The sequence below is a fragment of the Lemur catta genome, chromosome 5 (assembly GCF_020740605.2).
Source record: "Lemur catta isolate mLemCat1 chromosome 5, mLemCat1.pri, whole genome shotgun sequence".
Classification (NCBI taxonomy): Eukaryota; Metazoa; Chordata; class Mammalia; order Primates; family Lemuridae; genus Lemur; species Lemur catta.
In genome coordinates this window covers 2,073,934-2,143,462 of record NC_059132.1, presented here as the reverse complement: position 1 = coordinate 2,143,462, position 69,529 = coordinate 2,073,934, and the positions used below count along the sequence as shown (strand labels likewise).

Below are 69,529 nucleotides of genomic sequence, written 5' to 3'. Positions count from 1 at the left end.
GAATTGAGTTCTATAGAAATTCTTTATGGGGCCGACTCAGATACAGGGCAGAGGCGCAAATTCTCAGATAACTATTCCTATAGATAATTGGGACCATCTCAGAACTCCCCCTTGCACCACCCTGAAAGGGACCAAAAAAGCAAAAACCTGTATTCTGTATATATCAGTGGTCACATATTCAAGTACTCCTTATCCACTTGAAAAACTTCACAGATTCTTTGAAGCACCAGACCTTAAGCTCATCAGCATCTTGCACCCCACTGAACCAAGTCATGTGCTGTGGCCTAAGAGGGGGACTCTCTCCTGAGACAGCCTCGGCCATGGTGTTGTCAGAGGGAACGACGAGTGAATGTGTGCTTGCAAGAGGTGATGTAGCAGTTCTTAGTGCAGGGGTAGGCTGTAGCCACGAGCGTGCAGTTTTCACGAGTGGAAGCCGAAGACCAGAATCTTGTTGATAGCCAAGGGAAGTAAGAGTGTGCTCCTTGCTCTGCGGAGCACTAGGAAGACCGAAGTGAAAGGTCTGATGAAAGGTACTGGGAATGCCCGAGGGTGTTGAGTGCCTCTGTGTCAAGGCTTAGCATACTTCTGACCCGCAAGGAGACTCAGTGGTCTTATTTGGTTCAGGCTTTTGCAGTAGTTCCAGAACTGCTCCAAGTGAGGTTGCGGAACCTGAGGGGCAGCAGTGAAGGCTATTAGTTGTGTAGGTCTGGCCAAGGATGGGCCTTAAGGCCAAGTATATCCAAATGTGTCTTAGGCAAAAGCCAGGTTGTAAGGTGTGGTGAAATGTACCAGATGCAGAATCTGTAGGATCTGCTCTTGCTATTGAATCCAGCTTTCCTTTCGAGGTAAGTCCCTTTGCAGTGAAGGTCTGGGGTATGTGTTGAGCTGTTATAATCTGTTTGGTCTTTGGCATTCTTTCCCACAACCACTTTGATCTTTACCTTGGTCAAAATACATAAAACTACCGTTTCCGTTTTAATCCCATCAGTGATCTGTGACTAAAATTAGAACACAAAGACACCCCCAAGGCCCAGCCCGCTGCTTCCTCCTACAGCCACACTGGAGCTTGGACAGTAAAGGGTTAGGGAGACAGGCAGTTCACATAGGAGTCGAGATGTTTGAGATGGCAGTGTGATGGCTCCAATGACCTCTGGAGAGGTCAAGGTGATGTGTGGTTTGGTGTGGCCTCTGCCTGGTGCCACTGTACCCTTTTCCCCTTTAATTTCCCCTTGGTTCTGGGTTTCTTTAGAATATTAGTGATTGCTTTGTAGGTTTTTGGGTTTTTCCAGCTTCATCTTAGATCCTTTGAAAAATAATGGTATTCCAGAAATCAGAAGACAGGGTTTTAAAAGTAGTCCTAGAGATATGAATAGACAACTTTTGGATTTTCAAAATGTAAGTACTTGCTTAAGCCACCTCTTGGAAGCACTTAAACATTTCTGCCATCAGCCTGAGTGGCAGATGGCCTACAGCATTTGGTATGTTAAAAGGGTACAGAGTAAGCGATTTGTGGCTTCTGAAATACGTAAATTTGATGTTGCTATCCTTAAAAGGCAGCTGACATCCTGAACCCCCTTAGGTTTCTGGTGCACTCAGTGGTAAGATGATGATGACTGTGAAGGGTTGAGTTGAATTTAGCGTGGCGAGGAGAGCAATAGATACTGGACGCTCAATCCTTGAAATAGTAGAAATAGCTAAGAGTGAGTAATGTCTGGCACTGAGAATTCCCATGTGCCAGGCATTTTACATAGAGAGTTTTGCATTCAGTGGCATTTGAAGGGTGAGCATGGTCCTACACAGCTTCTGGGTTTGGAGAAAGGGATGTCTGTGTGGCCGGCTCCCGTCCAGGCAGCCAGGGCCCTCTGGGAGGTGTGGAGAAGGGCAGCTTGCGCACAGGGCCTTTGGCTGGCCCAAGTCAAGCAGGCCGGTTACTGCATGGGAGTCTGTGGAATGACGTGTGTCTCAAGGGCATTTATTTGAACCAGATTTTAAGAGAGAGTTGGCTGAGGTTCAGTTTAACCACTACAGCCTAACAATTGCTCCTGAAGATAAAAGAACTTTCACAGGAGATCTGGATTAACAAATATTAGGTCATTAAATATGAAGTGTCCAATTTTGAATCAAAAGTGTGATTTATATCTCAAACAAGAAGCAGTGCAATTAATCCAAATCTTAGCAGTAGCTTGTTTATGCCAGCAGCAAAGAAGCCTGGGGAGCAAATGGTAATGAAATCATGAAAGGTGTTTTTCACAGCTTGTTGAGAATTGAATATTATTCCTTGCAAGAAGTGGTCCTAAGCCTGGAAGGAGTGGGAATCAGTTGGTGCAAGGTCTGGTGAATACAGTGGATGACAGAGAGTTCCCAAGTCCAGCTTCTGTAGTTTGAGCAGCGTTGTCTATGTGAAGTGATCGATCGTTGTCTTGCAAGAGGATTGGCCTGTGTATATTGACCAATCTCAGCTGCTTAATTACAAGCATCCTCATCATTTCATCCAATTGGCTGCAGTAGACACCTGCTGTAATCGGTTGACCGATTCATGAAGCTGTTGTGGATAATACCAGCTCTGGACCACTAAACAGACACCATTAGCTTTTTTTGATGAATATTTGGGTTTGGTCTCTGTTTTGGCACTTCATCTTTATCCAACCATTGTGCCGAGCACTTGCAATTGTCAAAAAGAAACCATTTTTCATCACACGTGACAATATGGTGTAGAAATGGTTCACTCTTATGTCATGACAGCAAAGAAGGGCAAGCTTCAAGATGATTTCTCTTCTGAAGCTCGTTTAATTCATGCAGAACCCATCTATCCAGCTTTACCTTGCCGATTTGTTTCAGATGGTCCAATATGGTTGGAATAGTAATGTCAAACCTTGCTGCTAATTCACGAGTAGGTTGAGATGGATTTGCTTCCACTACAGCTTTCAGCTAATTATCCGCCTTGGTCTCAGGTCACCCATGTGGCTCATTTTCAAGATTAAAATCACCAGAACGTCTCAAACCATGGACATAACTGTGCATTCATTAGCCATGTCCTCCCCAAACACTTCCTTGATATTTCAAGCTGTCTGTGCTGCATTGGTTCCACAACGGAACTCATATATGTATTTGAAAATAACATGATTTTTTTTTTTTTTTTGCCAGGGTGTGGTAAGGGGCTGCTGCCAACCGGGGGGGGAGCGCAGCAAGTGAGCTGGGCAGGAAGAGCCATTGCCATGGGCTTGAGTACTCCATGGAGTAAGCAAGCCACCCCCAGGCACCGGCTGAATTAAGTGCTACTCATTCATCTGTTAAATGCCACATGTTAGACACAGAATAAGTACAGTGGTATACAAGACAAAATGCCCTTGTGAAGCTTACACTCATGAGAGAAAAAGGAATCATGTGCTATGAAGAAAACTCAGGATAGGAGACAAGGTGAAAAGAGGTACCCTGTTAGCCAAAGCTTGTACGTAGTATGTGTGTGCACGTTGTCTACTGCACAACTCAATAAGTTTGTGAATTATGACAGTTTTTCTGACTGATGGCAGGAGTACATCTTGATGTGGCTTTTAAATTTTTTGAGACAGAGTCACGCTTTGTTGCCTGGGCTAGAGTGTAGTGGCATCATCAAAGCTCACTGCAACCTCAAACTGTTGGGCTCCAGTGATCCTGCCTCAGCCTCCCAAGTAGCTGTGACTATAGGCGTGTGCCATGGTGCCGCTTAATTTTTCATTTTTTTGTAGAGATGGAGTCTCGCTCTTAGGCTGGTCTCAAATTCCTGAGGTCAAGTAATCCTCCCACCTCAGCCTCTCAGAGTGCTAGGATTATAGGCGTGAGCCACCTCACCGGCCTTATTTTTTTTATTTTTTATTTTTTTTGAGACAGAGTCTCGCTCTGTCACCCTGGCTACAGTGCCGTGGCATCAGCCTAGCTCACAGCAACCTCAAACTCCTGGGCTCAAGCAATCCTTCTGCCTCAGCCTCCCGAGTAGCTGGGACTACAGGCATGTGCCACCAAGCCCGGCTAATTTTTTTCTCTATATATTTTTAGATGTCCATATAACTTCTTTCTATTTTTAATAGAGACAGGGTCTCGCTCTTGCTCAGGCTGGTCTCGAACTCCTGACCTCGAGCGATCCACCAGCCTCGGCCCCCCAGAGTGCTAGGATTACAGGCGTGAGCCACCTCGCCTGGCCTCACTGGCCTTTTAATTTAAATTTTAATTAAAACAAATTTAACAGTCTACTTATCTGGGCTGGTGATCTCTGAGGAGGTACCACTGAGCTGAGATCTAAGGGATGAGAAGGACTATTCTCAGCAGTCTGCATTAGATGCTGTTTATCACAAGATGACGATGACTTGTTTTGAAAGAGAAAACTGAAGTGTAGTTTGTAGAACAGCACTGTGACCTGATGACATCCCTAGAGATGTCTGCCCTCTGGGGCGGGAGGTGGGGGCAGGGGGGAGGAGCCTGCTGGCTGGGAGCCGCTGTCGTCCAGCGGGAGATGATCTGACCGGAGCCCGGTGCCTGCACCTGAGCAGCAGCACAGGGCTAGGAAAACTGACACAACTGCAGTGGCAGGATTCATAGAAATGTCACACAGTCCTCTACGCTGCCTTGGATTCTTTCTCAGGACTGATCCAAATTGCCAACACTCCCCTTCGTACTCTAGAACACGGATGACCTCGCGTATATTAATACTCCAAAGTGCAATCACACAGCGTCTCTCTTTTCTTCCTGCGGTCACATCCGCCACACTTTCTGCGGCTGTACCTCTGCCCTTGGCCGCCTCGGCTGGATGATTCCTATCAGCATACAAACATGGGCTCTGTGTCTTCAATCCTAAAAACAAACTCCTTTGAGTGTACAGTCCCCGAAAGTGCCTGCCCCTCTTCTGTGCTGCTCTTCTTAGCAAAACTCCTAGGAAGAACTGTTACCTGTTCTCTGTCTTCACATAACACATTTCTTTTCTCAACACACCACCCCGCTGAAATAAATGGCTTTATCAAGGTGATTTTCACATTGCCAAGTATGGTAGATATTTTTCTGACTTTAAATTTGTTTTTAGTGTTTGGAGTGATTAACCAAAACAATTTTCTGGAAATAATTGCTTATCTACCTTTACACTACATTTGCTTGTTTTCTTCTTACCGTTTGGACTGCTGCTATCCAGACTCCTTTGCTAGTGCCTCCCACTTAAACATTAAAGTGACCCAGTGCTTAGTACCCAGTGCTTAGTTCTCTGTCTTTTCTCTCTCTCTCTCTTTTTTTTTTTTTTTTGAGAGAGGGTCTCCCAGGCTAGAGCACAGTGGCACCATCATGGCTCACAGCAACCTCAAACTCCTGGGCTCAAGTGATCCTCCTGCCTCAGCCTCCCGAGTAGCTGGGACTACAGGCATGCGCCACCATGCCCGGCTAATTTTTTCTATATATATTTTTAGTTGTCCAGCTAATTTCTATTTTTAGTAAAGACAGGGTCTCACTCTTGCTCAGGCTGGTCTTGAACTCCTGAGCTCAAACGATCCACCCACCTCAGCCTCCCAGATTGCTAGGATTACAGGCATGAGCCACCGCGCCCGGCCTCTAACCCCTTTTTATTCACAGTATTTATCTACCTAACATTCTCCTATTTATACCACATCTAACCCCCTAGAAGGTAAGCTCCCTGAAGGTAGAAGGCCTTTTTTCTCTCTTGTTTACCGCTGACAATTGTTCCCAACAGGGCGGGGAGAGAGTGCTAGGTAAATATTCACTGAATGCTGGCATAGTGTATGCTGCTGGGCCTGGACACGGGGATTCTCCTGAGAAATCCCTGTCACTCAGCAGGCCCTTGGCAGACAGGCCTTCCTGATGGTCACTCAGCAGTCACAAGCTGGCACTTGCCTTGTAGGACACCCTCAGGTCACACTTGACTTTACCTCACTGATGTCGCCCCCAGTCTGGCTTCTGGGATGCGCCGCGGTGGCTGGCTGGGCTGCAGGCCTCTCAGACAGACCGCACCGCCCTCTCTCTCTGGTGGTCTTTGCCCCGTGTGCTGGCTCCAGATGACATGTTGGTGCTGGGGGCCTCTGGGTCCCCGGAGAGGGCGAGGGGTAGGGGGATATAGCTGGTGACGAGAGGTCATGCCTGTCATTGTTCTCTAACTGTTCTGCACTGCCCTGCCCGACTGCGTCTCCCCTGCCCCTGCTGCCGGGACTTGCTGTGAACTTCATTTCACAGGGGGACACTGGGCCAGGGGGCTGGAGGCTACTTCTAGGGTCACACCGTGCACATGGGATCAAGCTGCACTGGCACTTGGCCTCCGGTGGTTAAACCAGGGTTCTGGACAGGACTTGGTCCTGGAGAGGAGAGGGGGCAACCTTTGGGGGCAGCTCAGTGAAGGGGCCAGGCCAGGAGGGCAAGCCTGGAGGAGGGCAGGCTTAGTGAGGAGGCGCCCTTGCGACAGCCGTCTGTCCCTCTGGCCCCATCTGCTGGCCAGAGCCCATCAGTGTGGTAGTTCTTGCGGGTTGAATAGGACCAGACTGTAGAGCAGTCCCATCCTTGTCCCTGCCTTCGCCTGGCTCCAGTGTGGCCATTCTGAGCACACAAGGGACATTCATGTATCCCTATAGTCTTTCCCCCATGGGAGGGGTGGAATGAAGTGTAGCCCATGCTATTCTGTGAAGCTCGGACTTATCTGTAGCTAGTGAGTTAGCCAGACCTGGGTTCAGAGCCCCATCTCCCCACTTCCCTGCTGTGTGGACTGGGACAGATCATTTAACCCGTCTCAGCCTTGCAGCATCTTCTGTGAAAGCGGAATAATAATAGTTCACCTCCTGGGGTGGTTGTGAGATTATAAGAATATATAGGAAGAGCTTAACTCGGTGCCTGGCCGGTCATGCTCCAGGAATGTTAGTTGCTGGGCTTTCAGTCATGCTGATGGGGGCAGTGTCACTGCTTAGTCCCAGCCTCCTGGGTAGGCCCCCTTTGGCGTAACAAGACGCTGCAATCCAGCCTGGGCCCTAGGGGAGCCTGGGGTTCCTAACCTCTGAGGGTGCAGGGAACAGATGTGGGTCAAGTCTTCTCCTCCACCACTTGGGTGGAGATGACACTTCTGCCTGGAGCTTCCATGGTGGCTTCCCAAGGGTGGGTCCATAGCCCACCAGGGAAGGCATCATACTGGCTGTCTCAGGTAGAGGCAAGGAAGCTGACAAATGGCCCTTTCTGTAGCTTTGTCCAAGGTCTCAGCTGGACTCGTGGGCCATGGGCAGATAAGTTCTCTCTGGGTACAGGGACCTTGCAGAAACTCCCCACCTTCCCTCCCAGCATCTCCCATTGCTCATCCAGCCTTGGCTGCGAGCGACTGGGCAGCCGTGTGAAGGAGGTTACAGGGGCTTAAAGTTCCTCCAAGAATTGACACGGGCACCGTGCTAAGCACGTTACATGCATTATCGCATTGTCACTTCCCCCCCTTTTCTATTGAGTTATGATTTACATGCAGTAAAGTACACAAATATAATTGTAGCTTAGTGAATTTTTATATATGCATACACCTGAGACGCCACTACCCAGATCAAGACAGGAAATGTCTAGAATCCCGGAAACTTCCCTCATCAATACCTGCCACCTGCCAAAAGTAAACTTTGTTCTTTCTGCTCTCACCTCAGGTTAGTTTTTGCTTGTTTTTTTTTTTTTTTGGGGGGGGGGCTTTGTTTAAATGGACTCATACAATAAGTACTCTTGTGCTTAGCTTCTTTATTCAACGTGGTGAGATTCATCCATGTTATTGTCATATCAGTAGTTTCTTTGTCATTGCTCCTTAGTATTATATGAATATACTACAGTTTATTTCATTCTATAGTTGATGGATTTATTCTTTCTAGTTTTTGACTCTTGTGAATAAAACTCCTATGAACATTCTTAAATATATTTTTAGTGGACATAAACACTTGTTTCTGCTGATCCAGAATTGGAATTGCTGGGCCACTGGGTACATGTTTGTTTAGCTTTAGTAGATAGTAGATATTGCCTGTTTTTGGAAGTGCACCAGTTTGTACTCTCACCAGCAATGTATGATAGTTTCCGTTGTTCCACATCCTTACCAACACTTGGTATTGTCATTCTTTTTTTTTTTTTTGAGACAGAGTCAAGCTCTGTTGCCTGGGCTAGAGTGCAGTGGCATCACCATAGCTCACTGCAACCTCAAACTCCTGGGCTCAAGCGATCCTCCTGCCTCAGCTGGCACTACAGGTATGCACTACCACCCAGCTAATTTTTCTTTCTTTCTTTTCTTTTCTTTCTTTATTTTTGTAGAGACAGGGTCTCGCTCTTGCTCAGGCTGGTCTTGAGCTGCTGACCTCAAGCGATCTTCCTGCCTTGGCCTCCCAGAGTGTTAGGATTATAGTTGTAAGCCACCACACCTGGCCTGTCATTCTTTTAAGTTTGGCCATTCTGGTGAGTAAAATCATAGATTTTCACAAAAATCCTACGATGTTTCAGTATTGCTATAAGCCCCACTTTACAGACAAGGAGACTGAGCCTCAGCGAGGGGAAGGATGTTAGCAGCAGGCGGGCAACAGCAGGTCTGCATGATTCCTGTGCACCTGTGGCTGTATGAAATTTGAAAGTCAGAACACTGGGGTGTGCCCCAAATGGCAGCTCCCTGACTTTCCTAATTACTTGCTACAGCACTTACTTCCATTTGAAGGCAGCAATAATCTGGTCACTTGCTGGTGAATCCAGTCAGGTAGGTGATCACTCAGTCATTCCAGGGGACATTCAGTCAAGTGCAGGGTCCTGCCCCTCCACTCCTATCCAGCGTCACAGTCACGTTCTGCAGGGCTTAGGTGGTCATGGCGCCGAGTGGCAGGTGAGGGGGCTGAAGGCTGTCTGGTCCTCTGTGATCAACATCTGCCTCTACTGTTCAGGGAGGCAGACAGACCTCACCCCCTGCCGGGTGTGTGTTGCCATCCTTGGTGTCTTCTGTACCCACAGATGCCTGCATTTATGCCAGCGTCTGTGGCCTGGATTGTCTAGGTTCATATGCTTCAGTGCTCCCTTTATTAGGTCCCAGAAGCCCCTGCCTGGTCACCTGCCCTCCTTCTTTTAGCAACTTCCATGCTCTGCGAGGCCTCAGGACATGCTCTCATGCTCCTTTGGATCCCAACGCATTAGGCACGGGCCTGAGATGCGCCCAGGTCCACCTGCCTAGGCACACACGGCTGCCATTTCTATTCGACCACTACCATGTGTTCTCATCATGGAAGATTATTTGGACCCTGCCCAGAGACCCAGGCAGAGACTCTCCCCTCTCTCAGAGTTCCCAAACCTATCTGGGGTTCCTGATCACTCCCTGTCCCTAGGTTGAGGGGAGGGAGGAGTGGGAGAGTCCCTTTCCAGAGACCCACACTGGTGGCTAACTGCAGCGTTCTCCGCTCTGGCTCAGTTCTTCTCCCACCCGAGGCCTTTTGGAAAACTGGCTCTGGCATCAACATACCTTCTTTCCAATTCTTTCAACAGGCTCACAGAGGGGAGGTGACTCACCCAAGATCACGTAACAGAGGCCAGAGGTCTGACTCCAGAGTGGCTATGCTTGCAACTCTATCAGGAGAGCAAGGCTGAGTTGACACACGAGCAGGATGCGGCCAGGAGATCTTTGACCTTGTGAACTGAGTTACTCCCTAGCTTACGTGCTGGCCTGCGGGGTGGAACACATGTCCAGAGTCCAGAGTCTGTCCCGCGGGTAGGTGCTCCAGAAAGGGAGTGTGAACTGAATTCTGAGCTGCAAAGTCCTGTTTTAGATGCACTGAGAGGGCTGCTCCTCATAGGCATCCTCCTGTGAGTGGTTTACGGCAGTGAAGATTCCAGTGAAGACTTACAAAGGGAGATCCACCCCAAAAGCTGGGTTTTCCCACCTGGACTACTTGAATTCAAGGACTTTAGTTCCTCCCTGCATGTGGTATGCTGGGAACAGTTGTAAAATAGAAAACGTTCCTGGCATTTGAGGGATGGGGCTAAGATTCACTATCCGGGCTGAGAGGGCAAAAACATGGCTAGGGGTGAAGCCTCAGCCCTGCTCTTCAGCGGCCTGTGACACTGGAGAAGTCCCTTTTGGGTTTTGTTTCCTTCCTCTGTAGAACAAGGGGTTGTGATTATGCGGTGCGTGGAGTTGCTGCAGTAAGGGTGAGGCCTCAGCCTCCTCAGGGCCAGCTCTGGATGCAGCAGCCTCCCTCACGCCCACACCCACATCCATACATGCCAAGGGACTCTGTGGGGTGACTTTTAGCCCCTTCTGACCCGGGCTGTGACTGTGGGTAAAGGAGTGGAGATGAGTCATTCCCAGCCTGCCCTACAGTCCTGCAGCTACCTTGGCTCTCCTGAGTGGAGGGTTTGAGGGAGGTAGGATTGATCCAGAAAGTGTGGAGCTAAGCCAGTCACCTCTGACAAACACAGCTTCTTGTCAATACTTTGTCACTGAAACCCTACTACCAGAGCTTCTCAACTTAGCTTGGGCTTAAAAATCACCTCAAGAACTTGTTTAAAGGACAGAAAAATCTGCTCCCAGGGAGTTTGATTCATTAGATTGAGAGTGGACCCAGGAATCTGCATTTTTCTTGACTTGAGCCAATTGTTTCCTTTTCTTTTCTTTTTCTTTCTTTCTTTCTTTTTTTTTTTTTTTTGAGACAGCATCTTGCTGTGTTGCCCTGGGTAGAGTGCCGTGGCGTCAGCCTAGCTCACAGCAACCTCAAACTCCTGGGCTCAAGTGATCCTCCCGCTTCAGCCTCCTGAGTAGCTGGGACTACAGGCATGCGCCACCATGCCCGGCTAATTTTTTCTATATATATTTTTAGTTGTTCAGATAATTTTTATTTATATTTGTAGTAGAGACGGGGTCTTGCTCTTACTCAGGCTGGTCTTGAACTCCCAGCTCAAGGGATCCTCCCACCTTGGCCTCCCAGAGTGCTAGGATTACAGAGGGAGCCACCACTCACCATTGAAATAAAAAGGCTTTGAAGGTGTTACACATTCATGTGGATTGATATCCAAAAGGTAGAATAGGTTATAAAGTGAAAAACCATGCCAAGCCCTGTTCCCCAGCCACCTAGTTCCCTTACCCTGAGACAACCAATTTCTCATGTATCTTTCCATAATCTCACTACGCTACATAGTAGCACACACGAGTAAATGACATCTCTTGGTGATTCTAATATTGGAGACGTCTCACACCTATTTGGAAAAACACATCCCTACTTTATGCCAGGCCCTGGGGCTAGCCGTGTGACCTGGCCCTGCACGGTCCCACCTAGGATGCTCAGCAAGTTTACAAGGTGCCACCGTGCATGCCACAGGGGCTGCCGGGGACAGGGCTGCGCTGCGGGGGAGAAGTGTCAGAGCTGCAGGCCTTTCATCTCCTGTCATCAGCTGTGGCACCTGGCGACACCGGATACCGCCGCTTGTGGACAAAGACCTGGTAACCCAAGGAGCTGCCCGGCCTCCCCGCCCGGTCCCGTCCGTCCCGGAGGAGCCGCGGGTCTCGGGTTTCCTCAGGGCCCCTGTGTGGAAGCGTCTTTTGTCTTCCCGGTGTCAGGGGACCGTCACGTGCGTGCTGGCGGGCCGAGCCTGGCGCCGCAGTCCCCAGGGAGGGGACGGAAACGAGCCCTCGGCTCCGCGGTGCCAAGCCGGGCCTTCCGGCCCCGTTCCCGGCCCGCCGGCCTCCCCACGGCGCTCCCCGCGCTCCGGGTCCTGCCCGGGAAGGCCGCACGCAGGGCCCGGCGTGCTCTCCGAGGGGACGGACGCCCCCGCCGGGTGGGAGCCGCCGCCCGGGCCCGGCTTCCCCGCACGGTGGCTCTCTGGGGTCCCCTCTTCAGAAGTCAGTGGCAGGACACAGGTTTAACAGCACCCAGGCGTGCAGTGCCGTCCAGAACCTGTGCCACGTGACCGTTCTGAACTCGCTCCCCCACTGTGAGGCGGGAAAAGTCTAACAGTATTTCTCCTCACGGGGCCACTGCGGAGACCGGGGACCGGGCCGGCGCCGCCAGCTCTGTGGACAACACCCCCGGCCCCCGTTCCCTGGTTTCCAGGCTTTCAGAACTGGGGTCCTTCACTCAGCTTAGGACAGCCCCTGCCTGAAAAACCTTTCCAGGTCGCGGAGGCACCTCAGCCGTGCCCGGCGCCCGCTTCGAGGAGAAAGAGCGGCGCTTTCAAGGGTCGGGGGCGGGCGAAAGCCCCTCCCCGGCCGGCCGCGCCCCGCCGGCGCCCTGGGCCCGCCCCGCCGGCCGCGGCCGCCGTCAGGCGATCTCGGCGGCCAGCCCAGCCAGCTGTGTGACGCCGCGGGCCGCGGGGTCCTCGGCGCCCGCGCCCGCTCCTATAAAGGCCGACGCCGCGCCGCGCCGCCGTAGTGGCCTTGTCCTCCGCCTTTTTCTTATTGTGCAGACGCCGCCCGGCTCTTGTCAGCCTCCGGCCGTCAGTCCTCTCAGCCCGAGCACCGTGAGTAGCCGCCCACCGAGCTGGAAGGGGCTGCGGCGCCCGGACTGTGGGCTGGGTGGCGGCGCCGCTACGGTTTGGGCCCGCGGAGGCGGCGGCAGCCGGGCCTGGTCTTCCCTCGGGCCCGGTGGAACCCGTTGCCGACCTCGTTCTCCGGGACGCACCGTAGGGCCCGGGTCACCCGCTCCGCCCCCGCCCCGTGAGGCCCCTTCCGGCCGCGCGTCCCGACGGCGCGCCGTGAGTGGGAGCCGAAGCCCGGCTCGGGCCCTGCCTGCACGGGGCGAGCGTCGGCGGCGCGGAGCTCGGCTGCCAGGCCCAGGCCGCGGCCCGGGGCCTCCCTTGGCGTGAAGCCTGCCGCCGCAGGGACCGGGGCGGGGTGGCGGTGCCGCTCTGAATGGGGGTCCCTGGGCTGTCGTGAGCCTGGGCCTGTGTCCGTTTCGGCGTTTGTGGGCGTCGGGGGGCAGAGTGGCCGTGGTGGTCGGTGACCGCTGGATTCCCGGCCCCCATCCTTTCTCCCCGTGTCTGGCGTCGCTGCCTTCCAGTCCCGGCCAAGTCTGCTGGTGCCGAGTCTCTGCAGATGTCGCCTGCCCCTTGTACACACGTCTCTGCATTACTTTGCCACAGCTTGGAGTCGCTGAAGCAACTGTTGTGATGGCAGATACTACCGTCATCGTGGCAGGACTTTTAGGAGCCCTGTCTGTGTAAAACTTCAGGTGTCTGGCTTTTAAAGGGACAGGACATACACCTACTTAGGTTCATGTTTTAGCGGAAAGTTAAGGTTTGCGTTTTGGGGGCATGAATATTTCATCGGAGCGTCGCAGTAGAATGTTATCTGTGTCATAGAACAATGCAGTCTCCTCCACTGTGCGGCCTAGAAAGAGGTGTCAGAATTTTGGGTCGCTTAAAATGCAGGGTTTTATTTCTTTACGATGCCATGGAACCCATTTCATGCCAGCCATGCAGGGTTATTTAATTTACAAGTACAGGAGCCTAAAGAATGTCAACTTGAAATTTCATCTATTATTACTTAAACATTTTACACTTAATTCTAGAATCACTAAGGGTTCTTTAAGTCTAGGATTACAAAGTGCATCGAATTGCAGATTAACCCATTGCCTTCCTGCCATGTAATGAGATCTCAGCTCCCATGAGGGTAACCTAATAAACGAATTTGAGTATGACTAAGCACATCTTGCTATTTATCATCAGTTATTTGAAAGAAATAGGAAGTGGTCGTCTGGCTTTGATTTTATCAAGTGCATAGTTAGACTTGTGATTCTGTCCTGTTCATTCCAGTGCCATGTAATATAAAAAGAACATTGAATGTTGTGTAATTAAAAATTGGGCTCACTGTCAAATATTTTCTTTAGGGGATACCCTTTGTTGTTGCCTTGTCACAGGGAGGGTCCTCTCCTCTGGGCCTTTCTCCATTGAGCAGGACAACTGCATTATTGGCAAGCACTGAGCAACATGGAGAAGCAGACATGTTTGTGAACTGAACAGTGAAATCTGATTCTCTCCAACTATGGATGAGTGAGAGCAGGCTGTTTCAGCGTATGGTTTTAAAACATGCTTTACTTTTTTGCTCACTTCTCCTACCAGCTTGTCTGCTTAAGGGGATGGGGACAATTGTCTCAGAAAAACTGACTGGGTATTTTAACTTATGGAGTGGATCTTAAGATACTCTTTGACCCTAAAACAGGTGCAATGTATGTTTGAAATGCCAAATTCTACACTTTTTTGGAAATTGAAAGAATTTTTAATACAACACACCTAGAAAGCTTTAGAGATGCTTTACGTTAATAAGTAGTACATCACAGGATTATAAATACCTCAGAGGCATGGGCCATTTAAAAGCTATATATGAACTTTATGAGATTTTGAATTAATCTTGATAGGTATTGTTGCCCCCCCACCCCCTTTACGGTCTTTTTCTTGTATGTTTTCTTTTTTAAGGAATCTGAAGATGGAGATTACTGGCTTACACTTTTTTTTTTTTTTTTATTTTTTAACCCATCCCCCTGGCTTACACTTTTAAAGGTTTTTTTTTTCCTTGCCAGAACTCAAGTCCTTTGAAGTTATTTATTTGCTTAATTAACTTTTACGTAAGGGGTGTCTTTTTCCTAATGACTCATAATTAATGTGAGTTAATATATTTTTGGAGCAAATAGTAGGTTATTATGGAGATTTTGCTAGAAGATCTCCAAGTTGTACACCTGGACAGTTATGAAAGGTAAAAAGGACTTTGAAATTTAAGCTCCTGAGTAGGTTTAGGGAATTTTATTGACATTACCTGTCTTTAAGTCATTTTATTTTCTTGATACATGGTGTTGCATTGGTTCAGACATGAATGAGCGTATCCTGATCTACTCTGGATCTGAACTAATTTTTCGCTGGTAGGGTCCCACTGTGGGGAAATTACTATCTTGTTTGGTAGCTTTATTTATGTTGAGTTTTCAGGTAGTTAATTATGGCAATTAACTATTCAGATGGAGTAGTCTGTATTTACTGGAAGCCAAAAGGCAGACAAAAAGCAAAAAGTTTGTTTGATTTTAGACATATTTTGCATCAAAAGTATGGACTGTAATTCTTAAATTTATACCAATAGTGACTTCAGTGGGGCAGGCCTTAAAAGCTTCTATTCCTTGTAGTTACACTTTGAAAAAAATTTTGTAGAAATGCATGTAGGCTAACCTGTGAATAACTGTTTACGACAGTGTTTCATAAGGTTATGTACTATAGGTCCTTGGGATTTTGTGGTTAATAAGTTAAAGGCTTCTGACAGACTGTAGGTGATGAAATGTCAAATAGAACTAATATCTCTTAAATTTTGCATTCAATAGATGCCTTCAATTAAGTTGCAGAGTTCTGATGGAGAGATATTTGAAGTTGATGTGGAAATTGCCAAACAGTCTGTGACTATCAAGACCATGTTGGAAGGTAAGTTTATTAGAAAACCTGAGTGGGAAGAAATGTGTAATTTGAGATAATTTGTGAATATCAAATTTATATGAGCAACAATCTGTTATAAGGTATTCCAGAGTATGAAGGGATAAAATTTCCTTTGTTTATCTTTAAAGTATAATCTGTATTGTTCTGAGACAGGCCATTTTTTTCTTTGTTGTCTGAATTAGTGAGATTTTTTTTCCTTATTAAATGGATAAGACCATAAATTAGTAAATACTGATTTCTAAGCCTCAGACAGTGGTCCATTTCTGTTTCAAGTGTATTTGAATTTGCAAGTTATCATGACAAAAACTAAAGCCTTTGGAGGAGATACTTCCTATAGGTAGCTAAATAGAGCACTTTGAGTGCAGGGCGTGAACTCTGTAGCTGGCTGTGTAGGTTTTGTTTTTTTAAACAAGGTTTCTCTTTCGTCTACCTTGTCATTCCTCTGAAACTGCTGCAAAGTGTATGTGCAGCACAACAAAATGGGACAAAAAAACAGGCTTTGAAACTTTGAAACTTCTACAAGTTAATGTGGATCTCTTAGTATTACCAGTAGGTTGGTACAAATCAGTGTCTATAATTGATGGGGGGAAAAAACTTTCTAAGAATGTTCTTTGGTACTTAAATGTCAGAAGTTTGTGTGTTTTTTGTTTTTGAGACAGAGTCTTACTCTGTCGCCCTGGGTAGAGTGCAGTGGCATCATCGTAGCTCACTGTAACCTCAAACTCCTGGGCTCAAGGGATCCTCCTGCTTCAGCTTCCCGAGTAGCTGGGACTATAGGCCCATGCCACAATACCTGGCTAATTTTTCTATTTTAGTAGAGATGGAGTCTCGCTTAGGCTGGTCTCAAACTCCTGACCTCAAGCAATCTTCCCTCCTCGGCCTCCCAGAGTGTTAGGATTACAGGCGTGAGCCACCGCACCTGGCCAAATGTCAGAAGTTTTTATGTAGGGAAGATCTGCAGCTTACAGATACTTAAGAGGGAAGGGTTATGTGCTAAGCACTAGCTATATGCTGGTGAAAAGAAGGTGAGTTAGACATGGTCTTTGCCCTTGAAGAATTTGTAAACTAGGAGGGGAGCCAGAGACAAAACAAGGCAAACTGTCACATGGTGTATTTAGCGCATTAATAATACAGTTGTTTGCCAAATGGTGCTTTTGGAACATCTAGGCTGGTGTTCAGGCTTTTGGAGAGACTGCAGTATGTAGTACTAGGGAGGTAATATTTTAAATCTAAGTAAAATTAGGACATTTCGGGAGATCATTACAAGGTAAAGTAGATAGGGTGTATGAGGGAAAAGTAAAATTTAGGTTTCTAGTTCGGGTGGGATGGAATTGTGATGCTGTAGTTGGTAGAGCTGAAAGTCTGGTTTGAGAAGAAAATGACTTTGAATTTGAACTATGTCTGAGATTCCTTCAAAAGATCTGTGTAGCAATCTGCTAGGGAATTGAGCATGTGGATCTTGGCCCCTGAATCGTAGACTGCTAGAGATAAAAAAAAAAAAAAAAACCTTACTTTATGTTGAGTTAAGGGAATGTAACTCTGGAAGAAGATGGTGTTGGGGTGGGGCCGGGGTGTTAAGAGTGTAGAAATTAGAGGTGGAGAATCAGTGGAAGCCAAGGGAAAAGGGGTCATTTCTTGGTGACTAGAGCGATTGCCAGATTCATATACTGTAGACTGGTCACTTAAGATTTCATCATTAATAAGTTAAAGGACTTTTAGCAGCAGATACTTAGGTGTGGTAGAGGCAGAAGCTGAATTGCAGAGGGTGTGTCTTCTGTTTTCTAAGTGGATGACTTCTGTTTTCTCAAAGCCGAATATACAATTCTTGGTAATTGATGCCAATCACGTGGCACTTACAGTCCTGTATCCTGGTAGCTTACATACGTAGATCACTTCTATTAAGTTGTAAACCCCTTGGTACATCCCACAGTCACTGTTCAGCAAGTACCTGTTGAATGAAGAAGTATGCTATGGTCACTAATAAAGAGTGTGAAAGCAATCCAAGTGTCCCTAAAAGGCAGGTGAGTAAGGCTTTGTTTAGAAGATGTAGAAACTGATACCAAAATTGCTGCCTACGTACCTGCTTTGGCAATGAAAGTGTTCTTTATTTTATCTTGGTGTCTGACACACTAATTTGTCCAGTGTTGCCTCAAAGAAGCATTTGCCAATTTTAAGAACACAGGGCTCCTTGAAGGTGTTCCACACCAACTTTGATCACTGAAGCAAGTAGATTGATAGCAACAGTTAAGTGATTCTTTCCCTCCATAGCTTTTGGGGATTGGAGGTGAGTGGTTTTAAGTCCCAGTGGCTTATATAAGATTGTAGCCTCTTGAGGACTGGAGTCTTTTTAATTTGGCAACTTACTGCTTTTCTTGTTTTCCATCTCTGGATATGGGTTTTATGTGACTTAGAAAACAACAACGAAACCTTTTAATCACAGGACAATCAGAAGTGAGAATCTTGGCGTGTGTACATGTGGATTAGCTGATTAATTCAGGTCCAGGTTGTGGTATCAGGATACAGGTGTCCTTTAGAAGTCCTTGAAACCTAATAGCTTAAAGGAATGACTGTTGCTACTTGGGCATTTAGTTTGTTTATTTTAATTTTTTTTCCTTTTCATGTCATCCTTGCGCTGTGGCCATGCTATTCTTCCCTGTATTGTTCCAATTTTAGTATATGTGCTGCCAAAGCAAGCACAGGCGTTTAGTTGAAAAGCAAAAAAAACATTCCACATCCTTAGTTTAAATACTAACGAAGTCATCCTTTACAACCATAACGGCCTTATTTTTAATGTGACTTAAGCCTTCTTCCAAATAACATTTGGGTCTAAACAAGCTGGTCTTCTGTGTTATGTTTCCTCTAATATCTTAATTTCCCAAACACAAATATTTAGCATTGTATAACTGTTTTCTCTTGCCTGATTAAAAATATTTCATACTTTTTTTTTTTTTTTTGAGACAGAGTCTCACTTTGTTGCCCCGGCTAGAGTGAGTGCCGTGGCATCAGCCTAGCTCACAGCAACCTCAGACTCCTGGGCTTAAGCGATCCTACTGTCTCAGCCTCCCGAGTAGCTGGGACTACAGGCATGAGCCACCATGCCCGGCTAATTTTTTTTTTTTTTGTATATATATTTTTAGTTGGCCAGATAATTTCTTTCTATTTTTAGTAGAGACGGGGTCTCACTCTTGCTCAGGCTGGTCTCGAACTCCTGACCTCGAGCGATCCACCCGCCTCGGCCTCCCAGAGCTAAGATTACAGGCGTGAGCCACCGCGCCCGGCCAATATTTCATACTTGTTCGGAAAAAACATAAGTGACTTGATCTAAATAGAACATCACATGAGACATTGTTATTTTATAGTTTTACTCTAACTTGAAATGCCATGAGGGACAGGCATTGGTGACAAGGAGGAGAGGGAAGATGAGTGAATCTATCCATTGAGGATAACATGAACTGGATTCCTTCTGAATCTACTCTTGCCTTTCCCACTCCACTGGGACTGCTTGTTCAACTTAGTGAACTCCATGTCCTCACGTGCATTGCCTGCTTTCAGTTCTCATCTAGACGTATTTGACAGCAGTGATGCTTGGTTATTCCTCTCTTCACTTGGCTTCCGAGAGACTTCACTTACTACTTACCTCACTCACAGCCTCTGTCATCCCGTCTTTAAAGCCTGCAGTTCCCCAGAGCTTCATCCTTGGACCTCTTCACTATATGTATACTCAACTTGTCGGTTGGTCATAGTCTCATAGCATTATATACCATCTATATGCCAATTCCCAAACTTACTTACAGGTCTGATCTGTTGATTTCTAGACTTACATATACAACTACCCTTAGCTCTCAAATAGTTTAAATTTATAAACTAGAGCTCTTGATCCTCTCTTGCTAAAAATAAGTTCCTTTGATAGCCTTCCCCTTATCAGTTGATGGCAACTCTATCCTTCTCATGCCATAAACCTGAGTCTTTCCTGGCTGCTCTTGCATTCTGCTTCCTTTCTGTGGGCAAATTCTTTTGGCTCTACCTTCAAAATACATGCAGAAGGCCAGGCGTGGTGGCTCATGCTTGTAATCCCCGCGCTTTTGGAAGCTAAGGCTGGAGGATTGCTTGGGGCTGGGAGTTCGGGACCAGCCTGAGCAACATAGTGAGAACCCTATTTCTACAAAAAATAAAATTTTAAATTTAAAAATTTTAATGCATATAGAATTAGACCATTTCCTGTCTCCTCCTCAGGACCAAACCTTGTCCAAGCTACTGTCTTGTGCCTGGATTATTGTCAGCCCCATAACTGTGTCCCTCAACCTACGTTTTTCTTTAACTTCCCTATATGTGATACCGTTAACAGTTCCTTATGTATCCTTTTGGGGATATTCTAAATATATATAAGCATATTCCCATTTTTATTCATATAACATCTTTTTATATCATTTATCTTTTTATATCTAGCTTTTAAAAACTTTAATCTTGAGATCATACCAATATATATGGAGCTGCTTGCCTTGTTTTTGTCAGCGGCTGCATGATCTGTTGCGTGTATGTACACATCTTTGGGCTTCAGATTTGAATAGATTGAGATTCTATTACTTGTAATACTTTGCATTGTTTCACTTTTTAAAATACAGTCCTATCTAGAGAATTTGGTATAAAGAGTAAGAATAAGGATCCATCTTTTTTTTCCAGATGGCTGCCTAGTCATTCAGCCTCACTATTAAATCACTTTTCCTCCTAATTAAGAACTTTCTATATATAATATTTCTGTTTGTCCTCTCATATAACTGTATATGGTTTCAGGTGGTTCATGGACCCCATTGTTAGGAACCACCGATTTTAAATGTGCTCTTAAGAGAATTGTTCTATACAGCCTTCCACTGCTAAATTTGACTGGCTTAAAAAAAAGAGAGAGACTTGTTCTTGGTAAAGTGCTTTTTATATTCTTTCAGACAGCATGTCTTGCAAATTACAGTTGTCCCTCAGTATCCATGGGGGATTGGTTTCAGGACTGCCTCCACCCCCCTGGTGAATACCAAAATCCAGAGATGCTCAAGTCCCTTATATAAAATGCAAATAATATTTGCATATATCCTGCATACAACCTTTTGTACTTTAAGTCATTTCTAGATTACTTATATAGTGTAAATGCTATGTAAATAGTTGTTATACTGTATTAGAGAATAATGACGAGAAAAAAGTCTACATGGTTTGTACAGATACAGCCATCTTTTTTTTTTTTTTTTTTCCCATTCCTTGGTTGAACCTACTGATGCAGAACCCATGGATACAGAGGGCCAGCTGTACTTTCTTGAGATATAGCCTCACTGGTGTAAGTGTTATAATGGAGGTAGGAAATAATGGCAGCTTTCTTCTGGTTTTCTTAGATTTGGGAATGGATGATGAAGGAGATGATGACCCAGTTCCTCTACCAAATGTTAATGCAGCAATATTAAAAAAGGTAAGGTCTTTAAAGGGTTTACTTTTTAAGAGTGGGGACACTTAGACTTCTTAATGATCTTAGCTTTTAAGTTTTTATATACTCCTGTTGTTCCTCTGTGTAGATGAGTAGTTCTGAATCTAGCATGTGATGCTTCCAATCCTGATGAAATAGGAAAATGTAAGTAACTTTTTTAAGACCAAAAATTCTTGAAAGTAGATTCAAACCACATTTGAACTTATTCTGGTATAAATGTTATTTGGGTATATAAACACCAGTATTTCGGCTGACATCAGTTAAGTACATTCTGCTTCAAATATAATAGCAATGATTGATACAAATAATTCAACAGTCTATATTTTATTAGAACTTACTGCTTAAAATTACTTTAAAATTTTAATGTTCTTAAACACTTAACTTGAATGATACCTAAATGTTCTTAAACAATACAATAATGCCGGGTGTGTTGGCTCACGCCTGTAATCCCAGCACTTTGGGAGGCCATAGCAGGAGTATTGCTTGAGACCAGGTGTGTGAGACTAGCCTGGGTAACGTAGTGAGACCTTGTCTCTACAAAACATTAGAAAATTAGCCGGATGTGGTGGCACATGCCTCTAGTCTCAGCTACTTGGGCAGCTGAGGCAGGAGGATTGCTTGAGCTCAGGAGGTAAAGGTTGCAGTGAGCTATGATGACACCACTGTACTCTATCTAGCCTGGCTGACAGAGCGAGACCCTGTCTCAAAAAAAAAAAAAAAAAAAAAAAAAAACCAAACAAAAAAATCCCACAACAATATAGTAGTATATAGAAAAAAGTTCTGTCTGCTCCCTTGCCACAGTTGACCATTGTCATTTATTTGGCATCTAAACTTGGTACACTATGCAAGTAATTCTCTGGGATAGATGATCTAGATGTAGACTATCTGGATCACAGGATGGCTTATACACCTACATTTTGATAGATATTGCTAAATAGCTTTCCATAAAGACAACACTTTTCAGAGCTTGGTGGAAATGAATCATGACTACCTTTGTTAGATTTATATTTTTGAAAGAGCTAAAGTTGTTCCCATTTCTGTTCCCATCCACTGTGATCCCCCTCTGTGTATTTTGTAATTTCAGTATTTTGTAATGTGGATATTAACAAATAAGTATTTCCCTCCCCATTCTTAAGGTAGCAAACTATACACCTGTATGTTTTCTTTTTTCTTTGTTTTTTCATATAAGAAAATGGTGCTCTTTCTATGTTAATACATAGCATCTTCTTTTTTTAAACTCTATGTGGTATGATTATGACTCTGTAAGTATTTGTTGTAGTTTTTTTAACCAAGCCCTATGAATATTTGAATTGTCTGAATATTTAAATTACTGAAATACAATAATAGATGCTTAGTAAAAAGGAAAATTTTTGTATTTGTCATCTGAATCAGTGTGCCCCGAAGGGAGCTTGAGAGTAAGAGGTGTTTTTTTTAGTTGATTACCTTACCTTGTGTCTAAGCATAAACCGTTTCCACACTGAGTAGGATTTTAGTGTTTGGGGGCACATGCTCCTTAACACAGTGAGCTATTCAGCTGGATGTTCATTCTAAAGAAACAGCAGCCTTTTTGCACATTGGGGTAAAAACTGGCTAGACTTAGAGGTGAGGATGTTCAGCTCTGGTTGGCTCCTTCCTGTGAGATTTTTAAAAGGTCACCTGACAATATGCAGTTTCATCTTATGCTTTCTCTTGAGATCTTGACTCGTGCATGGAATGCAGCTTCACTGCGTATTTTTCCATACTCTCACCATATTGGCTATTATCAGTCTTTTTAAATCTCCCTAGACTGGGTAAAAAGTGAATCTAAGACCAAACTTTTTATGTGCGTGACTGGCCATTTGTATTTTCTGCATTATTTGTTTTCACTTCCCCATTTTTCTAATGGGTTAAAACAGTGGTGAAATGTATGTACATATTAGAAAACTTATCATTTTAACTTTTTTTTTTTGAGACAGAGTCTCGCTCTGTTGCCCGGGTTGGAGTGAGTGCCGTGGCATCCGCCTAGCTCACAGCAACTTCAAACTCCTGGGCTTAAGCGATCCTACTGCCTCAGCCTCCCAAATAGCTGGGACTACAGGCATGCGCCACCATGCCGGGCTAATTTTTTCTATATATTTTTAGTTGTCCAGATAATTTATTTCTATTTTTAGTAGAGACGGGGTCTCGCTCAGGCTGGTTTCGAACTCCTGACCTCGAGCGATCCACCTGCCTCGGCCTCCCAGAGTGCTAGGATTACAGGCGTGAGCCACCGCGCCCGGCCTCATTTTTAACTTTTGTTGAGTGTACCATTCAGTGACATTAAGTACATTCATAGCAACCATCACCACTAACCATCTTCAGAACTTTTTCATCATCTCCCTAAAACTCTTTGCCCATTAAATGATAAATCCCCATTCTCACACTCTTCCTCCCCAGCAGCCACTGGTAACCACTATTCTACTTTCTCTCTCTGTGAATGTGGCTATTCTGGGTACATCATACATGGAATTGTATAATATTCGCCCTTTGTGTCTGGCTTATTTCACTTTGCATAATGTTTTCAAGGTTCATCCATGTTGTAGTCTAAAGGGCCTTTTAAAAAAATTTGTGGTAAAAAATACACATAAAATTTATCATCTTAATCATTTTTAAGTGTACAGTTCAGTGGTATTATCTAATGGGCTTTCTTATAAGAGTCATTTAGACTAGGCATGGTGGCTCACACCTGTAGTCCTAGCACTTTGGGAGGCCGAGGTGGGAGGATTGCTTGAGGTTGGGAGTTTGAGACCAGCCTGAACAAGAGTAAGGCCCCGTCTCTACTAAAAATAGAAAAATTAGCTGGGTGTGGTGGTGCGTGCCTGTAGTCCCAGCTACTTGGGAGGCTGAAGCAGGAGGATCATTTGAGCCCAGGGGTTTGAGGTTGCTATGAACTAGGCTGATGCCATGGCAACAGACAGAGCAAGACTGTCTCAAAAAAAAAAAAAAAAAAAAAAAAAAAAAACAGTTTGCTTATCTTATGTCAGTTTATGTTATGATTTAGAAGGTTATTTTATCTAGTTAGATGTCACTCTTTCTGACTTCTGAGTATTGTCTTGCAATTAATATTCTATTTTATACTAATGTGAAATGTTTTTAAAAGGACTTTTGCTTGCATTCATTCAAATGCCAGGTACTTTTTAGGTGCTGGGGTTATAGCAGTGATCTACAAAAATCTCGCCCTTGTGGAGTTTACATTCTAAAGAGGTAGGGAAACAGCAGAAGAAATATGTCAAATGGAAAAGCTCTGGAGAATAAAGAAGGGAAGGGAGAATAGAAGGGGATTGGTAGGTGGAGAGTTAGCTATTTTTAAAATAAATATGATCAGGAGATGCCTTACTGAGAAGATGTTCTTTAAACAAAGACATGTGAATATGCGGGGTAAAAGAATTCTGGGATTTAGGAGCAAGTGCAGTGACCCTAAGACAAGAGCATGCCCTGTCTTTTGAGGAGAGGCAGGGAGGAGGTTAGTGTGGGAGCTACAGCAAGTGACCATGCAAGGAGGGAGTAAAAATAAGGTCAGAGTTAATGAACTGGGTGACGCAGGGCCACTTCTGAGAGTAAGGCTTTTTTAAATCCTATTTTGCATCAAATATATATCATATTCTGAATGATAACACATGATCCGCAAACTATGAAAGTATACAGTATAATTTCCCATCCTCGTCTCTCATCTGACTGGAAACTGCCCCCACCACCAAGTAATAATTGGCGTTAGTTTCTTACATATCCTTTTAAGAGTTTTAAAAATGCCTTTATAGTCAAATAAACATTGCTATTTCTTTTCTTATGTAATTGGAATACTTTTTTTTTTTTTTTGAGACAGGGTCTTGCTCTGTCTCCTGGGCTAGAGTACAGTGGCGTCCTCATAGCTCACTGCAGCCTCAAACTCCTGGGCTCATGCAGTCCTCCTGCCTCAGCCTCCCAAGTAGCTAGGAGCACAGGTGTGTGCTACCACACCTGGCTAATTTTTCTATTTCATTTTTTGTAAAGATGAGGTTTTGCTCTTGCTCAGGCTGGTCTCGAACTCCTGGCCTCAAGCAGTCCTCCCGCCTCGGCCTCCCAAAGTGCTAGGATTACAGGCGTGAGCCATTGCACCTGGCCATGCATCCTGGCAGTATAATTTCTTGGCTGTTCTATTTTATTTCAGCATTGTTTATTCCCCCAGCATTTTACTATGAAAATTTAAACATACAGAAAAATTAAAAGAATTATATACACTTATGTACCCACCACCTAGACTCTACAACTTAACACTTTCAGTATTGATTTTGGTCTTTATGCTGATACATATAGTCTAGTTAATCAACTTCCTGAAACTTTATGATGTATTCCTTTTCCTGCTAAGGGAACTTTGGGGTTTTTCCTGCTTTGTTGCTATGCCAAATGGTCTTACGCATGTGTCTGGGGTATTTGAAATTTATTGGTTATAGTGTATATACATATTTGGCTTTACTAAGTAGTGCTAGATTAGTTTTCATAGTGTTTATATACCAATTTACACTCTCCAGTAGAAGAGTTTGTGTTTCCTTCCCACTATTGCCAACATTTAATATTAGCATTCTTTTTTCTTTTTTGCAATCTAGAGTAGGATCTCTGACTACAGTGTTAGTTTTGCATCTAGTGAAGTTGAGCATTTCCTCATGTTTGACTGTTCAGATTTCTTTTGTTAATTGTACATGTCATTAACCCATTTCTCTGTAGTGATTTTTAAGATTTTATATCCTATAGACTAATCCATTGTTGTATAGGTTGTAGGTATCTTCTAGTCATTGTCTTGCTTAAGTTTGTTTTTTGCGCAGAAGCTTTTTATGTGATCAGATACAGTTCTCTGTGTTCATGGTTTGCTTTTATCTAATAAAATCTTATACCCTCTGGAGTTGTAAAGATTCTTTAAGCTTCACTTTTGCTTTTCAAGTTTGGCTATTAACTTACTTGCTCAAGTCAGCATCTAGCTAGTTCTTATCCCAGTGTAGGAATAATGTTGCCCCAGTAGTGGAGTGAGTACCTTGTGACAAAATGCCACAGAAGAATGAACTTTTATTGTTGTAGGTCATTCAGTGGTGCACCCACCACAAGGATGACCCTCCTCCTCCTGAGGATGATGAGAACAAAGAAAAGCGAACAGATGATATCCCTGTTTGGGACCAAGAATTCCTGAAAGTTGACCAAGGAACACTTTTTGAACTTATTCTGGTATGTTTTTATTGTATAAGTGGTTTTATTCCAGAGCCCTTTGCACTTCTTGTAGAGTTAAATTTGCCAAATTCATTGATACTGAATTTTTAATACTCTGAACTCATATGTAATGCTATATGTAAATGCACGTGTCAGTAATCATAGTAAATGTAAACAGTCTAAACACCATAGTTAAAAGGCAAAGATTGTCAGATCAGTTAAAAAAGACTCACCTATGTTGTCTGTCAGAAACCCACTTTGTATATAAAGACACAACTAAGTTTAAAGGATGGAAGAAGATACACTATGCTAACGCTAATGAAAAGAAAGCTGAAGTGACTATGTTAAAGTAGATTTTGGAGCAAAGAATATTACCTGTGTTAAAGAGGGTCTTTTTATAATGATAAAGGGATCAGTTCATTAAGACATAACTATCATAAACACTCATCTGCCTCGAAGCAGAACTTCCAAAAAGTGAAACAAAAACCAATAGAACTCAAAGGGGAAATCCACAGATCCACAGTCATAGTTAGATTTCAACACCTGACCCTCAAGAACTAATAGAACATGTAGATAGAAAATTAGTAAGAATACAGAAGACTTGAATAACACTGTCAACCAGCTTATCTTAATGGACATTATGGAACATTACATCTAATGACAGTGGAATACACATTCTTTTCAAGTCTCTATTATCAAGATAGACCATATCTTAGGCTATAAAACAAATCTCAAATTTAAAAGGATTCAAATCAAAGTGTGTTCTCTGACCACAATGGAATTAAGTTAGAAATCGCTAACAGAAATGTACCTGAAAAAAATCTGAAAATATTTGAAAACTAACACATTTCCAAATAACCTGTGGATCAACGAAGAAATCAAAAAGAATTAGAAAAGTATTTTGAACTGAATATAAATAAAACATATGAAAAGTCTGTGGGATACAGCTAAAGCAATACTTAAAGGGAAATTGATAGCACTAAACACCTATATTAGGAAAGAAGAAAAGTTTCAAACCAATAAACTTCCACCTTAAGAAACTAGTGAAAGATGAAATTAAACTCAAAGTAAGCAGAAGAATGAGAATGTTAAAGAGCAGAAATCAATAAAATAGAAAATAACAGAGAAATTTAATGGAACCAAAAGCTGGGTTTTTTGAGATTAATAAAATGTAATGCTGTAACTGCTTATGTTTAAACTCTTTAAGCGTGGATATTTTTGCCAAGACCTGACATGCAGTGCTTACACACACACACACACACACACACACACACACACACACACACTGCCCAGTAGACCTGACATGCAGTGCTTACACACACACACACACACACACACACACACACACACACACACACACACACACACACACACACACACACACACACACTGCCCAGTAGAGGATGTGTTGGATATTAGATATTAAGTTTAATTGGGTATGGATTTAATTTAAAACATCAAGTATACTTTAATGAAAACAACTATCACTTTGCAGGCTGCAAACTACTTAGACATCAAAGGTTTGCTTGATGTTACGTGCAAGACTGTTGCTAATATGATCAAGGGGAAAACTCCTGAGGAGATTCGTAAAACCTTCAATATCAAAAATGACTTTACTGAAGAGGAGGAAGCCCAGGTAGGTAACACACAATTTTGTCCTTGATCGCATGCTTCTTAAGAGACTAAAACCTATAACATGCCAGTAAAAGAGGTGCCTGTATCAAGTAGTCTTGATACTTGCGCATAGTAAGTACCTTCTGTGTCTCAAACATACTCTTACTGGCCTGTCTCTAAGTCTAAACACTTAGATGATTCTCCTCTTTTATAAGCATAAGAACAATTAGTTTTCAACCAAAGGAACTCTTTCATATTAATTTATTAGTAGTTACTAGTTTTGGCACCTGGGACATTTTTTATAGATCATAGATACTTGACTTCAGAAAAGCAGGCTCTATGGAGAAGTGTAGGATACTTCAGAGGAACTTAGTGAATGGGGAGGAAATGAATGAATAGATCAGAATGATTTTGTTGACATGGCTACAAACTGAAATCATGTGACGAACTAATTGAATTTTCCCTGTCAACTTTGGCAAATTGCCATTGCCTTTACTTCTTTGGTCATTTCAGCAGGGCAAAATAAAAACCTAGGGAGGCAAAGGAAGGAAATCAGGAAGTTTATTCTTGGTGTTTTTCCAGTTTTCCTTCTGACTCACCTCACTGGCTATTGATGAATCAATAGTTAGTATTTACAAGTCTTGAGAAAGACTCAGGGTACTTCCTTATAGCTGTCTCTTCTTCTAGGTACGCAAAGAGAACCAGTGGTGTGAAGAGAAATGAAATGTGCCTGACACTGTAACACTGTAAGGATTGTTTCAAATACTAGTTGCACTGCTCTGTTTATAATTGTTAATATGAGACAAACAGTAGACAAATGCAGCAGCAAATCCGTTGTATTAGCAGAATATTGTCCTCATCGCATGTGTAGTTTTTGAGTACAGACTCCAAACCTATGGTTGACTTTCTTCTAGTATGATCGAAAGTTTCTTTTTTCTTTGCTCTGAATAAAACTGAACTGTGGGTTCTCTATATAGAAAGTGGCATTTTGGGCTTTCCCTCTTTTTTGTAAAGTGATTTCTGCCTAGTTTATTGTCCAGTTAACTTTAGTGACCTTTTAAAAGTTGGCATTGTACATAAAACAACTTGCAAAAATTTTCTGAAATAGAATTAAGAAAATACTATCTTTAATACATGAGTTGGAAACTGGAGAAAGGCCACCTGAAGTAAAGGTTCTGAGTAGGGTTATTAGGGTGCCTTCCAGCCTCCTAGAGTCAAGGAGTACCACTGGTATTGATTAACTTGTATGTAGCAGGGCTCCCTTAATTGGATCTGAGGACTTGCTTTTTTTTATTTTTAATTCTCCTAGCTTTGAATATATTGCCTAAACTAGAGTCATAGTTACCTACCCAGTTTGTGGTTTTCTTTTGGAGAGATGTAACTGGACAGTTTGTTAGCTTTTCAATTAAAAAAGACACTTAACCCATGTGATATGTCATCTTTTTATCATTGTTCCTATGTGGGGAAAACTCACACTACTGCATGTAAAAAATAACATTAAAATATATGCCAAAATCCAGAAAATATCCATCATGAATGCAAGATACTTTCAATAAACAGTAAGTTATATAGTAAGTAGTTAACAGTTTGCTTTTGTGGACTTAAATGTATCTCTTCACTTAATAAATGGGTTAAATTTGCATACATTTGTTTAGCTTGAAAAGTGTTTTAGGCAGTTCATGTCCTGGTTCACTGGAGGCTGCTGACGTAACCATAGGGTACTGATAGACTTCTGTCTCTTCTCATTGTTGTTGATGTGGTTCGCCGGAGCCAGTCCTTCGGTTCTTAACACAAAACTGCACTGCCGTTGTTTCCAGCTTCCCCCCATAGGAGAATGGAGTTGTTTTCCAGTGGCTTAAGATGATGGCTCATACATTTTTTCCCCCTCCTTGTGCTCCTTTTTCTCCTTCCTTTCTCAGTTAACATCGTCTGCATCCACATGTAATCTTATTGTATTCTCTTCACATACACCGTGAGCTGTGCAGGCTCAGATTAGCACTTGACAGTAGTTCGCCTTTACGTCACCTCTCCTTTGTCCCAAATTCACCTTATTTAATAAAGTCTCACATGTCATTTCACATAATTGCCATTTGTTGTATGTACCAGAGGTACTAAACTACAACATTTGTGTGAGTCTAATCAGGCCTGTAGCATGTGTTTGCAGTCTTGAAGCTAAAACTGATTTTTTACGTTTTAAAGGGTTGGTTTTTGTTTTTGTTTTTTTAATAAGATGGATTCTTACTGGTTGCCCAGGCTGGATCTTGAACTCCTGGGCTTACTTGATCTTCCTGCCTCAGCTTCCCAAGTAGCTGAGATTACAGGCATGTGCCACTGCCCGGCTACATTAAAGCGTTGTTTAAAAAAATATATACAGCAGAGACTGTATTTGATCAAAAAGCCTAAAATATTTACTCTCTGGCATTTTATAGAAAAAGTTTGCCAACCCCTGTGACCACTTCTGGCTCTCTGATTCCGTTTACTCTCAGGATATAAGCTTGTTTTCCATTTGTCCTGGTTTTAGTTGGGGAAGATAGCAGAGTCCAGTCTAGCTGAATGTCTCATGTACCAATTCCTGCTATAATTAATGATCAACGTCTGCAAAAAACTTGTCCATTTCAAGTATCCCTAGCAATATGGTAAATACAAATTTTCACTGTAGGTCCAGGATCACTAGCATATGCCAAGTTTAATTTATAAAGGAAGTGTCAGCTTCTAGGAAATAGAAGCCCATTATTATCTCTTGATCTGTATAACACTCAAGAGTTGTTAGAATTACAGGAGTAAATAACATCACTACCCATATTTAAAGGATACTGTGATCTTTCAGAAAGATTGAATGGACAATGTGGTTTAAATTTTTGTTCTCTTCCTGACTTTGTATAGGCTGTAGTCTTTAAACAACAAAACAAAGAATCCTGGTAACCTTAAACTCTAGTGGAGATATGAGAGCTCATGCATGAGAAAATAGTCCATTTGTGACCATTGCGTACTGAAATAAATCATAGGCGTGATGTTAAGTCCTTTTCAAGCTGGCTGCAGCGTTCTTTTCCCACCCTTCTTTCCCTGTTCCCTTTTATATGCCTACTATTTCTTCAGGAATCTCAAGAGTTTTCCAGGCTCTCACCTGTAGTGAGTGGTCGTCTGTCATTATCCATAACAGCCAAACCTTAATCTTCAGCGGTAGGTTCATTCCTGCCTACCCTCTTACTTCCTAGCTATTCTTCTAAACTAATATTGTGGCATGAAGTCTGCCTTGAGGCTGGAGTTTTAGTGCCTGCATGGCCTTGGGCAAGTTGGAAATAGTAGCTACTGTGGTTTCACAGATCTAGCGCAGTCTGCTTTATAGCTGTGCCAGGACTTGTATTTAGCGGCACTACTCCATAAATTTCTGTGTAAGAAACGTGAGTGAAAGATTCTTGTGAAATGCAGGTAAAAGGCATAATAAATAAGAGCAGTGTTTTGTTTTGTTTTGTTTTTTGAGACGGTCTTTGCTCTGTCACCCCGGTGTAGTGCAGTGGTGTCATCACAGCTCACTGCAACCTCAAACTCTTGGGCTCAAGTGATCCTCCTGCTCAGCCTCCTGAGGGACTACAGGCGAATGCCATGGCACCTGGCTAATGTTTCTATTTTTAGTAGAGATGGGGTCTTGCTCTTTTTCAGGCTGGTCTCGAGCTCCTGAGCCCAAGCAATCTTCCCACCTCCGCCTTCCTGAGTGCTAGGATTATAGGTGTTGAGCCACCGTGACCGGCCCAAGAAGAGCAGTTTTAATGCATGGGAGGGGGAGAAGTAGTGATACTCTTGGTTTGGAAAGTGGTTACTATTGATGAATTACGAAGACTTCCTTTAATTACTGTATACATAGGAGAAGGAAGGAAACCCTTCTTGATTAACCTCAGGGCTTAATTGGGAAATGCCCTTTATTTTGCCAGGAAACAGAATGAGAGGAAGGGATTAGGCAGATTTGGGTGATTGCCAGCTAGGACTGAAGAACTTCTGTCAGTTTCCTCTGCACACGTGGAAAATGCATAGCCGTTGCCTGCAGTAGGTTGCTTTTGGTGATAAAGACTCCTGTGACAATCCTTTGGCTTTTCAGCTTTTCATTGGCTGTGTCACTTGAGATCTAAAAGTAAACCAAACCCTTTCTGAATGTTAGCCTCTTTCTTTCTTTCTTTCCTTCCTTCCTCCCTCCCTCCTTTTTTCTTTTGTTTCTTTTCTTTTTTTTTTTTGGAGATAGGGTCTCACTCTCTTGCCTGGGCTGGAGTTTAGTGGTGTGATCATAGCTCACTGCAACTTCAAACTCCTGGGCTCAAGTGATACTCCTGCCTCAGCCTCCCAGGTAGCTGTGACTATAGGCATGCCACCGTGCCTGGCTAACTTTTCTATTTTTTGTAGAGACGGCGGTCTTGCTCTTGCTCAAGCTGGTCTCAAACTCCCAGCTTCAAGCAGTTCTCCTGCCTCGGGCTCCCAAAGTACTAAGATCACAGGTGTGAGCCACTGTACCTGACCAGCTTATTACTTTCTCCCTAACATTGTCACGGGCTAAGGATGTTCCCCTTAAACAAATTCTAATTCTTACATTGTGGCAGCAAGTTACCTCTTTTCAAGTGCTGTTGTATTTTATTAGCTTACCTTAATAAATCTCTTAATATGCAAAGTAGGTGTATGCTTTTCTAAGGATTCACAGAATCATCCCTTTAATTTGCAGCTCCCTAAGTGGCATTATAACTCTGATTTGTTTACAGCTGTCACAACACACTAGCTCCTAGAGTTAAGCAGAGCTGTAATGTGACTTGGTGGATGGATAGATAACTGCAGCCTTGTAACATGCTGTCGTCGTAATGCTGAGCTGGTCCTAGAACCAGCCAGAGAGGGAGGAGAGCAACAGTGAGTCACCATGGGCATCTGGCTTGGGGCAGGCAGATATTCCAAACCACAGAATCTTTCAGTTTCCTAAAAATTGGCCAGTCCTATGTTCTGTTTTCTGATCCCAATATAAGTTTTTTAAAAACTGTGTAAGTTGCCTGGGCACTCAATAAGGCAGTTTGGGGATATGAAGTAGGTGGTTTCCACCAGGAAGGAGAGAGGATTGAGAGAGAGGCAGCCTCTTGCTCTGAGCATCCTTTATCTTATCCATGGCTTTTGGAATCTTGCTCATCTTTGGAAGCTTAGCTTTTGCTTGCCACCATTTCCATTTGAAGATCTTTTTGATTTTTCTCTTCTAAAGCTCAGTATAGCCAGGCATGGTGGGTCATATCTCTAATCCTAGCACTTTGGGAGGCTGAGGCTGGAGGATTGCTTGAGCCCAGGAGTTTGACGTTGCAGTGAGCTAGGCTGACGCCACTGCAATCTGGCCTGGGTGACAGAGCTAGACCCTGTCTGAAAAACAAACAAACAAACAAAAAAACAATATGTATTCAGGAAGGAAGGAATCAACCAAATAAATATTCTCCCTACAAAGTTGTTTGAGCATTTAAAAAAATAATCTTCAGTTATCTGGATTTGTATAACTGATTTCCAGCGAAGAAAAAAGTAGAGAAAAAGGGAAAAGATTTTAAGTAAAGGGAAAGCTTATGAAATGGTTGAATCCCTAAAGTATGGTCCTGGCTTCTCTTACTTTGTAGGAAACAAAAGATGTGGTTTCCCTCTTTGCAGCTTTTGGTGTAGTTCAGGAGACAAGGCATAAATACTGCTGGGAAGGAGTGAATAATTTTAATAAAAGTATTCCTGGACAGAGCAAGGTTAATGAGTAAATGGGGGCTACAGGGCTGGAAGAGTCTAGGAAAGATTCTGTGAAATGAAACTAATTTGGTTTCACAAGTCAAGCTGGATTTGGTTGGGGTGGAAGGAATGCCAAGGTGAGGAGGAAAGCCGTGCTAGGTCTAGAACTAGCAGCAGAGAAGGTTAGGTATCGGTAGATTTCCCAGAGAATATAGACTAGAAAGAGAAATTAGGGCCAGATCGGTGACAGTACTTTGACACTCTAGGAACTCTAGAATATTTCATTAGAGTATTCATCAGACCCACATCTGGCAGGGCAGTTTTTGAGCATTTGAACTAAACCTTTTTTGATGTTGAACTGATTTCTTCTGAATGTTGGGGGTTTTAAAACTAGAGTCCTCATGACTTATTCTTGTTTCCCGTTAGAAGTCACTATCTCCAAAGGGTACAGAGAACGAGTAAGTGTGTATCAAGATGAAGTATGGTGTAAGTAGAACACGTCCCTTGGCCCAAGATTGAGCTGTTTGGACACATAAGCAGGGTTTGGTGAATGTTACCCTTCCTGCTGAGCTGTCAGTGGAGAAGAGCATTGTTGGTGGCATAAAGTTGTTGAAGGGGCTCTTGCTTGATATATTTCCAATGTTGGACTTAGTTTGAGTGACAGTTGGTTAATTCACGGGTGACATACTTATTGCCTTGCAGTGTTACATACTGACTGTCGGCTCCCTCCGGTCTGTGCGCCACTATTGAAAGGCATTTTGTGGGAGAAATGTAGTTGCTTGTGATAGTGTCTGCTTCCACATCTGTGCTTTCTGTGACCTTCTAACACCTCTCAACTGTAACTTTTCAGGAGGTGTGTACTGAACACCTAACTTGCCATATGCCATCCTCTGGTTTTGCACTGAGGATCAGCTTATTTCATAAAAGTGCTTTCACTTGTAATACTTCCCACCAATTTGGTGAACATTTGTATTTGTCCTTTCTGTCCTGCGTATGCCACTTTCACAACCTCTCTTACCTGCTTCGATTGTTCTGCAAGTTTTTCTGTTCCAGGAAGCTTACTGAAAGGGGGTGGGAATGCAGAGGTTTCCCAAGTGGCTTTTTTTTTCTTTTGGGAAAGTGGGGGTGAGTAGAACCTAGCTCCTCCTACTCCTTCCTATCCCCCACTCTACCCTGTGCATACTGACGTTGCCTGCACAGGCCTGAAAGAAAAAGGCTGCAGATAAAAGGAGGGGAGAACACCTAAAGGAAAAAGGAAGATCTGGTCCAGAGCCTCTGTTGAATGTGACAGAGTGTGGACCTGGACTAGCAACTGTCTCCCATGTCATTCACAGCTGCTGCCTCATCTTCAGAAGTGAAACATCCCTTGCCTTGTATTGCTAGAGATCTGCCTCATGATGACCGCTAGGGATGGGGATGCTTCCTACCCCCAGGACAGAGCTTGCCTTTGCCAGTTAACTCTGTGCCCAAGCCGTTGCTGTCTTTAAGAGCTTGAAAATCCTTCCTTGACCTGAGCAAGGCTTTTATTTATGGGCCTGACTATGGGAACATCCCCACCATCTACGTTCTTCTGTTTTAAAACGCCCTGCCATTTGAGTAAATGAAGTTAGGGCTGTTTTCAGATGCCCACTGCCAGTTGTGGATAAGTAGACCAGTAAAGTTCTGTTAGCTGCTGTGGACCATTGGAGAGCTCAAAAGCTTGAGTTTAAAAAAAAGCCTACTGGGTAATTTGAGATTTGAAACAAGGCGGTTGTAATCGTTGTGATTAGGGGAGTTAATACAAACAGGGTCTGCTTGGGCGGGCAGCTCTGTTTCAAAGATCTTAGTGAACTCTTAAGGCCCTGAGGAGCTTTAAGAAAGCTCTAAAGAGACGTGAGAGAGAGCCATTGCTAAAGCTGGCTTCCTAACTTCAAAGAAAAGCCAACTTAGCTTTTAATGTAATTAGTTTTGGGTCTTAAATTCTTCTACTTTGATATATAGGCCTGGCAAGTAGAGTTTGACATGGCCTTGTTACCCTCGCCCCTTCTGTGTTTGTTTTCCTAGACATGGATGTAAACATTGATGTAAAGAACCATTCTGATTCCATCTACTTGTGGCCTTCCTAGCCAGGCTTGTCACACACTGCAGAGCAAGGCAGCAGTGAGTGCTTCTGAGCCAGCTGAGGCCCCCACAGCCAAGGGGACCTGGAGACCACGGGGGCCACTCGAAAGACAGCTGCATGTCAGAAGAGAGCTGGGCCCCAGGGCGCTGGTAAAAGGAAAGACCTTCACTGTGAGACAGGGGGAGGCCTTGCTGGGCTGAGCCGTCCCCATGTACATTGAGAACAGGACAGGGAGCAGCATGGGGTGGCGGGGACAATGAGGATCTGTATTTCAAGCAAATTGCAAGTCTACCAGTTGTCTGGGAACGTGTAAGGGAGCCTGGGATGTCTCGTCCTGTGATGCCTCAGAAAACAGGGTTTGTTCTCGGCTGGCAGTGAGGGGGGATTGGTGTGGTATTTGAAGTTGAACTTGAGGTTGCAATCTCGTCACCTTCTGGCCTCATAGGAATGTGCCAGTGTGATTTGGGAGGATTTGAATTTCCTTTTTGAAGTAGGTGTGTTTTTGTTTTTTAAAGGCTGGTCTGATTTAAACAAAGTTGCCAAAGTACCCCTCTCTACTGTCACATACAGAGGGCGCCTTGTTCTCGTACCTGTACCCGTTGTACTCTAACGGAGACACCAAATCAGATGCGGCAATCCAGTCTTGCATAAGCCCTGGTTACAATGTAGCTTTTTAAACCAGGCCAGCCAGAGCAGAATCCTTTTAAATGGGTCAGATGTCGGTAATGGCTGTCTCCTCCAGCACCCTCCCAGGAGGAAGCACATCCGGGGTTACAACCTCTGGTGGCCTACTTTAAATAAGCACTACTCTGGAAGATGAATTTATTTATACACATTTTTAAACATAAAATACTTTAACATGGTAGAAACTGACATGTAAAAAGTAGGTTGCAGATTTCTCATTCAGACATCAGAGGTATGTGAAATTATTAAAAATACTTCGTAAGACTGTCTTAGCAGATAGTCTTTGGGGAGTAAGGGCGCTATTAAAATATCCTTTATTTATATTGGGATCTGGATTTTAATTTTGAAAAAAATATTCTTTAGGATTTTATGGCGATACCAGGTTATAGAAGACTCTTGATTTCCTTGAAATAAGACATAACATTTGCGGAATGTTGTCTTTTTCTCTCTGCTCTCAGAGGATAATGGAGCCCAGTGGTCGTTTGCACATATTTCAGGTTGGATTGTCTTTTCAAGATTTATGGATGGCAGTTTCCAATCATTCATTCTCAGCACTGGGGAGCAGGCTGGCCTGCGTCAGTTATGAGTCAGACGATTGGGGGGTTAAGAGCAAGGCTTGAATGGGAGTAGGGGCCTAGCTCTCCGGCGGGGCATGGCCCCGAGCCCCTTTAGGGGGAAGTGACAAAGGTAATCTCTGGCTTCTGCAAGTTGGAAGTTTTGGAACACGTGTACCATAAGGGATAAAGTCCGAGTGTCGTGACTGCAGGAAAGGAAAAGGTGTCATGCTCTGCTGCTAAAACAGCTTATTCCTTAGGGTCAGGCTTTGAAAAACAAACCCAGTAAAAAGTATCTTTATTCTCATGTTTAAAAAAGTTTTTCTATGATGTATTAACAATACAAAAATACCTTAAACACTACGGTCATTGTTTTTCAAGACTTCTTGCAACGTTACACTAGAGTATGTGATCTTTGGATTCTCAGAAACCAGTGGCTACTGCAGGAGCTGAAGGCTTTTCTTGAGGGATGTGTGTGAGTGCACAGACAGCCCTTTTTCTTTGTATTCAGGCTATGTACAGTGAAGAGGTGGCAAAAAACAAAGTTAAACTTGTTTTTCAAGGCTCAGGGTTGAAGCTTGGCTCAAAAATAGGTTAAAGTAGGCTGTGGTGAAAACCTGTTCATCACCACTAGAGGGTTTCTGGGCTCCTTGCTTTAGTTGTAATGGTCCTCCTTCCTACTGGAGCTGGCCTGGTTTGAATGGTGGAAGACGGGCTCTCACCGGAGGTTTGGGGTTTGCCCTCTCTCACAGCTGCCCAGGAGCTGGCTAGGCTGCCACGGATGAACTGGAAATGGAACTGTGAAAAAGTCTCAGGAAATGAGGAGGGATGCACCCTAGATTTGGGCCATGACTGTGTTCATCTGTTGACTGTAGCTGCTACTAACAAGCCTGAGGCCTTGGTATCAGGGCTTCTTAGGCTGATGAGTTTCTCGGGAAACATTTCCAAGTAATTTAAACTACAGCCAGATGCCCCCCTCCACCCACACTTGCCTCACAGGGTAGTGTCAGGTTATTCCTGTTGCCTGGGATGATGGGCCTAAACTTAACCTATTGCATTCTCTACCCCAGCGTCTTGCAAGTGCCTGGGAACACGGTAAGAGGCTTATGAATAGCAGCTGGTTTTCTGTAAACAGAGCTTCTCCATTCCGTTAAGAGAGAAGCATTGTCATCTTGAGCTTTGTGGTTGTGACCATGCTTACCTGTTGTTTGACAAACCAGCTTATTCTTGGTCTGTGATGTGTCTGGTGTGGGGAGGGTGTGGCAGGGGGGGATGTGGAAAGTGAGCGTAGAGAAGGTAGCTGGGCTTAGTCTAGCCCATCTATGACCTATAGCAGAAAAGGAGGCAGAGGCTTCTGGCTGTGAGACAGATGGTAAGAAGAATAGATGGAGCTGCCACAGGTACGAGAGATGCCCTTCACGAGATGACACATCAACACAGATCTGATTCCCACCACTCAGAGCATTTTGAACTGATGGCCTCAGGTTCAGGCGGAAGTTGTGTGGTCTCTGAAATCTTCAGGGTCTGGACACTGAGCTGGGGTTAACAGGACCCCTAGCTGGTTTCCCTGTGATTTGGCCTCTGTTGCTTCCTCTGGGTGGTGGGCCCTGGAGGAAGCCAGCTGTCCTGTGCCTGCTAGGCCGCCTGTCTCTGCGGTTCTTGTTGCTGTACCTGTGCACTCGGCAGGGCGCTGCAGGGCACCTGTGGGGACACTGGGGCTGGGAGACCTGGGGATGTGGGTGCCAGCTCGGCAGGGCTGGCAAACAGTTCTGTGGGTACGCGGGGCAGCAGAAGGTATGAGGGCAAGTCCTGGGGAGCTGGGGACCCAAGGCAGCCTAGAGCACTGTCATCGGAAGGAATGGGGCTGGGGCAGCGGCCTTCTCCGGGTAAGTACCGAATGCATTTCTTTTTCCTCCTAGGAATAGTGAAGAGAGTTATCTGTAAACAGAGGGTGAATTCATAGTCATACACCAAAACCAAAAACTTCTGTCTTTGCACAGGCCAGCTGATCTTGTCCCCTTTGTCCCCCTGACTTGGGTGATAGGTCTGTGCCCTCTGACCTGAACAGCACTGCCTGGCCGGGCCCAGACCTAGAACGAGTGCAGTTCCGGGAACAGCCACAGGATGGCACAGGGACCTTCCGTGTGGCGAGGCCCGTGTTTGCCTCCTGGTTTCCATGGGAGCCATGGCCTAGTCCGGGCCTTTGAGCTGCTTCAGGCGAGTTTGTGGGGCTCGTGTCTGCATTGAGGCGAGGGGCTGCGGGGCTGTGGCTTCTGGGCCGAGCAATCCCGGTCCTCAGCGTTGGGCCAGGGGAAGAAGTGGTGAACAGTGTGCTTTTCTCAGCTGTTACCAGACCAGAGTGCTCTAGGCCACCATTTGTCTCTGATAGCACGGAATAGAGGGACCAGCACCTCCCGTGAGGACAGGGTTGTTTCCTGCTGTGCATACGTATGTGGGCCCCCCACCTCGCCCCAGCCAACATTCCTCTTTGACTTGGACAGGGACTGTGGGGACACACTGAGGGGCTGGACAAGTGTTCCTCAGAGCCAGTGACCTTACTGCCTGGAGTACTCTTGGGCTTTGGCTCTGCCAGGCCTGGCTTAAACCTAACTGAGGCAATTCCAACCACTTGGTGAGTAAATCTTTTCATGCCCACGAGTATTTCTCTGTTGTAGGATGAAACACACAGGCTCAGTGCCACCAGGCCCTTTGCCTAAGACAGCCCCGGGGGACCCCTGCTCCTCTCCAGCCCTCCGGTCTCAGTAGGTGCAAGATAGCAAGTCACAGAGCTACCTGGCAACCAGGTGATTCAGGTAGTTTGTACTGTCGTCACTTTTTGTTTTTCTCAGATTTAAGGGCTCAGGATGGTACAGGCAGGGATCCTAACTTGAAGAAGTAAGGGGGGGGGTGAGAGTGGTGTGTAAGAGATTTGTCTGTTGAGGACCAGCTAGGGCTGGCTAGCACTAAAGCTACCTCCTTGAGTCTGCCTTTTAGAACATTCTATCTCTTTTCCTCCACTCAGACCCAAGTGATCTCCACAATCAGTGTTCAGTGTTTACTTCCACTCTTAGTGGCTATGGGTTCCCCTATCTGCTGGGTATGCTAGAGGGCTGAGGGGCAAAAGGAGTGGGCTGCAGGCCCAGCAGACATGTAGAGTCAGGGAAGCAGCTTGAAGCAAAAGGAGAATGATGGTGGGGACAAACCCACCTGCACGGACCACACCAATCCGTCTGCTGGTTGAGGCCAAAGCGAGCACGGCATTTCTTAGGCGAGCCAGGGTCTGTGCACAGGCATGCCAGAGGGGCATGAGCAGGACAGAGGGCGAGCAGGCAGGCAGCAGGGCAGAGCAGGGCCCAGAAAGAAGAGGTAACATCAATGTTAGCCAGTTACAGATACCCCCCAGCCCCCATAGGCAGAGTGGGCCTCTCCATGGCACAGCCAGCCCGGGAGCCCAGAGCAAGGTATCAGCAAAGGTGGGTACCCAGCTGGGCATGGAGGCAGTGGGAAGAATGGTGGGGTGGGGAGGGGGACCCTCTCTGTGGCGTGTGGGGCTCCTTACAGCACGCAGAGGCTGCAGGAGGAGGGCCCAGGGAAGCCCATGAGGGTCCAGCCTCTTCTGCCTTAGGGGTGCCCATTCCCCTCTCCAACTCCTACCCCTTTTATCCAGCTTCTCTTTTCTTTTTCTTTTTTGCCAAATATACAGTGGGGGGTTGAATACCAACTTTAGTGACACTAATGTTCGTAAGTTCTGATAACCCGCTACCATTGGACCAGCCTGTCCAGCTTTTCTTCATTCTTGCCAGTGCCCAATCTGGCTGACCCGTATTGCTCAAGGGCTAAGGCTATAGCCTATGCCTGTCTCACACATTTCCAGGTGGAAAGAAGGGCCCATTCCTCACCTCAGAGGAAGGGCTGGGGACTCTGCCCTGCCCTGTCCCAGTCCCAGCCTCCAGCTTCCCTGTGTTGGGGCAGCACAGCTGAATGGATACGGAATCTAGTTATCAGAGTTGGCAGGAATTCACCCACAGGAAGGAGGCCTGCAACAGGGTATGAGACCTCCTCTACGTACAGTACTGTGCATGGCTACGGGAAATGGGGTTGGGGGAGAGTAACAAATTGCCAGGCTTCAGCCAGCGGGCCGTGTGGCCTGGAACTGGCCAGCCTGCTCTCGATCCCAGCAGAACCAGCCAGGATGCAGTGTTTGGGTTAAGCATTGACCTACACAGTCAGTCCCTCGCTGGCCTCTCTGATAGAGGCCAGCGGTGCGCAGGGCTGGCAAAGGCAGCGGGGTGGGGGCAGGACAGGGGAACATAACACCTGCTACAGGAACGGGCTTCTGCGGGTCTTCCCTGGGACTCAGGATAGCTGTTTCTCGCATGGGGATTTGACTTGTGAGACGCAGGCCTTATTTCCAGAGAGCCTAGGCCCTGAAGGCTCCTGGGCCGCCTCTCCCCCCGGGCCAGAGCAGGGCTGCTGACGGAAGGCCTCACCTGTGGTGGATTCTTGGTGCTTTTCCCTCGACCGCCTTTTCTTCTTCCCCTGCAGGGAACAAAAGGAGGGATGCTCAGATCTGGGGGGTGGACGCTAGGGTATCTGTATCCTGCTTCCTGGCCTGCCTGCCCCTGGCATTCGGGGCATACAGGCCCCGGTGTTCCTTGATTGTAGTTCTTGCAAGGCTGCTGTGGGCTGCATTTTAGGGGCTCCTCCCTCTCTCAATCTGGTCTCCAATTTGAATGAAGGGTGGTGACTTCCAAGCCCCTTCCTCCCCTTCTGCCCATGTAGCCCAGTCAAATGTTGGGCAACAGCCCCTTACGTGTGAGTGCATTCTGGGGTTAGGATATGGGCTTGCCTTTAGGGGGCACTTCCTCAGGCTCGGCCTTTCCTGAGCAAGGCATGGGGAGCCTTGGACCCTCCATGTCCTTCCTCAAGCCAGTTCTGCCTTCCCTGCTGAGGTTGTGCCCTGGCGCATGTTATCTCAAAAGTTCCCCTACCCGCCTCTGTGTGTGTCACCGGCCACTCACGTAGTTGTCCCGTGCCGACCAGCCTGGGTAGAGCTGCATGTGCAGCTGCCTTTCCTTGCGGGCCAGCTCATAATACTTGGCCTGCTCTTCTCGCGACAGCGCATGCCACTGCAGTAGGGAAGGAGGGGGGATGGGTGCGTCAGGGAGTCAGCAGGCTGCCCCAGGGTGGAGGAGGTCAGGGGCCATCCGTGCCAGCCCACTTGCCCGTGGCCTTACCCTGCGGCCCAGGATCTGATTGATGGCGGCACTCTCCTTGAGTGTACACTCTGCAATGACCTTGGCTCGCATCTCCTTCATGTACAGCATGAAGGCATTGAGGGGCTTCTTGATGGTTGGCTTCTTGGCCTCCTTCTCCACCTTGGACTCCGCCTGTGTCTTCCTGAGGGGTACACACCCAGAGAGCTAAGGAGCGCCTCCCCAACGGTACCACCCTCCTCTAGTGTGGGTCCAGTGTGTGCCCAAGTACGCGACACTAGGGCTTGGTAAATGGAATCTTTCTTAGCTCACCCAGAATGGGTGAGCAGAGAGCTAAGTAACTGTTCCTTTTGGGACTACCACAGCCAAGTGGGAAAAACATGTGTTAAGGACTTCTCAGCCCCTCCCTTCTTGGCTCAAACAAAATCCTTGTTCCCTAAGCGCCTCCTCCTGAGGATCAAAACACACCGCAGTCAGTAGCCAGAGCCACAGGACAGCCTGGCCCGGGGCCTCCTGCAGTCCTGGGGCTGGTGGGGGGGGCGAGTAGACAATGGCCCTGCTCACCTGCCCATCCCACACTTCCCTGCTCCCTCCCCCAACATCGGCCTTCTCACTCACAGGCTGCGGTCATAAGGCTGCAGCTCCTGCTTCCCTGAAGGGGGCACGATGGCCGGGTGGGGGATGGCTGCGGGGTGACCAGGTACACTGGAGCCGAGCATCAAGGACGGGTGGGTGAACCTGAAGGCAAGAGAAGAGTTAACACGGAGCCAGGAGTTACAGGCCAGACCTTTGGACACGGAGAGGCCCCGCATAGTACATGAGGACACAGGCGAACAGACAGCCCACCCCACTGGCCTGGACGTAAGTACACAGATACATACGAATACCTGCTTCCAACACGCTGCACAGACATGCTGCAGAAATCCACATATATGCCATTTAGGTGGTTGCTAATTAAGTTCCAAGTAGCTTTTCAGTCTGTCCCCTTCTCACATCCTGCCCTCACTAACCCAGCCTCAGGAGCCTGTGGCTGCCTTGTGGGCCTCCACACGACAGCCGGAGTGACTGTTTAAAAACACCTAAATGCTCTTGCTGCAACTCCCCTGTTGCCCGCAGAATAAAACCTGGGCTCCTCGCTGGGACCCGCACAGCATGCGTGAGCACCTTGCTGGCAGGTCCAGCCCCAGCGCCTCCCCTCTGCTTCCCGTCAGTCCCACACCCAGCCGGCTCAGCTACTGCTGTGCCCTCGTCCTCTCTCAGAACGTCCTGCCCTCTCCCTGACCCATCAGGCCTGGCTGGGTCTCCCTGGGGCTCCCCCATCACCCAGCGGGCCCACTCAGCTGCCGCTGTGTCTGTGCCTCCCACCCTTGGCCGTGAGTTCCGGCAGGGCTGGAAGTGTCCGCTGCATCCCTTGCCACTGCGTACCCGGTGCTGGGTCTGTCAGGAGTGAGCCAAGTGCAAGGCCACATGCGTACCTACTTCCCACGTCACTTTCTTGCTGTTCTGTGGAGACCACTCTGCTCCTTACTGCTCACACAGGTGTGTTACCCCTGAGTGGGCCGCCCCTAAGGGCCAGAGGTTGGGGATACTTATGTAAAAGATGCTGCCTCAGCTTGGGCAGAGCTCAGGGGGTGCCCAGGTCGGTCCTGAGCCAGTCTCCCCCCAGCAGGGCTGCAGAACCGGGGAACGCGCGCACCCTGCTCTGCTGCACGGGACGGCCCGGGCTGAAGCCTCTTGCACTCCCATTAGCTTTGCTCTCAGGCACAGGGCAGCAGGGGCTACAGAATGACAGACGGACAGATGGACAAAAGACTAACACAGGGCAAGCACGGGCCTGGGCACGGCCTTGTGTGGGCACTGAAGCCTGGGCACCAGGAAGCAGGAGCCTGGCTGCAGGGCTGGGGACTCACCTGGGGTAGGGGGCGCCAGGGGCTGCAGTGGGGGTGGGGAAGTGCTGTCTATATCCGCAGGAAGGGGACAAGGGATAGAGAGGAGGGCTGGGCCTGTGGTTGGGAGAGACAGCTGTTAGCAGTCTGGCTGCTGGCCAGACACGGGGAAGGACTTCCCCCCTTGGCTTGGCCTGACCTGACCCACAGTGAGACAGTGAGACAGAGGGGTCTCTGCTGCAACCACTCCAGGGTGTGTTTTGAGGATCTGCCACCCCCAGGGGGTAACACCGGACCGGTTTCCCTCTGGAGGCTTGTGTTGGTGCCCAGGGGATGGACAGGGCGGCTTCCTGCCAGGACCCACACCCCTCCGGCCTGCCTCCTAAGTCTCCGTGACAATACAAGGCTGATACCGGTCCTAGGGCCTTTGTACCCACTGTTTTTCTCTCTTTTTTTTTTTCCCCTTTCTCTGTCTCAGCTGCTTGAATCAGCAAGTGCACCCACTGCTGACACTGGATTGTTCTTCTGCCCCACTATGCCTGCTGCAGCTTCTGCGCATCGTTCAGGTCTTGCTTGGCTCAGTGGCCCTTTCTCCCCAAAGCCCTGAGATTCCCAAGCTGAATGAGGTGCCTCTCTGGGCTCCTACAGTCCCCAGTCAGAGCACTGCTAACAGGGCCAACAGTGCCCTGGGACTGGCTGGCTTCTTGCTGGGTCGCCCACGAGGGGGCTGAGTTTTGCGAGGGCAGGGAACCAGCATCAGTCAGTGCAGAGGTGGCTGGAATAACCTCGCCTTGTCTTCTCGCAGCCAGTGCTACCTGGTGGGAGCGGAGAGCACAGGGTTCCCGAAGTCCCCTCACTGGACCCTTAGTCGGTAAACATTTGCTCTAGTCTCAGATCTTGTGGTTTCAGAGCTTCTGGCGTGCGGGATGCTTGTGACAGGCCAGCAGAGATTTGTGTCTGCACAACTCTGGTCTAGCCCAGTCAGGCTGGGCCCTGAGCACTGTCTCCCCACTTTGATCCTGGGGTGCTCGGGGGGCAGTCCTAATTTCTATTCAGAACGGAGCTCTGTCCAAGGAGAATCTGAGAAGAGAGGAGTGTGCTGAACTAATGCAAAGGGGCAGGTGGGCCTCAGGCCGGGCCCTTGGCTTGCCCTGTCTCCGTGGGAAGTGAAGTGTTCTTGCTGTTGGGGGACTGCCACAGCCCAGGGCAGCTAGAGACCTGTGCGGGTCACACTGTGGTTGACTAAAGGGCCAAGGAGCCTGCCGAGGCCCAGCTCCCGCTGAGGACTGGCCCGCTGACCCACGGTCAAGCCTACTGGCCTGAGGGTCCGGGCTGCCTTTTCCCAGCCCAGCCTTAGACTCTCTAAGCAAGATGGCCGGGGGCTTGGGTTCAAGCAGGCACCACGGGGAACTCCTCAAGCAACTCAGCAAGGAAAGGACCAACCAGCAGCAGGCACTGAGGCCAGGGAGAAGTGGTCCCCTGCCTACCAGGCAGCTGAGAAGCAGCAGCCTCTGGTGGCCACTCATGCTGTTACCTCCCTGCTCAGGCCCCTCTTCTTCCTCACACAGTTACGGCTCTGGAGGTCCCTGAGCAGCCCAGAGCTCCCTCGTCCAAGGGGACCAGGAGACCAAGTCTCTTGGCCACTGAGGACAGTTCAGGTGTGGCAGGGCTGGGACCAGGAGCCCGCTCTCTTTACCTCCACAAAGGGAGTGTGTCAAGCTACCTGGGCAATGCCCATAGGCCAGGGGGCCATGAGGACCCCTAGCTCAGAGCCAGGTTGGGGCAGAGCTGCTGCTCAGCCCCTGGCGTCTGTGCAGAGTGGCAGCAGGGTGCTCAGCACAGAAGGCCAGAGGAGGAAGATGGGAGGGCAGGTGCGACTAGCGTGCAGTGTCCGTCCCCCGGGGCCCACACTCACCAGCTCACGGTGTGGGGCAGCTGTCCCATGCTGCCTGAGGTCAGAGAGTAGAAGCCAGAGAGGTCAGGGGTCTGCAGAGGTCTGTGAACTCCTGCAGGGGAGAGAGGCCGAGTGAGTGGCCTGGCCTGCCCCGGCGAGCCACTTCATCGGCTCCCGCATCCCGCAGCCTCCCATGGGGACCTTCAGGGCCCTCCTCCTGTTGCAGAAGAACCGGACATAACCTGGTTTGTTCTGGACTATCTCAGTGTGGTAACGGCACGCCCTGACGGTCAGGGAGCCAAGGGCAGAGGGGCTGGGTGAGCCGCCTACGGACACAGGCTGGCCAGCAGGCAGAGCGGACGTCACGCAGGAACGGGCGACCAGGCCTCGCCACTTCCTGGCCCACCGGTGGTCTGCAGTTGGGGCCTCTCCGCTGGGGGCCCAGCCTGTAGGGCCGCCAGGCCTGGGGAGCCAGGGTTCCACCTGCCCCCCAGGGGTTAAGTCAGCAGGGTTCCCACAGCTGACAGTGGCGGATTTCAGAATGACTCTGCCGAGACGGAGGTGAATCAGCCATCGCAGCCACCACTTTCCATTTTCTCACTGGGGGAGGGGAGGCTGCAGGTTCACAGTTACCAGCACCGCACGGCTGCCGGGCAGTAGGGGTGACCCGCAGCGTTCACGCTCCTACCTCAACCTGAGGCTTCCAATTTTGACCAGGCACCACTTCCCCCAGTCCTCTGGCCCCCTCACACCCCCCCTAGTCCATCTTTCTGGTATTTTCTCTGGGCCCTGGGTTTGCACAGCCCCAGGCCCTCTGGTTATATAAGCTGGACCCTGCTACCTGGTCTCAGAAGCCGGGGACTCGGCCCTCAGGCTCAGGTCTCAGCGGGCCCCTCCCTATCCCAGGCTGGTACCTTGCTTCTGGCTGATGTCCGCAGGTGCAGGTGTGGGGTGTGGGCTGCTGAAATGTTCGTAGAGAGGAGAGAGTTGGGGGACACCATGGGGGGACTGACTGGCCTTGTTGTGCTGAAAAATGAGAAGGAGGGTGGGTGAGTGGGAAGTCTTGAAGGAGGCACGGGGGTGGGGGTATGCACATGGGCAGAGTCCCAGCCAGCTGTGTGGGGGTGGCCCAGCTGTCAAAGAAAAGTGCTGGTGGGCAAACCCACAGGCCTCAGGGAAGGGGGTACCACTCAAGCGACCCTGTGTCCAGTGGCCCTGTCTTGCTGCCACTAGCGCCCTAGTCTCTGCCCAAGTAGCCACCACGAGAGCCTCCTGGTCCTTCTGGGCACTCGGTCCCGGGAGGTGCATGTCCCCTGTCCAGGAAGCCCTTCCTGGCCTCCTGACCTCTGCGATCCCCTAGTTTCTCTGAGAAGGGACAGGCCGTCTCGGGGGTGGGTGTTGCTCGCAGCCTCCAGTCCCTGGTCCCAGGGCACGGTCTGAGGATCCGGCTCACCGCGGGACAGCATGGAGCTCTTTCCTCCTCCCCAAGCCCCCAGACGGGGCGTACTGAGTCTGACCCTCAGTCCTGTCTCAGGCCTAACAGGATGTGCTGACACAGCGAAGGCTCCCTTGGTCCCCTCACTCGGGAAGCGGGGCCAAGTGGGGCCTGGCTCCCTCCAGGGCCAACCTGCCCAGCCCCCGCACTTCCTGTTTCCTCGGCACCGCAAGACTCTTACTTTTCATTTTCACACCAGTTGCATGGCACTGTCATGAGATGACTCAGTCGGCAGGCTGGGAAGGGGGCTCCCCACACAGCCAGCCAAGGGAGTCACTGCCAGGGCCAGGGCCCAGCTCCCCACTGTGCTCAGCACACGCATGCACGGGCCGGAGCCCTGAAGCCGTCACGCACAACCAAGGCTCAGCCTCCCACTGCTGAAGTCTGCTGTGGGAATGCTGCCGGCTGGGAGCACAGATAAGCGATCTGATCTCTGACCCAGGACGCAGACAAAACAGGGGACATCCTTGGGGCAAGACAGTAATGAAAGGCTGTGGCCGGGGCTCCTCCCACTCTGGTGAAACTCCCCACTGGGTGAATTCAGCCAGACTTATTAAGATCTGGTGCTGCACGGGGTTCGCGATCCCTTCCCTCTCCAGCTCCCGGGAAGGTCAGGGGAGCTCGTGGGGAGGCGGCCTGCACAGGCCCTGTGGCACGTGGCTAGAGGGAAGGCTGGGTGCGAGTCCCACTGTAGCCAAGGCGTGAAGCCTCCACCTGGGCACAGGCTCCTACCTCCCAGCAAGAGCCCGGCCTGCCGGCTTCCCCACACCCCTGCCTACAGGCCGCAGGTCCTGGGAAGGTGCTGACCCGTTCACCTGTCTGCCCAGCAGGAGCCTCACACCCAGGGCTGCCCGGGCTTCCTTCTGTCCTCACGCAGACAGGGGTTGACGTCCCCACAGGTGGCTGGCAGGGACGAAAGGAGAGGGCCGGGCAGCAGTAGGGTGTGTGGACACGTGAAATCCTTCAGGTACCGAGTACCTGCCACCTGCCAGGCACTGTGCCCGGCGCTGTGCAAGCCCAGGCGGTTCCCGTCGGGGTGCACTCGGCTGCCATCTGCAAAGGCTTCCCGGCTGCCAGCTCATGTCTTGCTCCCCTTCACGGAAACTTCAGCAGACCCGTCCCCATTTGCTGCCCCTAGTTCTCGGCTCTCACTCTCCCTTCAACCTAGCCAGCCCGTCTCTCGCCCCGTCCCTCTACCGGATGACTCTCGTCAAGGTCCCCGGAGATGTCCGCGACCCTGAGCTCCACGGTCGATTCTCAGTCATTTTACCCAGCCTCTCCCCGCAGCAGACAACGGATTTCTCCCTCCTCGGAGCAGTTGCTGAGTACCACACTTGCCTGATTTTCCTCCAACCTCACGGGCCCTCCTTTTGACTTTGTTTCTGGTCCCCACCCTCTTCCTCTCATCCAGACTCCCAATTTAAACATCTTCATCTGATGACACCACGTTTCTATCCCACTGCTCCCAGGAACTCCACTTTCCAAATGCCTAGTCAACTCTGCCTGGGAGCCCGAAATCACCTGCCCCAGAGCTCCTCTCCATCTTCCTCAGTTACTGGCAACTCCGTCTTTCTAGCTGTTCAGACCAAAACCCTGGGAGTCACCCTAGACTCTTCTCTTTCTCACACACCCCACGTCCAATTTGCCAACAAATCCTAATGTTCTACCTTCAAAGTATATGTAGAATCCCACCATTCCTTCCTTCTTCCTTGTCCCCAACTCAGTCCAAGCCAACGTCACTTTTCACCTAGGCAACTGCAGCTGGCTCCTCCCTGGACTCCTGCTTCTCTCTTGTCCCCTCAGCCAGCCTTCCGTCTAGCAGCCACAGGAGTCAGACTGTCACTCCTCTGCCTAAAGCCTCCAGTGGCCTCCCACTGTACCTCCTGACCCGGTGGCCCCAGCTCCCTCTCTCAGCCCCGCAGCTTCTGCTCCCCTTGCTTACAACGCCCAGGACTGCCCGCGGACGCCACGTGCTCCGGCTTCCTTTCCGTGGCTCCAGTGATAATCCTGCCAGGATGCGAGGCAGGCTGGGAAGGCCAGCTCTAGGCTTCCTGACCTGTTTACTAGAGGACCCTGGGCCAATCTCTTCCCGGAGCCTCACGTTTCTCCCCCTGTAAAATGGGGATGAGAATGCCAGTCCTACCCACCTCACTGGTCACAGATGCAAAAGTCCTGCTCTGTCCTAGACTTTTGGAGAGGAGGAGCCCAGCGCCTATTAAGGTAGGAAGTTTCCCAGAAACTCCTTATGCCTTTTTATCCTGTTAGGTTCCCAGACAGTGCCAGCCAGACGGCCTCAGCCCTGACCAGGCCTCACGGCAGCTGAGGGCATGGAGACAAAGCGTCAGGGCCCGCCCTCGCAGGAACATTGGACCCTGGCAGCAAGTACTGCACCACTTGCCACCTACGGGCACAAGTGCCTAGAGCCCCCGCCCCACAGCTGGCATGAACACCCGCCACAGGTCCCTCCAGAACCAGGGGGCGTTTTGAGTCTAAGCTGCTTCAGAGAAGGCCAGTCAGCCTTGGCTCTGGCTTTTTGGCCTCGGGGCGGACTGTGGGCCTGGCTGGTGGAGTGGGCAGCTGTGCCCCTGAGAAGCCTTAGGAGCAGAGCCCGGGGTCCAGGGTGCCCGGTCTAGGAAGACAGTCCTGGAGTCTCTATGCTGCCCAGAACTGGGGGTTGGAGGAGGGCTCTGCTCCAAGGCAGGCAGAGGGTGGCTCTACAGCAGGTTTCTCAGGAAACTGCCCTTCCCTGGGCGGGGCTTGGGGGGTACAGCTTTGGCCAGGAAGCCGTGGACAGCCCTCCTGCCCAGGGGAGGCCAGGGCTGACCCTCCTTGGCCATGCTGGGCCTGGTTCAGGTCCAGCTTTGCTGCCTGAGCCCCAAGTTGCAGCACAGCTCCGGCTGACCTCAGGAACCTCAGGGAGAGTCTGGCCCAGCCTGCAGCTGCCGCCGGCCTGGCATGTGTGCAGCTGACAGGGGCTGCCTGGTGGGCAGAGGGCTTGTCCTGGCCACCAGCCTTCCCTGGGACTGGGGAGAAGCCTCCTCAAACAGCAGCTACCACCCAACCACAGGAGACGTGCTGCATGGGCGGGGGGCGGCAGAGAACCCACCGGCAGCTGCAGGCCTGGCCAGGGCTTCAGGGCAGGGCACTGAGGGGCTGGCCAGACCTGCCCACCGCCATGCAGGCTGCCTCTCAGCCTCAGTCCTCAGCTCCTTCCACGCCTGGCGGTGGTAGCCCGGGAAACCATGTGGCACAGGGCCCGGTGCCCCATGCCCCCCTCAGCCAGCAGAACGTCCCGCTCCAGGGCATTTGCACAAGGCTGCCCCAGGGCCAGGCTGCCCAGACAATAGGTTGGGGTCGCCTGGGGCCTGGCGTGTGTACTGGAGCTCCCCGCCTTCCTCCCGCTGATGGGGACTGTGCCCAGCCCCCAAGGGAAGGAGGCAGGCCTGTGTTGACTGTCCCCACCAGGCCCTGAGCACCTCTCCAGCACAGCCTCATCTCTCACCTCTGAGGACAGAGTACCAAGCACAGCGCTGGGCACGCAGTAAGTGCTCACAGCACGGCGTGACGTATCAGTACGTCAGTGACAGAATCAACAGAGCTCCACACTCCTTGATCAGGACAACCCAGACCCCTGTTCTCTGCCTTTGAGCGCGTCCGCTCCCCAGGAGCCTGTGGCTCTCCAGGGAGGCCCCGGACTCAGACACCCTGGGCTGCTCCAGAGTCATTCCCTCTCCTGCCAGGCTGGTCCTGCCTCTAGCTGGCTGCCCAGCCACGGGGCTCACGCCCAGCAGAGGGGGGTCCGCCTGCCACGCATTGCCCTTACTGCACAAAGCCGCCAATCTGCCGTCCCAAAGGGAACCCCTGTCCTTCTGGGACATCCTCCTTGGCCCACGGCTAGAAATCCTTACCCCAGTGCCCAGCATGCCAGGAACGGAGCCAGGGCAGGGTCGGGCAGGAGGTGGAGCAGGGGACTCCTGGGGTAAGTCTCCTCTGCTCTGAAGTCAAGCTTGGGCCCGGCCAGGCTGCCCCTGCCCCTGCCCACCCCCCGCCCGGCCCCCCCACTTCCTGCAGGCTCAGGTGAAAAATAAACACAGTCGGCATTTTCCCTGCAGACCGCAGCGGCCGCTGGCAGGCTGTGCACGCCGAGCCCCTGCCACCGCGGCAGAGAAACTCCCTCGCCTCTGACGGTTGACGCTGAAAACCCCCAAGCGCCTGAGCCCCACAACACTTTCCCAGCGAAGAAAGTTGAAGAAAGTTTCCTCTGGCCTCAAGCACGGGGGGTGGGGGGGGTGCGTCACGCCGCCCCGTGGCAGCGGACCGTGCCAGGACAAGCCGCCCCCAACAGACCTTCCCAGGTGGTCGCTAAGGTCACGCACACTCTGTCAGGGTGCGCTGACTGGGCTCCTGCTGAGGGCCGGGCAGGGGAACGTCGCAGGCCGAGGACGGAGTCCGCTGTTGAGAGCGCGTGTGTGCCACGTGCTAGGCAGTTCCGGGCACCTCGCGGAGTTTACCTCGGGTGCTCCTAGAACAAACCCAGGGTACAGGTACAGTCCCTGTCCCCATCTGACAAATGAGGAAACTGAGGCACAAGGTCACACAGCTAGCAAGCGGCAGAGCTGGGATGCCACCCCCTATACTGTGGTTACCAAGGTCCTGCGGTCATCGTGGACAGAACAAGCGGGAAAAGAAGGGGGCTGGCCCCGTCCTAAGTCCGCTCTCTCCTTTCCCAGCCTGGCTGGGCAGCGTTACCTGACCCAGTGCTTCCTTGACCCCAAAAATGCTGCAGCAGATTCTGGGACACCTGGGATGGGGGTTCTGGCCACACCTGCCTGATGGTGGCAGTTGGACGTGGCCCCGGCCACAGCCCAGCCACCCCATCCCGCTCCTGTCCCCAGGGGCAGCTCTTTCCTGCCTCAGCACCTCCCCCGTCCTCCTTCCCCTACGACCTTCCATGCTTCCTCGGCTCTTGGCTAGGCTGGCTCCTCCCCATCCCGCCTCCGTGTAACGGTTGCCCCTGGAAACGCCTGGGACTGGGGTGGGGGGACTGCCTGGGGATGCGGGAGGGTGCTGTCCTGACGCTGGCTCCGAGCTGGGGACAGGCCTTGGGGAAGCGCCAGGGAAGGACGGGCAGACACGACAGCAAGGCCGGCGGTTGCCACGGTTGCTGTTCTGTCAGCCGAGTGCACAGGGGAAGCTGAGCCACATACGTGCCGCGTGCGACAACCCACTCGAGGCCCACGTTACACGTCCTTCCTGCTTCACCCAGGTGGGAAGCGAGGCTCAGTGCAGCGGGGAAGCTGCCCGTGGACACACACCCCTTCCCCAGGCCAGGACGGGGCCCTTTTGTGGGCGTTGAGGGTCCTCGGCGATGCCAGCCGGCCACGTCCTCGTCCCCCCCCCGCACTGTGCTCCAGCCACTGGGGGCTGCTGGCCTCGAGGGTCGTGCCGCTGCCTCCGCCCGGAGCACTCCCTCCCCACCCGGCCGATTCGTGTGAGAGAGACTTCTCCCTGGTTTCTCCCTGGAGGCCTGTCCCACCCTGCCTGTCAGAGAAGGGCCCCCTCAGCACTGACCCCACTGTGCTGTCGCCCGTGCCCTCCCTGTGGTCTGGGATTGTGCCCCGCACTGTTCACGTTGAGGGATGAAAGTTGGGCCCTCGCAGCCGGGTCTCGACAGTGGGGGCGGGGGGCGCCAACAGGAGCCGGTGTTCAGGGACAAGACGGCGGCACCGGACAGAACACCCCGCGTGCGCCTGGGTACACAAGTTAGGAGGCTGGGAGAAGCCGGGGCCACTGCTTGGACTAAGGGGACATCCTTCCTACCTGGCACCTGAAACCCCCCCCCCCCCCCCCCCCCCCCCCGCCCTCCTCTAAGCCCTGCTCTCGCCTGCCTGCCTGCGGCACTCCGGGAGTCAACATCCGTGCTAATTAGGAAAAGCTCCCCCGCTCCTGCTCAGATCCTGCTCAGACCCCGGGCTGTGCCAGGGCACCGGCCTGGGAAGCGCAGCGCAGGCTGGTCTCAGCCCCGCCCTACTTGAAAGGCCCCCCCAGTCCTCACTTTCCTCATGCTGCCAGGAGCCGGGGCCTGGCCTGAGCAACTCCTAGGGGCCCCTGTCCTTCCCCAGGGCTCACCAGGTCGCCCCACGGCTCCCCCGGGCCTCTGTGTTCAGAGCTGGGGCTCCACTGTCCGGCACCAGGGGTGCTCAAGTGCCAAGAAGTTTGGCCAGTTGCTGAGTGGAATGTTCCCCACGGCCTGGGACCACGAGAACAGACCTTCCAGACGGAGGCAGACCCACCCCCACAGGGGCCAAGAGCACAGAGGAGCCCTGCTCGTGCCCTGTCACCCCTAGGCCCCCACTCTGGGCCCCACTGCCCGGGACACGCTGCTCTCCAGAGGCTGGCCCGTGAGCTGCCCGCCCACAGTGTGCTGCACAGCCTGTGCCAGACACCCACCGCAGAGCACCGAGCGTGGCCGTGTGGCCAGCTACGCTGGAAGGGCTGGGGGGTGGCAAGGCCACACCTTCCCGGACCAGGAGGCTTCGGTCCTGCCTGCTGGCACAGGGCTGTTGCCACGGTTGCACAAAGCCCTGCGAGGTGCATGTGGCCAGTCCATCGGCAGCCTGGCCTGGGCACCACACAACAGGGCTTGCTACGGTGGAGCTCAGCACCGGAGCCCTGCACGCACCCGCAGCAAGCCACAGGCCTGCCTGGGCCCAGCTGGCCCGGAGGCACCTCCAGAGCGAGCTGAGCCCCACTGAGCTGGGGGGCCCGGCCACGGCCTCTCGTGGTTTCTGTGCATTCGTTTACTTGCGCTTTCCTTCCTCCTCTTTGAGGTGAACGCCCCTTAGGACAGGATGTTTTTAGAGGAAAATATAAGCTTCCGGGAGCTGCTGCAGCTGAGCTGCTAGTTGATGCCACCAACACAGCCTGGGGACTCTAAGCAGCCCTGGGCTGGGCACCCACCCAGCGCAGGCAGGAACTCAGGCAGCTCCTGCTCAGTGCTCTGCCCTCCAGGAGCCCACTGCGGACTGAGCAGGACACAGCCGCACAGCTCAGCCTGTCTTTGCAGTAAGGAAAGGAAAGCGAGGCTCTGCAGAGGGAAGCACTGGAGGAGTTCAGAGGTTTTCTTTTCCTGGGGGCTTTGCAGGAAAGGCAGGAAGGAAGCCAGAGGCGCAGCCTACCGAGTGCCTAGCAGTCTGCGGAGTCCCACCCCCTGCCAGAATCCCACCAGTCTCCCCCACCACTGTGTGCCGTGGGCACAGATTTTGCAGATGAGGAAAGTAAAGCACAGAGAGGTTAGTTAAACACCTTGCCCAGGTCTCACAGCAAGGAGTGACAGATCCGGATCCGAATCTAGCCCTTTGGGGTTCTGGGCCAAGATCTTTACCACTCAGCACCAGGCCTGACAGGCAGCTCTTTTGCTGACAACACACTTTGCCAGGAATCTTTCCCGAAACAAACTTGCTTCGCTACCAGTGTGGCTCAGACCGCCCTCCGTGCGAAAGCGCCCCGTCCCTGTAGGAGATGATTCTGGTTCTTAGTTGTAAATGACTAAAAGAAATGTGCGAGGTCATCTCTCCCACAGGGCTGGCCTGTGCTGTCCCTGCTCCACATGCGAGGAGGAGGGATGGAACAGCCACTGGAAGCCGGGGTGGCTCTTGCCAGGGCTGGTCTACAGGGTAAGCCTGCGCCTGGGGATGAGAGCCGGGAGGGCCCGGGCTGGGGACTGAGGGTCCACAACAGCTCGAGGCTCGGAGGAAGAGAAGACTTGGAGAGCTAACCCCAGGCTGAAGTGCATTCCTGCGGGCCTCGGAGGAGCAAAGACAAAAACAGCGATCTTGAGTCACCTGGTTGCTCACCTGCCTGTCCCAGCCTCAGGAGGACAGCTCTGCCCCGAGGCCACGGTCAGGAAGCTCACTGGGGTCTAACCCCCGCAGCTACTGCCAGCTAAGGCCCTAGGGGCTCTGTCTGGATTCAGTCTGCTCGTTCATCCAAAAGGAAACAAGACAAGGCATGGAAAGGAGCTGCTGGAGGCTCCGGGACCCAGAGCGCTCCCCCCCAAGCCCCTCGCCCGGACGACACTCTGGAAGCAGAGCCCCCTCGTGAGCCTGAGCTGGGGAGGTTCACACAAAACCACACCGAACAGCTTTTACAGCTATATACCCGGGGGGTAGCAGTGCACAGATACGGGGGAGAGGGTGTGCCCCGAACTCCTAGCCGGGAGGAGTGGACGGCAGGGATGGGCTGGGGGAGCCAGGAGCACCAGCTGCGGCTGTACCACAGGCTGCTTTCCCAGCAGGCAGGGGAGGCAGGGGAGAGGGGCAGGGTATGCAGAGCCCGACGTCTGGGTTCCAGTCCCTCCTCCGGCACTCGCTAGGTGCCGTCTCCATGCCTGGGGTTCCCCATCTGTAAATGTCACCATCTCATGGGGTTGGGGTGAGGATTAAATGAGTTAATATTCGTGTTTGCTAATATTCGTCCTTAACAAAATAAGGCCGTGCGGGGCAGCTCACGCCTGTAATCCTAGCACTCTGGGAGGATCACTTGAGGTCAGGAGTTTGAGGCTGCAGAAAATATGACGATGCCACTGCGCTCTACCTGGCGCAACAGAGTGAGACTCTGTCTCCAAAAAAAAGAAAAAAAAAAAAAGAAGAACAAAATAAAAGGGAAAAAAGACAAAAGCAAGCATGTCTTGAGACACGAAGCTTTTCAGGAAAGCAGGCTTTGTGCCAGGTCAGGGCCGCTGGCCCTCGAGTTCCCCTGGACGGCTGCCCGGTTTTTATGCGGCCGGACTGCCAAGCTCCAGCCTGGCCGGCGATGACCACGGTGAGGGGGGTGGCAGGTGGGGGCGGTGCCAGAAGGAAAAACTGCCCTCACAGTGCCCCAGTGGGGCTGGCAGGTGGCTCTGGTTCCCAAGCAGCTTTCCCATGGGGGGACAGGGGTGGGTACATCCATGCCCTGGGACTCCCTCCAGCCTCCTCAGTCCAGCCCCTCCCCGCAACTCAGGGCCTAGGAAACGCTCCAGCCCGATCCTGGGCCACACAGAGGGAGCCTGGCCAGAGAGGTCCGACCGTGGGCTCTGAGCTAGACAGAGGGAGGAATCCTATAAACAGTTCTTCCAGCACGCACCAAACCTGAATCAATCCCGAATGTCCTTTCGGACACTTTTCCAGGTGACATTTCTTCTGGAAGCCCTGGACTCCTGCCTCCCCATCAAGAAATGCAACACTGTTGGCCCTGGGGGCCCTGACCTTGCCAGGTGTCCTGGGAGGAAAGGGACCAGCCCTGACCGAGACCCAGACCCCCCCAGGAGAGGCAGTGAGAGGCCGAGTCTTTCCTTGGGGCCCGAGGCATCCAGCTGGGTCCACCTCACGAACCCAACAGCGTGTGGGGGTACCAGTCGGCCTCTCGGCCTGCAACGCCCCATCTCTACAGTCTGGAGCAGACGGGGTGGAGCGGCAAAGAGCGTGGGCTTTGCGGTGAAACAGATCTGGGTGCAAACCCTGCCTGCCAGGTATCAGCACGTTCTTACCCTCTCTGAGCCTCGGTTTCCCCATCTGCAAAACGGGGGCAACAATAGTATCTACATTCTCAGCTTATAAAGACCTTGACATTGTGAATAAAATCCTCTGGCACAGGCCTGGCACTTGGGAAATCTTCAATACATGAGCTGCTGTTGTGGCTGTTGTTCTTCTTCAAAGGGCTACTTACTGAACACCCGCCACGCGCTGGGCCCTGTGGCACTGAGAATCCAGTGGTGACAGGACAGATGTGACCTGGGCCCTACGGGTCCTCTCCAGCCCTTTCCGACCCAAACTGCCATCTCTGAAACCCCCACCTCAGCACGGCCACCAGTCCTTGTGGCCTCGGCTCTCCCTGGTTCACGTGTCCCCACACCCCACCCATGCTGTGACCCACCACAGCGGGGCACTCCTGGCGGCACACTGCCGCAAAGGCTGCCAGGGAGCCCCGGGTGGCGGCCACGGCCGCGCACACACTCACCGGCCAGCCCGCCCGGACCCTGGCTACGCCCGGCAGAGATCTCACTGCCGCCGCCGCAAAGCTCCCCACGCGCCTCTCGGCGTCCCGGAGGGCCCACCCGGCCTCCGCCCGCCCGGCCAGCCACAGAGCCATCTGATTTGAATGAAACTTCCAACTTAATGACTTTCATGCTGGTTATTTCAAACGCAATGTAATTTTCTTAAACACCCTATTATTTCCTTTGATAGCTACAAAGCTTCCCCCAATCCCATAAGATGTTTATTTTTAGGGAAAAGAGCGGTTTGCAGTTGGTCACAGAGACCACGGGGAGAGGGAACCCACAGAGAGCCGGGCAAAGAGTCAGCCCAGCAGCTCGGGAGCCCACGGCTGCTCCGCCCTCCGGGCCCTCCACGGACCCCAGGGGCTCTGGGGGCCCCTGCCCCCCGCCGACAGGCACAGCGGCCCCTGGCCCCCATGTCCACCACCTGACAGTGGCCAAGTCAACATCAGGCTGGTCCCCTGCCCGTGCCCCGCTGTGGGCCACCGTGTCCTCTTCCATAAGACGGTTCCACTGGCTCCCCAGGGAGCCTTCTCCGGGCATCCCAGGTGGGGACAGGTCTGGGGAGGGGTCCTGAGACGCCTGCCACACCCTCAGCGGGCTCCTCCCGACGTTCTGCCCCGGGTGAGGCCCCAAGGCCTGAGGCTTTGCCCAGCTGAGCAAGATCTGTGCCCCGAGAAATCGGCCCCAGGCAGTGGCTGGCCACACTGGGAGGGTGGGTGGATGGGTGTGGCCCTGCCAGTCGGGGCTCCCTGGCAAGGGAGGTGGCCTGGCGGTGGGCGTGCGTGCAGAGGTCAGCTGAGCCCCACCAGTGCGGGGCGTCCTCTGGGAGCGGCTATTTTTAGGCGCTGGGCTTTCATGTGGCCGCATGACGTGGATCACACAGCGTCAGTAATGCGTTTCAGATGGCAGCCCGGCGGGCGGGAGGTGGGCCCACTGCCACCAGAGCCAGGTCAGGCTTAGTCAGACGCCCCGGGCCCTGACTCCCGTCACCCAGGCATCCCTCCCGACCCCCTCCTGCCTGCTGGCGAGGCCGGCCCTGGAGCAGTCCCCGCGGCCAGCTGCCCGGCACACCCCGCCCACACTTATCCAAACCTCAGAAATCCTCCCTGGCCAGGGATTCCCAACCCCATTTTAGAGGGAGAAACTGAGACCTGGAGAGGTTAACAGACTGGCACGAGGTCACACAGAGCGGGAGGAGCCACCACAGCCCCCTGCCCTCAGGGAAACGGGGTTTTCTAGGAGCGGTGATCTGCCACCACCGGACACACACCAGCTCAGACACGGCGGGGTCAAGGTCGACCCTCAAATCCATGCCCACAGTCCCCTGGGGCCATGTGCCACCCATCCAGGCCTGGGGCCTCTGCCACACACGTCATTTGGAAGCAGACAGTGTGGGACCCAGACAGCTCTCCTGCCCTTGGAGAGCCGGTTGTTTGAAAAAGAAGGGGGGGAGTGTCTGCTTCCTCTGGTCTCCAGGGAGTCCTGGCTGTGGAGCCAGGGCCGCGCAGCGAAGGCTGTGTCACAGTGAAGGCTGTGTGTCACTGGGCCTGCCCGAGGCGTGAAAGCAGAGTCTGCTCTGGCACAAGCCGGGTGGGCGGTCTGCCTGGGGGGGGTCGCAAGCCGGCCTCCTCACAGCAGGGGGCCAGGCTCACCCCGTCCCAGCCCCTCCCCAGGCGACTGAGCCCAGAGGAGGCCACGTACCGCAGGCGGGGGTGGGGCAAACCGACGGGGACAAAGCCACGGCTGCAGACTGGGGCTCAGCAGACTGGGGGGGCTCAGCAGCTCGCTGCAGTTCACGGGCCACACCTTTGCAAGGGAGGGAGGTGGTTTCCTAGGTCCAAACCCAAGCGTGACAGGTCTGCGGGAGGAGGCAGCAAACTGAAGGAAGACGCTACCCGTGTCCCCCCCCAGACCCTCAGGGCCCTGCTGGAGACAGCGAGGTCAGAGGTGCCCTCCGCACCTGGCCGGGAGCCTGAGCAGGCCACAGACTTCTGAGGTGCAGTTTCCCCCCAGTAATCAGGGGGCCAAGACTCGGACTTAGGAGCCTGGAGCAAGCAGAGTCAAGTGACATGACAGGAACGTGGGCACTGCCCACCTCTGGGCACTCTTGCCTGGCATCTGCCAGCACCCCGGGTCTCCGGCCTGGAGCCCACCCCTCCCCTGGCCCTGCTCGTTCTCCTCCGGCCGCCGCCCCCAGAGGCCACACGGGCTCAGCTGCAGGCTCTGCCCGCCGCGCCCGCCATGTCCAATGCAAGCCACCTGCGGTGGGCACCGCCCTGCCCTCCCGCAACGCCAACCGCCGCGTGTGCCCACCAGCCTCTCCCCCACACCAGCGTGAGTGCTGCCCGGGCACAAGGCCACAGGCCCTTCTCCAGCGCCCCCCACGCCCCTCACAGACCCGGGCTTCCGTCCACCCTTCCAGTGACTGGGAAGGTACCGGTTTCTGCCCCGCTGCTCCCCTGCTCGCGGGGCCACCCAGGGCCTCCTCCCGCCAAGCCTCCCCCGTGGCCCCCGCTGGCTCCTCTCCCTCCTGTGTCCCTTGCCCAGCTCGCGCAGAGCCTCGGGCCGACTCAGAGCCCCCCAACAAGAGTCCTTTTGTCTTGCAGGCCTGCACTCTGGGGGCCGAGAGGGAGCTTGCCACTCCGTGCAGGGCCGGCTCAGTCCCCGCGGGCAGGGCCTGGACCCCAGACTAGCGGGCGGCTGCTGGGCCGGGAAGGGAGGCCCGGCCTGGGCTCCGGTCTCCCGGGGCTCTCGGGGCAGAGGCCTGCACACGGCGGGAACAAGCCCTCCGACGGCAGCTTCCACTCAGGAAGCGCCTACTCCATGCCAGGCCCCTCACTGCGGTGCCTCATCCATTCCTCGGCAGCCCGAGGAGGGAGGACCCTTGTGGCCCCCGTTTTTAGATGAGAAAACTAAGGCCCAAAGGGGCTAAGTCACACACCCAGGGTCACCCAGCCAAGGAGGGGCAGATAACAGTGTCAGGAGGGGGCTCTCTACACATAATGCTTTCCCTCCGTCCCCTCCTCTACGGGGCCTTGGACAAGTCCCTTCTCTGATCTGGCCTCACTGTCCCTCCTGTGGAAGGAGGGTTGTTCCCAGAGGACCTGGCACTGTGCCGTTGTGGGTGGGGTACCCCTGTGACCTGATAAAACACCTGTTTCCTCCAACGGAGACTTGTTTGTACACAACAGCAGGAAACATCGGTCACAAGGTGCGAGGGGGTGTGGCTGTATGGCTTTGGGACCGCAGCAGCCTGAGGAGGCTCCGAGGGGCTGCAGCTCGCCCGGCCCCTCCAGGAGGCTCTGGGCCCAGCCCTGACCCAGCCTGACCTCAGCAGATAGGTGACTTCAGGCCGGTACCCCTGGAGCCCTGTTTACAGCTCCGCTAAACCTCCCTGGCAGGGACAGGGGTGGGGTAAGATCCCAGGAGAGCCACAGAGGGGGCCACCCTCTTCCCTCTCCCCTTCAACCCCACTCACACCTGAGTCTCAGGGCAACTGGGGAGGTGGGCAGAGCTGGTACAAACACCCCCAATTACTGGCTGTGGAAATCGGTCTGGTGGAACCCTAGCAGGGCTGGGAGAAGAACCCTCCTAGCAACCAACCCAGGGCTCTGGGTTAGCCCCCGGCCTTGGGAATGCGCTCTCGAACCCGGGCTCGCCCCACCATGAGGGCAGCATCCCTCCTGCGCCCGGGGCGGGAAGCCGGCGCTGCCCATGGGTCTCGTTGCCCAGGGGTCTGCGATGGGCCTCCCGCACGGTGCCTTCAGGCCCTCGGGCATCCAGGGCTGGGAGCAGCAGAGGAGGGGCTGCAGATTTTCCAAACACCACAGCCAACACGACCCAGCCTTCCGAGGAAAGAAATGCAATTCAAAATAACTTAAAGTCCCGTTGCCCGCCCCAAACCTACGGCATGAAGAGCAACAGAAGAAAGTCCACGGGGGCTGCACTCAAGCACTGCGAGGACTGGGGGGGAGTCGCAGGCTCAGAACCTACATGAACTGGGGCAACAGGGAAGCAAAATGCCATGGTTCTTCCCACCTCTAGACCCCATAATTCTCTGTGAATATTAAGCTCCAAAAAAATAATCCCAGTGGAAACTAAGGGGTGGTCTGTGCAGAGCATCATTCCCACTCGTCAGAAGGCAACTGTGAGCACGCAGAAGCCACGTGAGCGATGCCACACACAGCGATGCCGCACACGGGACCGTCTGGAGCTGCAGACACACACCCCACACCGGGAGGCGTCGCAGCAAGACGTGACGGGGTACACGCGGGGGTACCTGGGGGGAGAGGTCTGAGAATGGTTCCCAGGCTGAGGACCAGGGGGGTCTTTGCCTCAAAAAACAGCTTAAGGTCCTAACATGTCATGTAAAAGGGGGGGTCTCTTTCAGATATAACCCTGGGGTGGTGGCGAAGGCTCCTGTTCTGGTCCCAGGGATAGCACTTCCCCTCCCAAGAATCTCTGAGTGAGGCAGGACAGAGCAGGGGGCTCTTCACCTGAGGCCCCCGCGTTCAGACCCCCAGACCCCTCTGGCTCAAAGTCCATGGGGGCCCTACTGCTGAGCCACCAGTGGCCCCAGGGGAACCAGGACAGCCAGGGCGAAGGGTCGATCACGCTGACTGCCACCCCCAGGCCAGGCCATGCTGGCACCTCCTGGGCACGGCTCGGGCACCGCTGCTGGTCCTCCCTCCGACTGGGAGGAGCACTCGCCACTCGCACTGTGCAGATGAGGACACTGAGCTCAGAGACACGTGAACAGACGGGCTCTCCCTGGTCCAAATGTGGTGAGGACATCGTAAACCCGGGCCTGCAGAGCTGCCAGGGTGGGCAAGGCGGCGAGGCCAGGGGGGTTCAAGTAGGGCCCCACTGGATGGCTGGGAAGGCACCCTGAGGAGGTGACATTTGAATTAAGCCCTGAATGAGGAACGAGTAGGTGGCAGCTCTGTGAAGATGTGAGGAAGAGAACTCCAAGCTAAGGGGACAAGTGCAAAAGTCCTGAGGTGAAAGAACTTGCTGGTTATAAGACCCTCCAGGGTAGTGAGGTGGCTGCTGTTAGGGAGAGAGGAAGGGGATGGGGCAGCCGGCAGGGCCAGCCTCCTAGGTACTCACGCTGTGGTGAGTGGTTTGGACATTACTCCAAGAACAATGAGAAGCCACTGCAGGGTTGAATCGGGGAAGAGATGTGATCTGATTTATGTTTTTGTTTGTTTCTTTTAAGATAGGCTCTCACTTTATTGCCCGGGCTGGAGTGCAGTGGCGTCATCATAGCTCACTACAGACCCAAACTCCTGGGCTCAAGTGATCCTCCTTCCTCAGCCTATCAAGTAGCTGGGACTACATGTGTGCCACTATGCCCAGCTAATTTTTCTATTTTTTGTAGAGATGGGGTCTTGCTATGTTGCCCAGGCTGGTCTCAAATTCCTGGCTTCAAGCAGTCCTCCTGCCTCTGCCTCCCAAAGTGCTAGGATTACAGGCGTGAGCCACCGCGCCCGGCCTGATTTATGTTTTTAAAGGACCCCTTTGGCTGCTACATGAAGCCTGGCTTGTGGGTCAGGGTGGGGGCAGACGGCCCCTGCAGGAGACTATTGCTGCTGTCTGGGTGGGAGACGGTGACAGTGTGGGCTTGGGGGTGCTGACGGAAGTGGGAAAGTGGGAAGATCGGGGGTGTGTTTGGAGGGAAGCCCAGGTGCTGCCTTCTAGTCCCTCCTTGGTCTTCGTCTGTTGGAAAACCTACAGCCTTCAGGATGCTTCCCAGGGGACCCTTCCTCACAGCCGGGGTGGGCCTGCCCTCCCCGGGACGCGTCTGGGACAGCAGTTCTCCTGCCAGTGCCTGGTTCGGGTCTATTCGCCTGTCTCCTCTGCTCAGCTGGGCACTCCCAGAGGCAGAGCCTCGTTCCAGTCCGGGTGCCCACTGCCTGATACCCAGCCTGGTGCCAGCCTCCCTCTTACTGGGCTTTACTCCAACCGGGAGTGGTGCTCCACCGTCACTAGCCCTTCCCAGCAAGGCCCAGCGCGCTCCGGGGGCTGTGGAGGGCCGGGCGGGTGCTCCTGCAGACTCCTCTCTGCAGCTCCTGCACAGGCTGGCGGTGCGGCAGCAGCACTTCCTTCCTCTGCTCGTCTTGCTCATACCCTCACCTCCTGCCCCCGCCCCCGCAGGGCTCCTGCGCAGAGCCCTCACCTGGACCCCAAACTGTGGGCTCAGGGAAGGTGAGCTCGATGGCCAGGAGCCCAGCACGAATCCGCGGCCTCACTGAGGCTCCACAGTGGCGTGGGGCACACCCGGGTACCAGGACAGCTGTGAGACCAGCGACAGGGAAATGTGGCCCCAAGTCCCTGCAACGGCCAGAAGCCTCAGCTTTTGAGTTTAGATTCAGATGTAATTCACATACCATAAAATACACCATCTTAAAGTACACAACTCAGCAGCTTTCGGTGTACTCACAAGGTCGCATGACTGCTACCACTGCCTAATCCCAGAACATATTCATCACCCCCAAAGGGAACCCACACCCAGTAGCAGTCACTCCCCAAGCCCCTCTTCCCTCGGGCGCTGGCAAGCACTGACCTACTTTCTGTCCCTATGGATTTGTCTGTGCTGGATATTTCATCCAAACGGCAAACGCTCGGCACCGTCCCGGCAGCAGGCTCTAAGTGGAGCCCACAGAAGGGGCCACAGAGCAACGATGCCCCATATGGCCAGACTGACAGTCCTACACTCCAAGAGCCTGACTTTGCCTAAGGGATGATGTCTGACTCATCCCAGAATCCCCCCAAAGTCCAGCCAAGGACCAGCTCCCCACCCCCACCCAGTCCAACACCTCAAAGCAGAGAAGAGGAAACAAAACAAAACAAAACAAAAACAAGCAATGGTTACTGGTCTAGGTCAGGAACTGCCTGCATTAGACGCCTGACAAACACTGGTCATGGGATAAACTTTCACCTAATTTCCCCTTCCTCAAACAAAGCTTAAAAGAAGCCAAATACCAAAAAGAAGCAAACTTTTTACAAAAAAAAAAAAAAAAAAAGTCTCTGTCCCATGGCAGTTGGCTGTGAGGTGGTCATTCAGCCCGTTGCTCCTGGCAAGGTCTGAGTCTGCCTGTTTTGAGGTCTCCAATGTGGCAGCCACATGGGCATCCCACCCACGTGTGGGCAGAGGCCCGTGCTAAGGCCTGCAGCCGGGGGCTAGGCGGCACGCCGTCTGTCCTGCAAAGATGGGCCTGGGATAGGGACCAGCTTTGGGAAAACCGCCAAAAGCAGCTTCTCCTCAGGGCCTTGCAAGGGGCTCCTGACCCTTGATAAGAGGCTCTTTCCTAGTTCTAGACACATGAACCTTGAATCAGATAATAAATGTGCTCCCACAACATGGGGTCAATCCATTTTGCTTTGTAAAACCCAACCATATTTTCAATGTCCACACAGCTCTTCAGGTCATGCAAGCAATGCAAGCCACTACTCCTACGTGCTATGTGTTTGCAACTACCAGGTTTGCTTAATGGAGGGTCCCTATAGTCACATACGTCTTCCTAACCCGGCGCCACTCCAACTTAGGCCCCTGCCTCTGTTCTTGTCCCCAGCCACACAGAGAAGCTGGGGCCAGGGCACAGAAAGTCAGTGCCAAAGCCTGTTCTCCTCCTCCTTTGTTGCCAGAAGCCACTCGGTGGGGGCTGCAGCTGGGGTTCTGCACAGATGGCAAGGGAATTGGTACCTACAGGACAGGGTGTGATACGTAGAAATGCATGTGCTGGGCTGGGCGCAGTGGCTCACACATGGGATCCCAACAATTTACAAGGCTAAGGCGGGAGGACTGCTTGAGGCTAGGTGTTCGAGACCAGCCTGGGCAACACAGTGAGACCTCCATCTCTACAAAAAAAAAAAAAACTAGGTATGGTGGTGCATGCCTATAGTCCCAGCTACTCAGGAGGCTGAGGCAGAAGGATTGCTTGAGCCCAGGAGTGCAAGGCTGCAGTGAACTATGATCACGCCACTATACTCTAGCCTGGGCTACAGAGTAAGACCCTGTCTCTAAAAAAAAAAAAAAAAAAAAAAAAAATGCATCTGCTGTAGCTTGAGAAAGACCTGAAGTTGTAAAACAAATGACCCGGGGCCAGGTGAGTGGTGTTGTGCCTTCCTCCAACCTTCCTGACTGCTACAGTCCACCATTTGCCTATTCTGGACCGGTGTGAGCCAAAGGACACCAAATGGTCCCATCACCCACACCCTTACAGCAGACCCAGTGCCCTGCTCTGGGCACTCTCCCAGCACTTGCCCACACTATGAGATGAACTCTCATCTGAAACGCGTTTTCTCTGCCCTGCTGTGGAGTACGGGCAGGCTGGACCTTTTATCTACCCCCGGCCCCTGTCCAAGCAACTCACCCGCTGGTGACCTGGCAGTGGTGAGTTATTATTTGTCAACCTGGTCCCAAATCTAAGGGCTTACACCTTGCAGGATATCCACAAAGCATCTCTGTCAAGCACCTGCTTGTGCAGGGCAGTTCTATGGAAGAGCTGCCACGTCAGGTGGCAGGGTCGGGGGCAAGCCTCCTCTCCCACACTTGGGAAGAAGTGAACCACCTCATATGCCAAGCCACCCTAGAGCAGGGCAAGTCAGACAGACGGCTTGGCCAACGTGCTCATTTTACAGATGAGAAAATGGAATTCCAAAGGGCAAGGAGTTCATTTCTAGAGCCAGCCATCTACTAGGTTTCCCATCCTGGGTTTCTGGAAGAAACCTGCATGTCCTCTTCCCTCCCAGCAGCTTCAGCATGAAGCACTATGAGAACACCCTCCTGGCTCCTGAACAACCCAGCAGTCACCCTCTCCTCCCTCTCGGAGACCCCACCGCTGGCCCTGCGAAGCCTCCAGCCTCCCGCCCAACCGTTACACTTGCACCTAACGCCTGCCCACCAGAGTCCTCCGGACCTTTCACTATACCCTCACCCCGATTTGGCCCAGTTGGGAACAATCTGAAACACTTATGGGAATTTTTCTTTCAAGTGAGGCTGTACCGCTCCAGAGCGCTTAGAATGGGCTCCTAGCATTTCAGATCTGCACCAACGGGCAAAAAAGCACAGTCCGTAATGACCATGAAGATCTTTCTAACATTTCTCAGTATGCAGAAAAGGCAGTCTTTTCTGGATACTTAAAAAGATTTAATTCGCAAATTTATTAAACTGGTCCCTTCCTGACACCATTGACTTGCAGCACCTGTGCGAAGCCTCCCTGATGTGCCTGAGATCAAGGCAGCTTCCGAAGAATCCGCTTTCCACACGTGGTATTCGGGGTCCTTCTCCGGCGAGGCTGTGCCCACGCCAGTGAAGCCACAGCCACGCAGAGCTCGTCTCTTCCGCACAGCCAGGAGACCCGAAAAGCCCAGCTCTTCGGTCCCTTCCCCCAAGCACGGAGGCTCGGGGCTTCCTGGGAGAAAGCTGACTGCGAAGCCCTGAGCTCAGCAGTTCTCAGAAGACCCCACCCCAACATCACCCAGCACCGGGACAGGGCCTGCACCTGCTTGTGAGCAAGCCGGGAACACAAAAGCCAACGCCGGAGGGCTGGGGGGTGCCCAACGGCGGCCCCTCCTTCCTACTGCAAAGTTCTCCTTCTGGTTCGGATCCCACTGGGTGTGTACGGGAAAAGAGACCAGCACAGAATTCTCATCTATCTACTTTGTTTTAGGCAAAAGTCTCTTCTCGCTCGTGCCTCACCTACCTGGTCGGGGAGGTAGCAGGCGCAGGGGACACCGGCCGCAGGGGCCACTTACCAGCGGGGGCTGCGGCTGGGGGTGCTGCCCTGCGCCCGAGGGGGGCGGGTAGTGCATGAGCAGGTTGAAGGCGGAGTAGACCGTCTCTTTGTACATGCCGCCGGCGCCCTCCGGGGCCTTCAGGCCTGGAAAAACCACAGCTGGGTCAGACACCAGCCCCGCTGCCCGCGCTTGCGGGGAAAATGAGAGTCGCCGGCGGGACCCTCCGCGCTCCCGACTTGAGACGGAGCGGGCCGCGAGCGCAGTTTTGGGGGCAGGACGGCGAGTCCAGCCTCCCCGGGCGGCCCCCACGCGACCCCCAGCCCAGCGCGCCCTGCGGCCGAGGAGCCCGGGCCGACTGCTGCGCCGCGGGACGCGGGACTCGCCAGGCACCTGGGCGGGAGGGCGGCGGAGGCGGCGGGGGTCTGTTTACTCCTATAAAGGTCAGGGCACCGGAAGTGACTCGGGCCGGCGGCGCCCGGGAAACCCGCCCCGCGCGCCCACCCCCCGCTCCACCGCCTCCCGGAGCCGCGGCGCCCCCTCGGCGCCCGCCCCTGCCCGCCCGGCGCGGCCTCCGCGGGGGAAGGGGAGCCGGGCCGAGCACGCACTCACCGTCCTCGGGAGACTCTGGAAGTTTGTCCGGGAAGAGTCTCTGCGACGCGTGCTCCCGCCCGAGGGCCTGGAGGGAGAACCGGAGGGCCGTGAGGGGCGGCGGGGAGGGCCCGGGGCCGGGGCCGCGCGGGGGAGCGGGCGGGCGGGGGGCGCTCACCTCGGCCCCGACCTCGGCCTCGCCGCGGGCCCCGGCGCTGGGCCCCGGGACCCCCGCGCCGCCCGCCGCGCCCTCGGATTCGTTCACGAGCGACGACTTGAGCTCGGCCAGGTCGCGCTCGGGGCCCGCGGCGCTGTCGCGGCTCTTGTCGTCCTGCTCCTCGCCCTCATCCTGGAAGGCCAGCAGCTCGTCCGGCGCGCCGAGGTCGTCGCTGCCGCCCGCGCCGCCCCCGCCAGCGTCCAGCTGCGGCATGGTGCGGGGCGCAGGGCCGGCCCGGGGGGCGGCGAGCCCGGAGTCCGGACCTCCGAGCCCGGGGCGCGGCGGGCGGAGCGCGGCTGACTCCGCCTGGGCGGGCGCGGGGCGGCGGGCGCGGGGCGCGGGGCGAGGGCGCGGGCGGAGCGGCTCCCGGAGCCGGCGGGGTCCCAACATCAAAGGCGCCGCCGGCGGAGCGCCGGGGGCGGGGCGGGCGGGCCGGGGCGGGCCCCGACCAATGGGCGGGGGCGGAGAGCCGGGTCCCCGCCCCCCTGGCCCGGGAGAGGCCGGGACGCGCCCACCGGGCACGGCCTTAAAGGGCTCGCTCTCCGGAGTGAACTCCGAGCGGGACGTCGGAGCCTGAAAATCGTCATCCTTCCCCCGAAATGCAGGGACTCGAAAGCAAGCCCCGACCGCACAGCCCCACCTGTGACAAGATGTTCCTGCCCCGCGCCCGGGTTTCCCTGCAGCTGCGGAGGGCGCGGGCCCCCCGGCCCGGGGACGTGGACGTGGCTTAGAGCGGAGCCGCGGGGGCCGGGCGGCCGGTGCTTTGAACTGGCGGCTGCCTAGGGCTTGAGGCTGCTCGAGGCTGTGTGCGGACCCGGGAACCAGCAGGGTTAGGACCCCTCACAGCACAATTCTCCGTCCCATCCGCCACCCCCGTGCCAATCTGGACCTCCTTGCAGGCCGCCCGCACGCGGAGCGAACGCGAGCACACGCGCCTCGCACAGCCACGCAGCGTGTTGCACGCAGAGCTCATAAATCACACATCGGTCACTGGCCCCCCTGCCATGCGACGGCTCCGAGGAGCAAACACAGCCACGAGGACGAGGAGGAAGGACCTCCGCCTTCCTTGCCGATCCTCCAGCCACGCCCCTCTTTGACCCTCCCAACTCAGTTTTGGGCCTAGAACCTGCGGCCAGGGAATGCGGGGCTTCGGGCAGCCACGTGGGCCGCAGGATTCGCCCTGCGAAGTGGCTTTTGGGGAGCTCACTGACCCTGACCGTGGCCCTAGCCTGGCGCAGCATCCCCTCGCGGGATCCAGGCTGAAGGGTCCAGGTCTCCGAGCGCGGGAGCCTGCTCCACCTTCCATCGCATCTGCGTGGCCCCCGGGCCGCGTCCACGCGGGCATCCCCCACATGCTCAGCCACTCTGTCTGCAAAAGACACCCGCCCTTTGGATCGTGGTGCAGTAAACCGCAGCCCCCCAGCGGGTTTCCGTGCTGGATTCAGTGTAGACGCCCCCACCTCTTCTGAGAGCAACTGGGACAGAGGGTATTGGGGGGAGGGGTGGGTACTGGACGCCTCTCCGGCTCAGGGCCCCACAGGACCCTGGCAGCCGCGCAAGGCCAGGCCGGAAGACAGCCGCGCCGCCCTCCGGGTCCAGGCCCAGCCCGGCTGGCCGCGGATCAAAGAGCTAAGGCCGAGCTTCTCTGTGTTCAGATCCTATCTGCGCCCGCCCAGCGGGGCGCCTCGGACCCCCCGCCCCCCACCTCCGGGCTAGGGCGCCCACTTTC

At 51.9% G+C, this 69,529-nt stretch overlaps 2 protein-coding genes and 1 non-coding gene across 8 annotated transcripts; 1 reads left to right on the top strand and 2 right to left on the bottom strand.

The window, feature by feature from the left end:
• The first annotated feature begins 12,313 nt into the window (after positions 1 to 12,313).
• SKP1 (S-phase kinase associated protein 1) lies at positions 12,314 to 29,093 on the top strand. Its single transcript, XM_045550797.1, has 6 exons — positions 12,314 to 12,447; positions 15,288 to 15,384; positions 20,772 to 20,845; positions 25,928 to 26,071; positions 27,549 to 27,689; positions 28,355 to 29,093. Exons 2-6 carry the CDS (start codon positions 15,288 to 15,290, stop codon positions 28,388 to 28,390), a joined length of 492 nt encoding a protein of 163 aa, XP_045406753.1. The 5' UTR covers positions 12,314 to 12,447; the 3' UTR covers positions 28,391 to 29,093.
• On the bottom strand, positions 17,987 to 18,093 carry LOC123638997. The gene has a single exon (XR_006735566.1). It is a non-coding gene; the product is annotated as a U6 spliceosomal RNA (small nuclear RNA).
• A 7,912-nt stretch (positions 29,094 to 37,005) lies between the features above and the next one.
• Positions 37,006 to 68,167, bottom strand: TCF7 (transcription factor 7). 6 transcript variants are annotated; one of them, XM_045550791.1, is made up of 11 exons: positions 67,762 to 68,167; positions 67,605 to 67,671; positions 67,014 to 67,138; positions 46,635 to 46,746; positions 45,742 to 45,832; positions 43,851 to 43,943; positions 42,559 to 42,678; positions 41,962 to 42,124; positions 41,746 to 41,853; positions 41,215 to 41,263; positions 37,006 to 38,639 (listed from the first exon to the last, which is right to left on the bottom strand). In XM_045550791.1, the coding sequence occupies exons 1-11, from the start codon at positions 68,011 to 68,013 to the stop codon at positions 38,560 to 38,562; spliced, it is 1,260 nt and encodes a 419-aa protein (XP_045406747.1). In that variant the 5' UTR covers positions 68,014 to 68,167; the 3' UTR covers positions 37,006 to 38,559. The 6 variants fall into 6 exon arrangements, with proteins under 6 accessions (XP_045406747.1, XP_045406749.1, XP_045406748.1 ...); XM_045550792.1 differs by having other exon boundaries at positions 38,275 to 38,662; XM_045550789.1 differs by lacking the exon at positions 37,006 to 38,639 and adding an exon at positions 39,182 to 40,004.
• Between the last annotated feature and the right edge of the window lie 1,362 nt (positions 68,168 to 69,529).

Coding starts and splice junctions, on each gene's coding strand:
- TCF7 (XM_045550789.1), bottom strand. CDS start 68,013: ATGCCGCAGCTGGACGCTGGCGGGGGCGGCGCGGGCGGCAGCGACGAC. Junction 43,944..45,741: donor CTGCCCCACACCGTGAGCTG/GTGAGTGTGGGC, acceptor TCCCAACCACAG/GCCCAGCCCTCCTCTCTATC. Junction 42,679..43,850: donor CCTGGCGCCCCCTACCCCAG/GTGAGTCCCCAG, acceptor TCTTGCCTTCAG/GTTCACCCACCCGTCCTTGA.
- SKP1 (XM_045550797.1), top strand. CDS start 15,288: ATGCCTTCAATTAAGTTGCAGAGTTCTGATGGAGAGATATTTGAAGTT. Junction 20,846..25,927: donor ATGCAGCAATATTAAAAAAG/GTAAGGTCTTTA, acceptor TTATTGTTGTAG/GTCATTCAGTGGTGCACCCA. Junction 27,690..28,354: donor CTGAAGAGGAGGAAGCCCAG/GTAGGTAACACA, acceptor CTCTTCTTCTAG/GTACGCAAAGAGAACCAGTG.